We start from the raw sequence: 72089 nt of genomic DNA, 5'->3' as shown, positions 1-72089 counted from the left end.
TAGTGACCTCATTGAGGTACGAGGCGTTCTTGGTCACCAGTTCCAAGTGAATTTACATTATAAAATTGGTAAACCGACATGATGGCAGCCTGAAGGGCTTTTTTTCTCTAACGTCCTAGTGGATGCTGGGGTCTCCGTAAGGACCATGGGGAAGACGGGCTCCGCAGGAGACTGGGCACTCTAAAGAAAGATTTAGTACTACCTGGTGTGCACTGGCTCCTCCCTCTATGCCCCTCCTCCAGACCTCAGTTAGAATCTGTGCCCGGCCGGAGCTGGGTGCTTTTAGTGAGCTCTCCTGAGTTGGCTAAGAAGAAAGTATTTTAGTTAGGTTTTTTTATTTTCAGAGAGCTTCTGCTGGCAACAGACTCTCTGCTACGTGGGACTGAGGGGAGAGAAGCAAACCTACTAACTGCAGATAGGTTGCGCTTCTTAGGCTACTGGACACCATTAGCTCCAGAGGGATCGAACACAGGAACCTAACCTTGGTCGTCCGGAGCCGCGCCGCCGTCCCCCTCGCAGAGCCAGAAGTCAGAAGCCGGCAGAAGCAAGAAGACATCGAAATCGGCGGCAGAAGACTCCTGTCTTCACATGAGGTAGCGCACAGCACTGCAGCTGTGCGCCATTGCGCCCACACTACCCACACACTCCGGTCACTGTAGGATGCAGGGCGCAGAGGGGGGGGCGCCCTGGGCAGCAATTAGGATACCTCTTGGCAAAAAGACACATATATACAGCTGGGCACTGTATATATGTACGAGCCTCCGCCATTTTATTACACAGACCCGGGACAGAAGCCCGCCGCTGAGGGGGCGGGGCCTTCTTCCTCAGCACTAACCAGCACCATTTTCTCTTCACAGCTCCGCTGAGAGGAAGCTCCCCAGGCTCTCCCCTGCAGTATCAAGGTAGAAAAAGGGTAAAAAAAAGAGGGGGGGGCACATAAATTTAGGCGCAAATTATCATAAACAGCAGCTACTGGGTAAACACTAAGTTACTGTGCAATCCCTGGGTTATATAGCGCTGGGGTGTGTGCTGGCATACTCTCTCTCTGTCTCCCCAAAAGGCCTTGTGGGGTCCTGTCCTCAATTAGAGCATTCCCTGTGTGTGTGTGCGGTGTGTCGGTACGTTTGTGTCGACATGTTTGACGAGGACGGTTACGTGGAGGCAGAACAAGTGCAAGTGAATGTGGTGTCGACGCAGACACCTGATTGGATGGATATGTGGAAGGTGTTAAATGATAACGTAAGCTCCTTGCATAAAAGGTTGGATAATCAGTCAGGGTCTCAACCCGTGTCTGATTCTACAGCTCAGAGGCCGTCAGGGTCTCAAAAGCGCCCACTATCCCAGTTGGTTGACACAGATGTCGACACGGATTCTGACTCCAGTGTCGATGACGATGAGGCAAAGTTGCAGCCTAAAATGACTAAAGCTATCCGATACATGATTATAGCAATGAAGGATGTATTGCACATATCGGAGGAAAACCCTGTCCCTGACAAGAGGGTTTATATGTTTGGGGAGAAAAAGCAAGAGGTGACTTTTCCCCCTTCACATGAATTAAATGAGTTATGTGAAAAAAGCGTGGGATTCCCCTGATAGGAAAGTACTGATTTCCAAAAGATTACTTATGGCGTATCCTTTCCCGCCAACGGATAGGTTACGCTGGGAATCCTCCCCTAGGGTAGACAAAGCGTTGACGCGCTTATCTAAGAAGGTGGCCCTGCCGTCACAGGATACGGCCGCCCTAAAGGATCCTGCGGATAGGAAGCAGGAAGGTATCCTGAAGTCTGTTTATACACATTCTGGTACTCTTCTGAGGCCAGCAATTGCTGCGGCCTGGATGTATAGTGCTGTAGCAGCATGGACGGATACTCTGTCTGAGGAGTTAGATACCCTGGACAGGGAGACTATTTTACTGACCCTAGGACATATCAAAGACGCTGTCCTATATATGCGGGATGCCCAGAGGGACATTTGCCTGCTGGGCTCTAGAATAAACGCAATGTCGATTTCTGCCAGAAGGGTCTTATGGACTCGGCAATGGACAGGTGATGCCGACTCTAAAAAACACATGGAGGTGTTGCCTTATAAGGGTGAGGAATTGTTTGGGGACGGTCTCTCGGACCTAGTTTCCACGGCTACGGCTGGGAAGTCAAATTTCTTGCCATATGTTCCCTCACAGCCAAAGAAAGCACCGTATTACCAAATGCAGTCCTTTCGTTCACAGAAAAGCAAGAAAGTCAGAGGTGCATCCTTTCTTGCCAGAGGCAGGGGTAGAGGAAAAAAGCTGCACCATGCAGCTAGTTCCCAGGAACAAAAGTCCTCCCCGGCTTCCACTAAATCCACCGCATGACGCTGGGGCTCCACAGGCGGAGCCAGGAGCGGTGGGGGCGCGTCTCCGAAATTTCAGCCACCAGTGGGTTCGCTCACGGGTGGATCCTTGGGCTATACAAATTGTGTCTCAGGGATACAAGCTGGAATTCGAGGTGACGCCCCCTCACCGTTACCTAAAATCGGCCTTGCCAGCTTCCCCCAGGGAAAGGGAGGTAGTGTTGGCAGCAATTCACAAGCTATATCTCCAGCAGGTGGTAGTGAAGGTTCCCCTCCTTCAACAGGGAGAGGGTTACTATTCCACCATGTTTGTGGTACCGAAACCGGACGGTTCGGTCAGACCCATTTTTAATTTAAAATCCCTGAATATTTATCTGAAGAAATTCAAGTTCAAGATGGAATCGCTCAGGGAAGTCATTGCAAGCCTGGAGGAAGGGGATTTTATGGTGTCTCTGGACATCAAGGATGCGTACTTGCATGTCCCCATTTATCCACCTGATCAGGAGTACCTCAGGTTTGTGGTACAGGACTGTCATTACCAATTCCAAACGTTGCCGTTTGGCCTGTCCACGGCACAGAGAATATTTACCAAGGTGATGGCGGAAATGAAGGTGCTCCTTCGGAAGCAAGGGGTTACAATTATCCCATACTTGGACGATCTCCTCATAAAGGCGAGGTCCAGGGAGCGGTTGCTGATCAGCGTAGCACTCTCTCAGGAAGTGTTGCTACAGCATGGCTGGATTCTGAATATTCCAAAGTCGCAGCTGATTCCTACGACGCGTCTGCCCTTCCTGGACATGATTCTGGACACAAACCAGAAAAAGGTGTTTCTCCCGGAGGAGAAGGCTCAGGAGCTCGTGACTCTGGTCAGAGGCCTCCTAAAACCAAAACAGGTATCGGTGCATCACTGCACGCGAGTCCTGGGAAAGATGGTGGCGTCATACGAAGCCATTCCCTTCAGCAGGTTCCATGCGAGGATCTTTCAGTGGGATCTGTTGGACAAGTGGTCCGGATCGCATCTTTAGATGCATCGGCTGATCACCCTGTCCCCCAGGGCCAGGGTGTCTCTTCTGTGGTGGCTGCAAAGTGCTCACCTCCTCGAGGGCCGCAGGTTCGGCATACAGGACTGGGTCCTGGTGACCACGGATGCAAGCCTCCGAGGATGGGGGGCAGTTACTCAAGGAAGAAACTTCCAGGGGCTGTGGTCAAGTCAGGAGACTTGTCTGCACATCAATATCCTGGAACTAAGGGCCATATACAACGCCCTGAGTCAAGCAGAGCCTCTGCTTCGAAACCAACCAGTGCTGATTCAGTCAGACAACATCACTGCAGTGGCCCATGTAAACCGCCAGGGCGGCACAAGAAGCAGGGTGGCAATGGCAGAAGCCACCAGGATTCTCCGTTGGGCGGAGAATCACATACTAGCACTGTCAGCAGTGTTCATTCCGGGAGTGGACAACTGGGAAGCAGACTTCCTCAGCAGGCACGACCTCCACCCGGGAGAGTGGGGACTTCATCAAGAAGTCTTCACGCAGATTGCAAATCGATGGGAACTGCCACAGGTGGACATGATGGCGTCCCGTCTCAACAAAAAGCTAAAAAGGTATTGCGCCAGGTCAAGGGACCCTCAGGCGATAGCTGTGGACGCACTAGTAACACCGTGGGTGTTCCAGTCGGTCTATGTGTTTCCTCCTCTTCCTCTCATATCAAAGGTGCTGAGAATTGTAAGAAAAAGAGGAGTGAGAACAATACTCATTGTTCCGGATTGGCCAAGAAGGACTTGGTACCCGGAATTGCAAGAAATGCTCACAGAGGACCCATGGCCTCTGCCTCTCAGACAGGACCTGTTACAACAAGGGCCCTGTCTGTTCCAAGACTTACCGCGGCTGCGTTTAACGGCATGGCGGTTGAACGCCGGATCCTAGCGGAAAAAGGCATTCCGGATGAAGTTATTCCTACGCTGATAAAGGCTAGGAAGGACGTGACAGCAAAGCATTATCACCGTATATGGCGAAAATATGTTACTTGGTGTGAGGCCAGGAAGGCCCCTACAGAGGAATTCCAGCTGGGTCGATTCCTGCACTTCCTACAGTCAGGAGTGACTATGGGCCTAAAATTAGGGTCCATAAAGGTCCAGATTTCGGCCCTATCCATTTTCTTCCAAAAAGTACTGGCTTCACTGCCTGAGGTTCAGACGTTTGTTAAGGGAGTGCTGCATATTCAGCCCCCTTTTGTGCCACCAGTGGCACCTTGGGATCTTAACGTGGTGTTGAGTTTCCTGAAATCCCACTGGTGTGAGCCACTTAAGACCGTGGAGCTAAAGTATCTCACGTGGAAAGTGGTCATGCTGTTGGCCTTAGCTTCGGCTAGGCGTGTGTCAGAATTGGCGGCTTTGTCATGTAAAAGCCCCTATCTGGTTTTCCATATGGATAGGGCAGAATTGCGGACTCGTCCGCAATTTCTGCCAAAGGTGGTGTCATCCTTTCATTTGAACCAACCTATTGTGGTGCCTGCGGCTACTCGTGACTTGGAGGATTCCAAGTTGCTTGACGTAGTCCGGGCTTTGAAGATTTATGTGACCAGAACGGCTGGAGTCAGGAAGACTGACTCGCTGTTTGTCCTGTATGCATCCAACAAGCTGGGTGCTCCTGCTTCAAAGCAAACTATTGCTAGCTGGATCTGTGGCACGATTCAGCAGGCTCATTCTGCGGCTGGATTGCCGTATCCAAAATCAGTGAAAGCCCATTCCACAAGAAAGGTGGGCTCTTCTTGGGCGGCTGCCCGAGGGGTCTCGGCATTACGGCTTTGCCGAGCTGCTACTTGGTCGGGTTCAAACATATTTGCAAAGTTCTACAAGTTTGATACCCTGGCTGAGGAGGACCTTGAGTTTGCCCATTCGGTGCTGCAGAGTCATCCGCACTCTCCCGCCCGTTTGGGAGCTTTGGTATAATCCCCATGGTCCTTACGGAGTCCCCAGCATCCACTAGGACGTTAGAGAAAATAAGATTTTACTCACCGGTAAATCTATTTCTCGTAGTCCGTAGTGGATGCTGGGCGCCCGTCCCAAGTGCGGACTTTCTGCAATACGTGTATATAGTTATTGCTTGCTAAAGGGTTATGTTATGTGGCATCAGTTGAGTGATGCTTGTTTGTTGTTCATACTGTTAACTGGGTAAGTTTATCACGAGTTATACGGTGTGATTGGTGTGGCTGGAATGAGTCTTACCCTGGATTCCAAAATCCTTTCCTTGTAATGTCAGCTCTTCCGGGCACAGTTTCCTTAACTGAGGTCTGGAGGAGGGGCATAGAGGGAGGAGCCAGTGCACACCAGGTAGTACTAAATCTTTCTTTAGAGTGCCCAGTCTCCTGCGGAGCCCGTCTATTCCCCATGGTCCTTACGGAGTCCCCAGCATCCACTACGGACTACGAGAAATAGATTTACCGGTGAGTAAAATCTTATTATTCCCATTATGTTTGAGGATGGTGCCAACAGGGAGACTTGTTTCTGCAATTACTGTCAGAATCTAAATGTGTTATGGGAAGGGGGTGGGGGGGGGGGGGTAGTAGGGTCACGGCAAAACTGTCCTAGCTCCTCCTCCCAGCCTATACTATTACAGATGGGGGTTATTCTCTGCCTGACGTCCCTGCTCAAAGCAAAACATTCATAAAACCAAAGTCACCAGTAACCATTAAGAAGACGGACACAGTGCATCGTGATGCCAGTACGGAGGCAGCAGGTAAATCAGTCAGCGACTGCTGGAAGCCATTACAGGGGTAACTCGGACACAACACAAGTTCTCAGCAATAAATAGTCACAGTTTATTTAGTTTGGGTAAAAGCAGCTGAATGTGCATTGAGCATACTATAAGACTGCAGACCACGGGATGTGGAAACTGAGCTTCTCTCTCACACACGAGCACTCTGTCTGTGGAAGGCACTGGAAGCTTTATTAGAAGGGAGTTTGCACCATTTGTGATAAATACCCCCAACAGATGTAGGTCTGGCTTGTATACAACACAGAGGAACGACCTACACACTGCATAGCACATCAAATTCTGTCAATGTACGGAAATGGTATAGGCCGGGATGGAAACGTCTGGCCGTACTGCAATATCTATCACAGCTGTCCAACCAGTTGGGCAGTACTGAAAACAGGGCGCCCAGAACTGAAAGGAGGGAGCAAATTGTTTCTACCTGCCCCTTAATCTCTCGTCGCAGTACATATTGCTATATGGCTGCGGTACACCCTGTAATACACAGATTTGTAAATAGAAAAATTTCTAGTTAATTTTCAATAAATACATCCCCACTACTGTTGCCTCCAAATTATGCATAATACAATTATTATTTAAAAAGAAGGGGGAGGGGGCAATAGCACCATTATGTGAGAGCACAGATGTTAGATCAGTGCCAACGGGCACTTACAGTGGGGGCGGCCATCTTGCTGTGGCCTGGTTACTAACACACAGGCCTCAGTGATGTTCCTAGCTGCACGTTCACAGATTTTTGGTTCAGCTTCTGGAATGGCTGCCTTCGCTGTGTGTGAATGATGGGTACACATCGGAGGATCACATGACTCACTGTACAAATTATATGCGATCACATGACCCACAGCGCAAAGGGCAAATAAAACAGATAAAATAAGAATTTACTTACCGATAATTCTATTTCTCGGAGTCCGTAGTGGATGCTGGGGTTCCTGAAAGGACCATGGGGAATAGCGGCTCCGCAGGAGACAGGGCACAAAAGTAAAGCTTTTACAGGTCAGGTGGTGTGTACTGGCTCCTCCCCCTATGACCCTCCTCCAGACTCCAGTTAGGTACTGTGCCCGGACGAGCGTACACAATAAGGGAGGATTTTGAATCCCGGGTAAGACTCATACCAGCCACACCAATCACACCGTACAACTTGTGATCTAAACCCAGTTAACAGTATGATAACAGAGGAGCCTCTGAAAGATGGCTTCCTAAACAATAACCCGAATTAGTTAACAATAACTATGTACAAGTATTGCAGATAATCCGCACTTGGGATGGGCGCCCAGCATCCACTACGGACTCCGAGAAATAGAATTATCGGTAAGTAAATTCTTATTTTCTCTATCGTCCTAAGTGGATGCTGGGGTTCCTGAAAGGACCATGGGGATTATACCAAAGCTCCCAAACGGGCGGGAGAGTGCGGATGACTCTGCAGCACCGAATGAGAGAACTCCAGGTCCTCCTTTGCCAGGGTATCAATTTTGTAAAAATTTACAAACGTGTTCTCCCCTGACCACGTAGCTGCTCGGCAGAGTTGTAATGCCGAGACCCCTCGGGCAGCCGCCCAAGATGAGCCCACCTTCCTTGCGGAATGGGCCTTAACAGATTTAGGCTGTGGCAGGCCTGCCACAGAATGTGCAAGTTGAATTTTGTTACAAATCCAACGAGCAATCGACTGCTTAGAAGCAGGTGCACCCAACTTGTTGGGTGCATACAGTATAAACAGCGAGTCAGATTTTCTGACTCCAGCCGTCCTTTAAATGTATATTTTTAAGGCTCTGACAACGTCCAACAACTTGGAGTCCTTCAAGTCGTCTGTAGCCGCAGGCACTACAATAGGCTGGTTCAGGTGAAACGCTGATACCACCTTAGGGAGAAAATGCGGACGCGTCCGCAGCTCTGCCCTATGTCGAATGGAAAATTAAATAAGGGCTTTTATAAAACAAAGCCGCCAGTTCAGATACTCTCCCGGCCGAAGCCAGGGCCAGTAACATAGTCACTTTCCATGTGAGATATTTCAAATCCACATTCTTTAGTGGTTCAAACCAATTGGATTTGAGGAAATCTAAAACTACATTTAGATCCCACGGTGCCACCTTAGGCACCACAGGAGGCTGTATATGCAGTACTCCTTTGATAAAATCTGGACCTCAGGGACTGAGGCCAATTCTTTTTGGAAGAATATTGATAGGGCCGAAATTTGAACCTTAATAGATCCCAATTTGAGACCCATAGACAATCCTGATTGCAGGAAATGTAGGAAAACGACCCAGTTGAAATTCCTCCATCGGAGCACTCCGCTGCTCGCACCACGCAACATATTTTCGCCAAATACGGCGATAATGCTTCGCGGTGACTTCCTTCCTTGCCTTTATCAAGGTAGGAATGACTTCTTCTGGAATGCCTTTTCCTTTTAGGATCTGGCATTCAAACGCCATGCCGTCAAACGCAGCCGCGGTAAGTCTTAAAAAAGACAAGGACCCTGCTGAAGCAGGTCCCTTCTCAGAAGTAGAGGCCACGGATCGTCCGTGACCATCTCTTGAAGTTCCGGGTACCAAGTCCTTCTTGGCCAATCCGGAGCCACTAGTCTTACTCCTCTTTGCCGTATAATCCTCAATACCTTTGGTATGAGAGGCAGAGGAGGAAACACATATACCGACTGGTACACCCAAGGTGTTACCAGCGCGTCCACAGCTATTGCCTGCGGATCTCTTGACCTGGCGCAATACCTGTCCAGTGTTTTGTTGAGGCGAGACGCCATCATGTCCACCATTGGTTTTACCCAACGGTTTAATAGCATGTGGAAAACTTCTGGATGAAGTCCCCACTCTCCCGGGTGAAAGTCGTGTCTGCTGAGGAAGTCTGCTTCCCAGTTGTCCACGCCCGGGATGAATACTGCTGACAGTGCTATCACGTGATTCTCCGCCCAGCGAAGGATCCTGGCAGCTTCTGCCATTGCCCTCCTGCTTCTTGTGCCGCCCTGTCTGTTTACATGGGCGACTGCCGTGATGTTGTCCGACTGGATCAACACCGGTCTTCCTTGAAGCAGAGGTTCCGCCTGGCTTAGAGCATTGTAGATTGCTCTTAGTTCCAGAATGCTTATGTGAAGAGACTTTTTCAGGCTCGACCACACTCCCTGGAAATTTCTTCCCTGTGTGACTGCTCCCCAGCCTCTCAGGCTGGCATCCGTGGTCACCAGGATCCAATCCTGCATGCCGAATCTGCGGCCCTCCAATAGATGAGCCTCCTGCAACCACCACAGAAGGGATACCCTTGTCCTCGGCGACAGGGTTATCCGCAGGTGCATCTGAAGATGCGACCCTGACCATTTGTCCAACAGATCCCTTTGCATGGAATCTGCCGAAAGGGATTGCTTCGTAAGAAGCTACCATTTTTTCCCAGGACTCTTGTGCATTGATGTACAGACACCTTTCCTGGTTTTAGGAGGTTCCTGACCAGGTCAGATAACTCCTTGGCTTTTTCTTCGGAAAGAAAAACCTTTTTCTGAACTGTGTCCAGAATCATCCCCAGGAACAGCAGACGAGTTGTCGGCATTAATTGGGATTTTGGAATATTCAGAATCCATCCGTGCTGCTTTAGCACCTCTTGAGATAGTGCTAAACCCATCTCTAGCTGTTCTCTGGACCTTGCCCTTATTAGGAGATCGTCCAAGTATGGGATAATTAATACGCCTTTTCTTCGAAGAAGAAATATTATCTCGGCCATTACCTTTGTAAAGACCCGAGGTGCCGTGGACAAACCAAACGGCAGCGTCTGAAACTGATAGTGACAGTTTTGTACAACGAACCTGAGGTACCCCTGTGTGAGGGGTAATTGGAACGTGGAGATACGCATCCTTGATGTCCAAGGATACCATAAAGTCCCCTTCTTCCAGGTTCGCTATCACTGCTCTGAGTGACTCCATCTTGAACTTGAACTTCTTTATGTACAGGTTCAAGGACTTCAGATTTAGAATATGCCTTACCGAGCCATCCGGCTTCGGTACCACAAAAAGAGTGGAATAATACCCCTTCCCTTGTTGTAGAAGAGGTACCTTGACTATCACCTGCTGAGAATACAGCTTGTGAATGGCTTCCAAAACCGTCTCCCTTCCTGAGGGGGACGTTGGTAAAGCAGACTTCAGGAAACGGCGAGGTGGCTCTGTCTCTAATTTCAACCTGTACCCCTGAGATATTATCTGCAGGATCCAGGGATTTACCTGCGAGTGAGCCCACTGCGCGCTGTAATTCTTGAGACGACCGCCTACCGCCCCCGAGTCCGCTTGCGAAGCCCCAGCGTCATGCTGAGGCTTTTGTAGAAGCCGGGGAGGGCTTCTGTTCCTGGGAAGGAGCTGCCTGTTGCTGTCTCTTCCCTCGTCCTCTGCCTCGTGGCAGATATGAATAGCCCTTTGCTCTCTTATTTTTAAAGGAACGAAAGGGCTGCGGTTGAAAAGTCGGTGCCTTTTTCTGTTGGGGAGTGACTTGAGGTAGAAAGGTGGATTTCCCGGCCGTAGCCGTGGCCACCAAATCCGATAGACCGACCCCAAATAACTCCTCTACGCATCGCCTGTCCACTGTCGTGTCCATAAAGCTCTTCTGGCCGAAATGGACATAGCACTTACCCGTGATGCCAGTGTGCAGATATCTCTCTGTGCATCACGCATATAAAGAAATGCATCCTTTATTTGTTCTAACGACAGTAAAATATTGTCCCTGTCCAGGGTATCAATATTTTCGATCAGGGACTCTGACCAAACTACCCCAGCACTGCACATCCAGGCAGTCGCAATAGCTGGTCGTAGTATAACACCTGCATGTGTGTATATACCTTTTTGGATATTTTCCATCCTCCTATCTGATGGATCTTTAAGTGCGGCCGTCTCAGGAGAGGGTAACGCCACTTGTTTTGATAAGCGTGTTAGCGCTTTGTCCACCCTAGGAGGTGTTTCCCAGCGCTCCCTAACCTCTGGCGGGAAAGGGTATAAAGCCAATAACTTCTTTGAAATTAGCAGTTTTTTATCGGGGCACCCCACGCTTCATCACACACGTCATTTAATTCTTCTGATTCGGTAAAAACTACTGGTAGTTTTTTCACACCCCACATAATACCCTGTTTAGTGGTACCTGTAGTATCAGCTAAATGTAACATCTCCTTTATTGCCAAAATCATATAACGTGTGGCCCTACTGGAAAATACGGTTGATTCGTCACCTTCACCACCGGAATCAGTGCCTGTGTCTGGGTCTGTGTCGACCGACTGAGGCAAGGGGCGTTTTACAGCCCCTGACGGTGTTTGAGGCGCCTGGACAGGCACTAATTGAGTGTCCGGCCGCCTCATGTCGGCAAACGACTGCTTAAGCGAGTTGACGCTATCCCGTAATTCCACAAATAAAGGCATCCATTCTGGTGTCGACCCCCTAGGAGGTGACATCCTCATATTTGGCAATTGCTCCGCCTCCACACCAATAACGTCCTCATACATGTCGACACACACGTACCGACACACAGCAGACACACAGGGAATGCTCTATACGAAGACAGGACCCACTAGCCCTTTGGGGAGACAGAGGGAGAGTCTGCCAGCACACACCAAAAAGCGCTATATATGACAGGGATAGCCTTATGATTAAGTGCTCCCTTATAGCTGCTTTTATATTAATATATTGCCATTTATTTTGCCCCCCCTCTCTGTTATACCCTGTTTCTGTAGTGCAGTGCAGGGGAGAGACCTGGGAGCCTTCCTGACCAGCGGAGCTGTGACAGAAAATGGCGCCGTGTGCTGAGGAGATAGGCCCCGCCCCTTTTTCGGCGGGCTCGTCTCCCGCTATTTAGTACATTTAGGCAGGGGTAAATATCTCCATATAGCCTCTGGGGCTATATGTGAGGTATTTTTAGCCTTTTTAAAGGTTTTCATTTGCCTCCCAGGGCGCCCCCCCCCCCAGCGCCCTGCACCCTCAGTGACTGCCGTGTGAAGTGTGCTGAGAGGAAAATGGCGCACAGCTGCAGTGCTGTGCGCTACCTTAAGAAGACTGCAGGAGTCTTCAGCCGCCGATTCTGGACCTCTTCTTGCTTCAGCATCTGTGAGGGGGCCGGCGGCGTGGCTCCGGTGACCATCCAGGCTGTACCTGTGATCGTCCCTCTGGAGCTTCATGTCCAGTAGCCAAGAAGCCAATCCATCCTGCACGCAGGTGAGTTCACTTCTTCTCCCCTCTGTCCCTCGTTGCAGTGATCCTGTTGCCAGCAGGAATCACTGTAAAATAAAAAACCTAAGCTAAACTCTCTAAGCAGCTCTTTATGAGAGCCACCTAGAATTGCACCCTTCTCGGCCGGGCACAAAAATCTAACTGGAGTCTGGAGGAGGGTCATAGGGGGAGGAGCCAGTACACACCACCTGACCTGTAAAAGCTTTACTTTTGTGCCCTGTCTCCTGCGGAGCCGCTATTCCCCATGGTCCTTTCAGGAACCCCAGCATCCACTTAGGACGATAGAGAAAAATTATTACTGAAATCCCCCCCGCCTTGTGCTCTGCTACATTTTCCCCTCAGCTGATCATCTTCACTGCCAGCCCTCCCGCCAGAGCACAGAGATGGGGCACGGGGAGCGTGATGCCTCACAGAGCTTGGTTAGTAACATTTGCAGCCATTATTCTATCCCTGTGAGAATCTATGAGGGAAACTGCAGAACCTGGACGCCTCGCTTCCCTGTCCCGGGAGAGATGCAGGACGAGCTGTGCACACTGTCAGCTGGGAGAGGAGGATTGGTTTCTCCAGCAGGGCCTCTTCTACAGCAAAGCACACCAGGGGCAGTGAGGATGGGTTGGGTATGTGTGACAGGCGGTCAGATGCATAAATAAATATTGCTATTCCCATCGGCCATAAGGTAACACAACACGTAATCAGATTTGGCAGCACAGTTCTGAGACTATCTCAGATTAGGGTGAATTTCTCCTTCACTCCATGGTTTGGATTCTATGTCACACGTTAAATACAAGTCACGTGACGCGGCGGGCCATCATGTGACAACACCATGACCTGGATCCACAAAAGTGACATAAAAATAAAAATTAGCATTAAATAAAAAAATAAAAAAAATCATCTGTTTCAGGTTATAAATATATAAAATCTGAACCCGGGAATCCTACAGCGAGTGGGGAGCGCCCCCTAGTGGTGGTAACAAGGAGAGTGGCTGTAGCACCCAGAAAAGGCCAAACAGTAAAAATCGCTAAAACTACAAAATAACGAAAAACTAAAAGTATATACAGGAAAATGTACAACAGGGAGGGAAGACATGCCGCCTTCTGCCAGTGGATTTACTCTACATGGAGCTGTAACCGCTCGGCCCCGGATATATACAATAGGAACACAGAACATGAGAACGTTCCTGTCCTGAGGCGGAGCAGCCGGCATAACAAGTGAGGGATGAGTATAGCAGGTCGCTCCTCCTCCTGTTTCTTTAATGTCACCTTGTTGTAAAGAGTCCGTTACATGAACAGGTCATATCCTTCCCGGCATCTGAACCCTAGTCTTCATCTTTCTCTCTCAATCCGTCGCTCTGGCGGGTCCGTCCTGTCATTTCCAGCAGAGCCCGGGCCTCGGGGTCCACATCCAGGATGCTTTTTTTGGTTTTGGCCTAAACACAAGAAATAATATCTGTGACACAAGATCCGTGAACAGCGGTTACACTACAGCACAAACTGGCGCACTATGGACTGCGCAAACAGTCGCACACCGGACCCAGCATAAGGGATTCATGTAATGTAAAGAAATGCCCCAGACTCCACCCGACATTAGCATGTCACTGCCTTACAATGGAATTCTTACCACAGGAAGGGACCTCTATAACCATTTTCATTCTGGGAAAACACACTGTTCAGTGTTACCCTTGGATTATATTGCAGCTGTTCTACAGAAACCCCTCTCCCCTTCCAATACAGCAGTGGTTCCCAAACTGGATGCCGTAGCACCCTGGGATTCCTCAGGGCACTTGTAGGGGAGCCTTGGGTTGGTGGTCCAGCACCAACTCAATTTATTTATGGTCAATGTAATAGGCAAAAGCAGTGCTTGTGGCTTCCCATAATAAAACATGTGGAAAGAGCAGCGAATCCTGTCCCTCGTCACATAACCGACCCCAAGGATGACATAGAAACACTATTTAATTTAATATTTATTTCTGAAATTCTCAAACTTTTGGCCTAAGTGTGCCGTGAAATTTTTTTTAATACTCTAGGGCGCCATGGGAACCACTGGATTACAGACTGCTGAGGCCACGCCCACATTTTTAGGACAAAGTCCTATTGGGATCTCTTTCATATCAAAGATACTAGAATGCAGTCGGGAGGAGTGACATCACTGGCCCTGCCTCTTTTATATGAATCAACCAATCCACACTATTTCTACAGACGCAAACTGGCCAAGCGCTGTCAGTCAGTGGCTACTCACAGAAACCCGCCCCCTAACCTGGTAATCTACCACAGAGCAATGAGAGGATGGAGGACAAGCACTCCCCTCACCTCATGTATATTATTCCGCTCAGTATTACGCAGCCTCTGTTTAAGTACCAGACAGAAAAATGTCACCTTAAAGGAATGTGTGTATTTTACAAAATATTCGGACGTTGATTTTTGTACTTACTGTATTGTTGTAACAAATAGTTTTAACTACAGCTGGGGTCTGGGACGTTGTTTTTACCATACACAATATAAAGTTGGGGAGAGTGCGTGGGCCATACAAGGCGTACCTGGGGAGAGTGCGTGGGCCATACAAGGCGCACTCGGGGAGAATGAATGGGCCATACAAGGCACACTTAGGGGAGAATAGATGGGCCACACAAGGCACACTTAGGGGAGAATAGATGGGCCACACAAGGCACACTTAGGGGAGAATAGATGGGCCACACAAGGCACACTTAGGGGAGAATAGATGGGCCACACAAGGCACACTTAGGGGAGAATAGATGGGCCACACAAGGCACACTTAGGGGAGAATAGATGGGCCACACAAGGCACACTTAGGGGAGAATAGATGGGCCACACTTGGCACACTTAGGGGAGAATAGATGGGCCACACTTGGCACACTTAGGGGAGAATAGATGGGCCACACAAGGCACACTTAGGGGAGAATAGATGGGCCACACTTAGGGGAGAATAGATGGGCCACACAAGGCACACTTAGGGGAGAATAGATGGGCCACACTTAGGGGAGAATAGATGGGCCACACTTGGCACACTTAGGGGAGAATAGATGGGCCACACAAGGCACACTTAGGGGAGAATAGATGGGCCACACTTAGGGGAGAATAGATGGGCCACACAAGGCACACTTAGGGGAGAATAGATGGGCCACACAAGGCACACTTAGGGGAGAATAGATGGGCCACACAAGGCACACTTAGGGGAGAATAGATGGGCCACACAAGGCGCACCTGAGGAGAATGCATGGGCCACACAAGGCACACTTAGGGGAGAATAGATGGACCACGCAAGGCACACTTAGGGGAGAATAGATGGGCCACACAAGGCACACTTAGGGGAGAATAGATGGGCCACGCAAGGCACACTTAGGGGAGAATAGATGGGCCACGCAAGGCACACTTAGGGGAGAATAGATGGGCCACACAAGGCACACTTAGGGGAGAATAGATGGGCCACACAAGGCACACTTAGGGGAGAATAGATGGGCCACACAAGGCACACTTAGGGGAGAATAGATGGGCCACGCAAGGCACACTTAGGGGAGAATAGATGGGCCACACAAGGCACACTTAGGGGAGAATAGATGGGCCACACAAGGCACACTTAGGGGAGAATAGATGGGCCACACAAGGCACACTTAGGGGAGAATAGATGGGCCACACTTACGGGAGAATAGATGGGCCACACAAGGCGCACCTGAGGAGAATAGATGGGCCACACAAGGCACACTTAGGGGAGAATAGATGGGCCACACAAGGCGCACCTGGGGAGAATAGATGGGCCACACAAGGCGCACCTGGGGAGAATGCATGGGCCATACAATGTGCACTTTGGGTAGAATGAAAAGGCCATACAAGGCGCACCTGGGGAGAATGAATAGGCCATACAAGGCGCACTTTGGGGAAAATGGATGGGCCACACAATGTGCACTTTGGGTAGAATGAATAGGCCATACAATGTGCACTTTGGGTAGAATGAATAGGCCATACAATGTGCACTTTGGGTAGAATGAATAGGCCATACAATGTGCACTTTGGGTAGAATGAAAAGGCCATACAATGTGCACTTTGGGTAGAATGAATAGGCCATACAATGTGCACTTTGGGTAGAATGAATAGGCCATACAATGTGCACTTTGGGGAGAATGGATGGGCCATACAATGTGCACTTTGGGTAGAATGGATGGGCCATACAATGTGCACTTGGGTAGAATGAAAAGGCCATACAATGTGTACTTTGGGGAGAATGGATGGGCCATACAAGGCGCACTTTGGGGAGAATGGATGGGCCATACAAGGCGCACTTTGGGGAGAATGGATGGGCCATACAATGTGCACTTGGGGAGAATGGATAGGCCATACAATGTGCACTTGGGGAGAATGAACACATGACAGGCAATAAATGTGAATCTCTAATACTTACCAGTACATGCTCAGGCAGGTCCCCGAGGGCCCATAACTCCATGCCGTCTATTTGGAACTCCTCTTTTGCAGACAGCTGGGGACTGTTATATGTGGTGCACCTGGGTTTGGCTTTGCTGTGACCTTTTCCAAAGTTACTGTCAATCCAAAGTCCAAAATAGTCATGTTGTCCTCCCATGCCCTGCAAAGCAAAATCAAGTTACTGGTATTATAAGCAGTGAGTGCCAACTGTTCCACCTGGTGCCGATGTGGCAGAGCATTCACCCAGGGTATACCGCAGCCGGGGCACACTGTGACAGGGCACACAGCCAGGGTATACAGCAGCCGGGGTCCATTGTTACTGTACGCACAGCCAGGGTATACTGCAGCCGGGGCACACTGACAGTGCACACAGCCAGGGTATACAGCAGCCGGGGCACACTGTGACAGTGCACACAGCCAGGGTATACAGCAGCCAGGGCACACTGTGACAGTGCACACAGCCAGGGTATACAGCAGCCGGGGCCCCATGTGAGTGCACACAGCCAGGGTATACAGCAGCCGGGGCCCCATGTGACAGTGCACACAGCCAGGGTATACTGCAGCCGGGGCACACTGTGACAGTGCACACAGCCAGGGTATACAGCAGACAGGGGCACACTGTGACAGTGCACACAGCCAGGGTATACAGCAGACGGGGCCCCATGTGACTGCACACAGCCAGGGTATACAGCAGCCGGGGCCCCATGTGACTGCACACAGCCAGGGTATACAGCAGCCGGGGGCCCCGGTGACAGTGCACACAGCCAGGGTATACAGCAGACGGGGCCCCCTGTGACTGGACACAGCCAGGGTATACAGCAGACAGGGGCCCCCTGTGACAGTGCACACAGCCAGGGTATACAGCAGCCGAGGCACACTGTGACAGTGCACACAGCCAGGGTATACCGCAGCAGGGGCACACTGTGACAGTGCACACAGCCAGGGTATACAGCAGCCGGGGCACACTGTGACAGTGCACACAGCCAGGGTATACAGCAGACAGGGGCCCCCTGTGACAGTGCACACAGCCAGGGTATACAGCAGCCGAGGCACACTGTGACAGTGCACACAGCCAGGGTATACCGCAGCAGGGGCACACTGTGACAGTGCACACAGCCAGGGTATACAGCAGCCGGGGCACACTGTGACAGTGCACACAGCCAGGGTATACCGCAGCAGGGGCACACTGTGACAGTGCACACAGCCAGGGTATACCGCAGCAGGGGCACACTGTGACAGTGCACACAGCCAGGGTATACAGCAGCCGGGGCACACTGTGACAGTGCACACAGCCAGGGTATACCGCAGCAGGGGCACACTGTGACAGTGCACACAGCCAGGGTATACAGCAGCCGGGGCACACTGTGACAGTGCACACAGCCAGGGTATATCGCAGCAGGGGCACACTGTGACAGTGCACACAGCCAGGGTATACCGCAGCAGGGGCACACTGTGACAGTGCACACAGCCAGGGTATACAGCAGCCGGGGCACACTGTGACAGTGCACACAGCCAGGGTATACCGCAGCAGGGGCACACTGTGACAGTGCACACAGCCAGGGTATATCGCAGCAGGGGCACACTGTGACAGTGCACACAGCCAGGGTATACCGCAGCAGGGGCACACTGTGACAGTGCACACAGCCAGGGTATACAGCAGCCGGGGCACACTGTGACAGTGCACACAGCCAGGGTATATCGCAGCCGGGGCACACTGTGACAGTGCACACAGCCAGGGTATATCGCAGCAGGGGCACACTGTGACAGTGCACACAGCCAGGGTATACCGCAGCAGGGGCACACTGTGACAGTGCACACAGCCAGGGTATACAGCAGCCGGGGCACACTGTGACAGTGCACACAGCCAGGGTATACCGCAGCAGGGGCACACTGTGACAGTGCACACAGCCAGGGTATACTGCAGCCGGGGCACACTGTGACAGTGCACACAGCCAGGGTATACAGCAGCCGGGGCCCCCTGTGACAGTGCACACAGCCAAGGTATACAGCAGACGGGGCCCCCTGTGACTGGACACAGCCAGGGTATACAGCAGACAGGGGCCCCCTGTGACAGTGCACACAGCCAGGGTATACTGCAGCCGGGGCACACTGTGACAGTGCACACAGCCAGGGTATACCGCAGCAGGGGCACACTGTGACAGTGCACACAGCCAGGGTATACAGCAGACAGGGCCCACTGTGACTGCACGCAGCCAGGGTATACAGCAGACGGGGCCCCCTGTGACAGTGCACACAGCCAGGGTATACAGCTGCCGGGGCCCCATGTGACTGCACACAGCCAGGGTATACAGCAGTCGGGACCCCCTGTGACAGTGCACACAGCCAGGGTATACAGCAGACGGGGCCCCTTGTGACTGCACACAGCCAGGGTATACAGCAGACAGGGGCCCCCTGTGACAGTGCACACAGCCAGGGTATACAGCAGCCGGGGCACACTGTGACAGTGCACACAGCCAGGGTATACCGCAGCAGGGGCACACTGTGACAGTGCACACAGCCAGGGTATACAGCAGCCGGGGCCCCCTGTGACAGTGCACACAGCCAGGGTATACAGCAGACGGGGCCCCCTGTGACTGCACACAGCCAGGGTATACAGCAGACGGGGCCCCCTGTGACTGCACACAGCCAGGGTATACAGCAGACGGGGCCCCCTGTGACAGTGCACACAGCCAGGGTATACAGCAGCCGGGGCCCCATGTGACAGTGCACACAGCCAGGGTATACAGCAGCCGGGGCACACTGTGACAGTGCACACAGCCAGGGTATACATCAGCCGGGGCCCCCTGTGACAGTGCACACAGCCAGGGTATACAGCAGACGGGGCCCCCTGCGACTGCACACAGCCAGGGTATACATCAGCCGGGGCCCCATGTGACAGTGCACACAGCAGGGTATACAGCAGCCGGGGCCCCCTGTGACAGTGCACACAGCCTGGGTATACCGCAGCCGGAGCCCCCTGTGACTGCACACAGCCAGGGTATACAGCAGCCGGGGCCCCCTGTGACTGCCCACAGCCAGGGTATACAGCAGCCGGGGCCCCCTGTGACTGCCCACAGCCAGGGTATACAGCAGCCGGGGCCCCCTGTGACTGCACACAGCCAGGGTATACAGCAGCCGGGGCCCCCTGTGACTGCACACAGCCAGGGTATACAGTAATTCCTGAATGAGCAGATATGACACCATGCAAGCATAGATCTCACACATGAGCGTACTTCTTAATACAAGCAACATCTCCATTACACCCAATTTCAGGGGAAGTCTCTGCAGATCGCAGGGTGGAGGCAGTCAGGAGGCAGCGGTATAAGAAGGATGGCCGCTGAGACTGCATCTTTGTGGGGAGAAGTTATACCAGATCATTTCTAGATGTTACACCATGAGCATAACACATTCTAGTTTGAGCTTCTTAAAAGGAACCAAATAATCCTTTTAGCCCCTCAGTGACATCAACACTGGGAGCACTGATTATTATATGGCATACGAGGTATAACAGAGTCATTACTACAATAATGCTTATATGGCGCTTTTCTCCAGAAGGACTAAAAGCACTTTACATCTGCAGGGTACTCGGGTATCAGCACTTTCTGGGGTGTTTAAAGAAAACCAGAGACGGTATCTGTGAAATAATTTCAGAGATGACCAAAATAAGCGTCTGCGCATTTACAGAGTGCGGAAGCTGCTGCGTTACATCTTATAGCCTTCATCAGCTCCACGGATTATACATCCTGCCCACAAAAGGACCAGGTCAGGCAGCCATCTTGGGTGCTTGAGTGTAACAGGAAGGCATTACAGTCACAGGGGGTATTCAATTAGTGCCAAATTTTACGACAGTTGGAAAAACTGCACTTTTTGCCCATTTTTAGGTCGAATTAACATTCGACCTATTCAATCAAAGTGACGATTTTACGACTGCCGAAAAATCCGGCACCGTCGGTAAACATGTGGATCGGCAATTTACTCGACGACCCACGTGTTTCTGTTGAAAACACGTCCGTTTTCGACTATTTTCCGCGGATGCGGATTCAACTTGTTGACAAGTCGAATCCACTTTGTCGGAAAAAGTGTCCGAAAACGTCCGGGATTTAATAGCTATGTATGTATTTTCCATAATTGAATACCCCGCCACAGTGTGAATGTAACAAAATACAATACACAAAGGTAGGTGTAAAATGGCGGACGATATATCCCACACATATCTGGCGCCATTTTACACCTACCTTTGTATATTGTTGCATGTAAGGAATGAGGTGTTTCCTGTCACTAGTTAACAGCCAGCATACCGGGATCCGGTCTCTAGGTCGACAGTAACTAGGTCGACCACTACTGGTCGACAGTAACTAGGTCGACAGGATGTCAAGGTAGACATGTTCTAGGTCGACAGGTCAACATGCGTTTATCACATTTTTTACTCTTTTTGAACTTCATCATACTTAACGATCCACGCGGACTAAGATAGGGAATAGTAACGGAGCGAGGCACCTTGCCCGAAGCTCGCGAGCCATGCGAGGGGACACGGTGCACTACTTAGGGTTCCCGGTCACTGTACGGAGAAAACGACACCAAAAAAAACCTCATGTTGACCTTTTGACCTGTCAACCTAAACCATATCGACCTGGAGACCCTGTCGACCAATAGTGGTCGACTTAGACACTGTTGACCCTATGAACCACACCCAGCATATATATTGTATTGTGAATGTCACCTGCTCCTTCATTAGTTTCCTGTTATTGTCTAATGCTGCCATCTTGTGGAGTTCTAGGTTACTGCAGGAACCAAAATTACCACTTTAAATCTATAACGGACCTGTGGACTTATTTCATAATGCCAACTTATTCCTGCACTTTTGTGTTTTGTTCCCAACACAGACTGCAGACAACTGCCAGTGTTTTTCTTGGGCAAAAGGACATGCCAAAACAATGGCAGAGCTTGCTGGCATGTGTTGCCCGACAGCAGCTGAAGAGCCGCATGTTGAATACCTACTGTAGGCATAACACCAAAGAGGAAAGTAATTAAACACAGTAAATTTACACAGATGTGCGCAATTACTATACCAGGAATTGAGGCAGCAGCCTTCAAACATCACATTTCATACCAGATACAGGCATCACAGGTAACGTAGACAGTTGTGCTCACCAGCCCATTTGGCATCGTCTGCTGCCCGTGATTGAGGTACATATAGTGGTCATTATACCCAGAATACGTGTACACGTCCAGTTGCGGGGAAACGGTGAAAAGGAAGCATCTGCTGTCTCCTGGCGAGTACAAAATAGAGATAATGAGGGGTCACACCCAGAACACTCTGCGGAGAAATGATCTTCTACATACATTAATGCCGCTCACTGGTGAACTTATCAGGGGGGCGAGACTCTGAGACATGACATCATTAGAGGCGTGACTCAGACATGACATCATCAGGGGGCGTGTATGTGTAAGATAAAATAAGAATTTACTTACCGATAATTCTATTTCTCATAGTCCGTAGTGGATGCTGGGGACTCCCTAAGGACCATGGGGAATAGCGGCTCCGCAGGAGACTGGGCACATCTAAAGAAAGCTTTAGGACTATCTGGTGTGCACTGGTTCCTCTCCCTATGACCCTCCTCCAAGCCTCAGTTAGGATTCTGTGCCCGGACGAGCGTACACAATAAGGAAGGATTTTGAATCCCGGGTAAGACTCATACCAGCCACACCAATCACACCGTATAACCTGTGATCTGAACCCAGTTAACAGCATGATAACAGAGGAGCCTCTGAAAGATGGCTCACAACAATAATAACCCGATTTTTGTAACAATAACTATGTACAAGTATTGCAGACAATCCGCACTTGGGATGGGCGCCCAGCATCCACTACGGACTATGAGAAATAGAATTATCGGTAAGTAAATTCTTATTTTCTCTAACGTCCTAAGTGGATGCTGGGGACTCCGTAAAAACCATGGGGATTATACCAAAGCTCCCAAACGGGCGGGAGAGTGCGGATGACTCTGCAGCACCAAATGAGAGAACTCCAGGTCCTCCTCAGCCAGGATATCAATTTTGTAGAATTTTACAAACGTATTTGCTCCTGACCAAGTAGCTGCTCTGCAAAGTTGTAAAGCCGAGACCCCTCGGGCAGCCGCCCAAGATGAGCCCACCTTCCTTGTGGAGTGGGCATTTACAGATTTTTGGCTGTGGCAGGCCTGCCACAGAATGTGCAAGCTGAATTGTACTACAAATCCAACGAGCAATAGTCTGCTTAGAAGCAGGAGCACCCAGCTTGTTGGGTGCACACAGGATAAACAGCGAGTCAGATTTCCTGACTCCAGCCGTCCTGGAAACATATATTTTCAGGGCACTGACAACGTCTAGCAACTTGGAGGCCTCCAAGTCCCTAGTAGCCGCAGGCACCACCAATAGGTTGGTTCAGGTGAGACGCTGAAACCACCTTGGGGAGAAACTGAGGACGAGTCCTCAATTCTGCCCTGTCCGAATGGAAAATCAGATAAGGGCTTTTTCAGGATAAAGCCGCCAATTCTGATACGCGCCTGGCCCAGGCCAGGGCCAACAGCATGACCACTTTCCATGTGAGATATTTTAACTCCACAGATTTAAGTGGTTCAAACCAATGTGACTTTTGGAACCCAAAACTACATTGAGATCCCAAAGTGCCACTGGAGGCACAAAAGGAGGCTGTATATGCAGTACCCCTTTTACAAACGTCTGAACTTCAGGGACTGAAGCTAGTTCTTTTTGGAAGAAAATTGACAGGGCCGAAATTTGAACCTTAATGGACCCCAATTTCAGGCCCATAGACACTCCTGTTTGCAGGAAATGTAGGAATCGACCCAGTTGAATTTCCTCCGTCGGGCCTTACTGGCCTCGCACCACGCAACATATTTTCGCCAATTGCGGTGATAATGTTTTTGCGGTTACATCCTTCCTGGCTTTGATCAGGATAGGGATGACTTCATCCGGAATGCCTTTTTTCCTTCAGGATCCGGCGTTCAACCGCCATGCCGTCAAACGCAGCCGCGGTAAGTCTTGGAACAGACAGGGTCCTTGCTGGAGCAGGTCCCTTCTTAGAGGTAGAGGCCACGGATCCTCCGTGAGCATCTCTTGAAGTTCCGGTTACCAAGTCCTTCTTGGCCAATCCGGAACCACGAATATAGTGCTTACTCCTCTCCATCTTATCAATCTCAGTACCTTGGGTATGAGAGGCAGAGGAGGGAACACATACCCTGACTGGTACACCCACGGTGTTACCAGAGCGTCTACAGCTTATTGCCTGAGGGTCCCTGGACCTGGCGCAATACCTGTCGAGTTTTTAATCATGTGGAAGACTTCTGGGTGAAGTCCCCACTCTCCCGGGTGGAGGTCGTGCTGAGGAAGTCTGCTTCCCAGTTGTCCACTCCCGGAATGAATACTGCTGACAGTGCTATCACATGATTTTCCGCCCAGCGAAGAATCCTTGCAGCTTCTGCCATTGCCCTCCTGCTTCTTGTGCCACCCTGTCTGTTTACGTGGGTGACTGCCGTGATGTTGTCCGACTGGATCAACACCGGCTGACCTTGAAGCAGAGGTCTTGCTAAGCTTAGAGCATTGTAAATGTCCCTTAGCTTCAGGATATTTATGTGAAGTGATGTCTCCAGGCTTGACCATAAGCCCTGGATATTCCTTCCCTGTGTGACTGCTCCCCAGCCTCGCAGGCTGGCATCAGTGGTCACCAGGACCCAGTCCTGAATGCCTAATCTGCGGCCCTCTAGAAGATGAGCACTCTGCAACCACCACAGGAGGGACACCCTTGTCCTTGGTGACAGGGTTATCCGCTGATGCATCTGAAGATGCGATCCGGACCATTTGTCCCGCAGGTCCCACTGGAAAGTTCTTGCGTGGAATCTGCCGAATGGGATTGCTTCGTAGGAAGCCACCATTTTACCCAGAACCCTTGTGCATTGATGCACTGAGACTTGGCTCGGTTTTAGGAGGTTCCTGACTAGCTCGGATAACTCCCTGGCTTTCTCCTCCGGGAGAAACACCTTTTTCTGGACTGTGTCCAGGATCATCCCTAGGAACAGAAGACACGTCGTCGGAACCAGGTGCGATTTTGGAATATTGAGAATCCAATCGTGCTGCCGCAACACTACCTGAGATAGTGCTACACCGACCTCCAACTGTTTCCTGGATCTTACCCTTATCAGGGAATTGTCCAAGGAAGGGATAACTAAAATTCACTTCCTTCGAAGGAATATCATCATTTCGGCCATTACCTTGGTAAAGACCCGGGGTGCCGTGTACCATCCATACGGCAGCGTCTGAACTGATAGTGACAGTTCTGTACCATAAACCTGAGGTACCCTTGGTGAGAAGGGTAAATTTTGACATGAAGGTAAGCATCCTTGATGTCCCGAGACATCATGTAGTCCCCTTCTTCCAGGTTCGCAATCACTGCTCTGAGTGACTCAATCTTGAATTTGAACCTCTGTACGTAAGTGTTCAAAGATTTTAGATTTAGAATCGGTCTCACCGAGCCGTCCGCATTCGGTACCACAACAGTGTGGAATAATACCCCGTTCCCTGTTGCAGGAGGGGTATCTTGATTATCACCTGCTGGGAATACAGCTTGTGAATGGCTTCCAAAACTGTCTCCCTGTCAGAAGGAGACATCGGTAAAGCCGACTTTAGGAAACGGCGAGGGGGAGACGTCTCGAATTCTAATTTGTACCCCTGAGATATCACCTGAAGGATCCAGGGGTCTACTTGCGAGTGAGCCCACTGCGCGCTGAAATTCATTGAGACGGGCCACCCACCGTGCCTGATTCTGCTTGTAAAGCCCCAGCGTATACTGAGGGCTTGGCAGAGGCGGGAGAGGGTTTCTGTTCCTGGGAACTGGCTGATTTCTGCAGCCTTTTTCCTCTCCCTCTGTCACGGGGCAGAAATGAGGAACCTTTTGCCCGCTTGTCCACGAAAAGACTGCGCCTGATAATACGGCGTCTTCTCATGTTGAGAGGCGACCTGGGGTACAAACGTGGAATTCCCAGCTGTTGCCGTGGCCACCAGGTCTGAAAGACCGACCCCAAATAACTCCTCCCTTAATAAAGCAATACTTCCAAATGCCGTTTGGAATACGCATCACCTGACCACTGACGTGTCCATAACCCTCTACTGGTAGAAATGGACAACGCGCTTAGACTTGATGCCAGTCGGCAAATATTCCGCTGTGCATCACGCATATATAAAAATGCATCTTTTAAATGCTCTATAGGCAAAAATATACTGTCCCTATCTAGGGTATCAATATTTTCAGTCAGGGAATCCGACCACGCCAACCCAGCACTGCACATCCAGGCTGAGGCGATTGCTGGTCGCAGTATAACACCAGTATGTGTGTAAATACCTTTTAGGATACCCTCCTGCTTTCTATCAGCAGGATCCTTAAGGGCGGCCATCTCAGGCGAGGGTAGAGCCCTTACAAGCGTGTGAGCGCTTTATCCCCCCTAGGGGGTGTTTCCCAACGCACCCTAACCTCTGGCGGGAAAGGATATAATGCCAATAACATTTTAGAAATTATCCGTTGTTATCGGGGGAAACCCACGCATCATCACACACCTCATTTAATTTCTCAGATTCAGGAAAACTACAGGTAGTTTTTCCTCACCGAACATAATACCCCTTTTTTGGTGGTGCTCGTATTATCAGAAATGTGTAAAACATTTTTCATTGCCTCAATCATGTAACGTGTGGCCCTACTGGAAGTCACATTCGTCTCTTCACCGTCGACACTGGAGTCAGTATCCGTGTCGGCGTCTATATCTGCCATCTGAGGTAACGGGCGCTTTAGAGCCCCTGACGGCCTATGAGACGTCTGGACAGGCACAAGCTGAGTAGCCGGCTGTCTCATGTCAACCACTGTCTTTTATACAGAGCTGACACTGTCACGTAATTCCTTCCAACAGTTCATCCACTCAGGTGTCGACCCCCTAGGGGGTGACATCACTATTACAGGCAATCTGCTCCGTCTCCACATCATTTTTCTCCTCATACATGTCGACACAAAAGTACCGACATACAGCACACACACAGGGAATGCTCTGATAGAGGACAGGACCCCACTAGCCCTTTGGGGAGACAGAGGGAGAGTTTGCCAGCACACACCAGAGCGCTATATATATACAGGGATAACCTTATATAAGTGTTTTTCCCCTTATAGCTGCTGTATAGTTAATACTGCGCCTAATTAGTGCCCCCCTCTCTTTTTTTAACCCTTTCTGTAGTGTAGTGACTGCAGGGGAGAGACAGGGAGCTTCCCTCCAACGGAGCTGTGAGGGAAAATGGCGCCAGTGTGCTGAGGAGATAGGCTCCGCCCCTTTTTCGCTGACTTTTCTCCTGCTTTTTTATGGATTCTGGCAGGGGTTAAATGCATCCATATAGCCCAGGAGCTATATGTGATGCATTTTTTTTTGCCATCCAAGGTGTTTTTATTGCGTCTCAGGGCGCCCCCCCCCCAGCGCCCTGCACCCTCAGTGACCGAAGTGTGAAGTGTGCTGAGAGCAATGGCGCACAGCTGCAGTGCTGTGCGCTACCTTGTTGAAGACAGGACGTCTTCTGCCGCCGATTTTCCGGACCTCTTCTGCCTTCTGGCTCTGTAAGGGGGCCGGCGGCGCGGCTCTGGGACCCATCCAAGCTGGGCCTGTGATCGTCCCTCTGGAGCTAATGTCCAGTAGCCTAAGAAGCCCAATCCACTCTGCACGCAGGTGAGTTCGCTTCTTCTCCCCTTAGTCCCTCGATGCAGTGAGCCTGTTGCCAGCAGGTCTCACTGAAAATAAAAAACCTAATCTAAAACTTTCACTAAGAAGCTCAGGAGAGCCCCTAGTGTGCACCCTTCTCGTTCGGGCACAGAGATCTAACTGAGGCTTGGAGGAGGGTCATAGGGGGAGGAGCCAGTGCACACCAGATAGTCCTAAAGCTTTCTTTAGATGTGCCCAGTCTCCTGCGGAGCCGCTATTCCCCATGGTCCTTACGGAGTCCCCAGCATCCACTTAGGACGTTAGAGAAATAGGTTTTAAAACGTATCTTTTATTCTTAGGGACGCCAGTCAGAGATGTGGGGTGCAGTGTGCCAAGTTTTGTCCGTCGCCTGCATGTCCTTGACTGCAGGACACACACACACACACACACACACACACACACACACACACACACACACACATTCTGTATATGCATACACAAGCAGCGCCTGTCAGGCTCTTATGTACAGTAATAGCTGTGTTAATGTTACCAATAATAATACATAGGAGAAAGCAGACACATCAGTACGGTGATATCACTGAATGGAATCAGTTGTGTGTCACATAATAAGACGTGACAAGACACATGTAACAGAGTTCGTCCATTATATGGTGAAGCCCTAGAAGGGACATTGGGGCAGATGTATTAACCTGGAGAAGGCATAAGGAAGTGATAAACCAGTGATTTGTGCAAGGTGATAAAGGCACCAGCCAATCAGATCCTAACTGTTCATTTACATATTGGAGCTGATTGGCTGGTGCCTTTATCACCTTGCACATATCACTGGTTTATCACTTCCTTATGCCTTCTCCAGGTTAATACATCTGCCCCAATATTAGAAGACAACGCAGCAGTAACGTGATTATTCCGCTGGCTCAGTGTGATAGTGAGCAGATCATGCAATAAATAGTAATGAAGAGGTCTGCGTTGTAGAGGGGGTGTAGTAATGCCGCTGTAATTACATATATAGGCTTCTTATTCTGTATCTGGTTGTGATACATGCTCCTACACAGAGATAGACACAGGGGGTAATTCAGACCTGATCGCTAGCAGGCGATTTTTGCTGTCCTGCGATCAGATAGTCGCCGCCTACAGAGGGAGTGTATTTTGCTGTGCAAGTGTGTGAACGCATGTGTAGCAGAGCTGTAGAAACAGATTTTGTGCAGTCTCTGCGCAGCCCATGACTTACTAAGCCGCTACGATCACTTCAGGCTGTTCAGGACCGGCTCTAAAGTCAGACACCCGCCCTGCAAACGCTTGGACACGCCTGCATTTTTGCAGACACCTCCTGAAAACGGTCAGTTGCCACCCACAAACGCCCTCTTCCTGTCAATCTCCTTACAATCGCCCATGCGAATGTATCATTTGCACAAACCCATCGCTGAGCGGCCATCCGCTTTGTGCCTGCGCATTGTGGTGCATACGCATGCGTAGTTTGTGTCTGATCCCCCGCTGTGCGAAAACCCACAGCAGCGATCAGGTCTGAATCGGCCCCATAGTTCCTACAGCAGCTGTGTCTCTGTACAGGTTTAGTATGAATTCAGTATACCAACGCCAGCATCCCGACAATTTAAATCCCGTCAGGGGTGAGCTACCTATGTTCTCCCCTGTCCCCTACCCCTCCCTTCCCGCTGCCTAACCCTAAGAATCCACGTTGCTGCCTAAACTTAACCACCCGCTCCCCGCAGCATAAACTTAACCTCCAGGGGTGGCTCCTGAACCTAACCCTACCGCTATTCTCACGGTCAAGGTGCCAGTTGTCAATATTCCGGATACAGTGTCATGACTGTTATGGGATTCCGGCGCAGGTATTCTGCATGGTGTCGAGAGTCCGGCGTCGGTATTCCAGCTGCCAGGATCCCAATAGCCTGCACCTTGACCGGATCCCGGTATGCAGCTGCTGTGCAATAATATGCTGATGCCGCAGGAGGTGTCTTTGTGTAAATAGCCGCCTCCTGACGGCTTCTCTGATTCGCTGCTTTGTCCTAATTCTGTCAGCAGACCAGCCTAAAGTCATACATGCATTTGTATCATCACCTAGACTACTGCAATGCCCTCTACCTTGGTCTCCCAGCAGAAGACCTGCACCACTTGCAGATGGTACAAAATGCAGCTGCCAGGATATTAACCAAGCAGCCCCGTTCCAGCCACATAACACCCATCCTCTACTCCCATCACTGGCTGCCTGTAAGATGGCGAATCGTTTCCAATATTGGCTTACTGACTTACAAAGCCCTACATGGCCAGGGCCCAAGGTACCTGAAGCAGCTTCTGATCTCTAACTGTACCACTGCGACCTGTAGATGAAGGACTGTTAGCAGTACCTAGAACCTCCCTGAACTCATCTGAGGATCAAGCTTTCAGCTTTGCGGCTCCAACTCTCTGGAACTCGCTTCCCCCACAGTTCCACAGGCTCCCACTCTATAACCCTTCAGAAACAGGCCCAAGACTCTTCTGTTTTATCACGTGTCTCACTAATGTCCCTTGTTGAGCAAATTTAGTATTTTGCATTGTAAAGGAAAATGTGAAGCACTTTGAGTCCTATTGAGAGATAAGTGCTGTATTAATAACATTATGATTATTATTACTCTGCGGGAACATCACTCATCTGAGTAAGCCTGAGGGTACTCATGATGGTCGGTGTTTTCCTGCTGCCGATGCCGGTGAAGCTGCGTCTTGGCCTCGGCAAGCACAGAAAACATGGCCAACACACCCCTGTTTTATGAAACGCTGGCCTTGCCCATCCCTTCCCCATCCCAAACGGTCGCAGCATATCAATCAAGCTGCAGTTAGCGGTCACTGTGGCCCGATGTACATAACAAATAACTGCTCACGTATGACGTGACCAGGGTACCATACATGTAAACCATAGGTTCGGTGCAGTTTGTCAGTCCCCCATCAGCTGTATCTGGGACATATGCAGAGAATTAGGTTCCCTCTAAAGGTAAGTGCGACGTAATATGGTGACGCTTTATACCTACAGGAGAATAATAAACACATTTACATAATGTCATTGGAGAGTGGCCATGGGATGTGACGTAGGCCCACATTTATGCTTTGTGTTCAGTGATTTCAGTCTAGAAAAGTCTATTCTAGAATGAGGGCAACATTATAGTGGATACCACCACTCATTCTCACCTTGATATTGTGGTTTGACCTCCCAATTCTGTGATGCGAAGCCACCAAAGATGAACCCATCGCGGTCCCTCAGGACTAGCAAACTGGGGCCCTGGTCCACCAGGTGGCCACACAGCTGGGAAAAGCTCTCTCCATGGATGCTGGTGGAAAACAGGAGTCGCCACTTGTGCTGCATCTCTGATGGAAGGAGAGTGTTCAGGAACATGATGGAAGGAAAGTCCAGGAGGCTGGCAAAGGACGTGTGTTTCCCTCTCCGGCACATGGGTATTAAACTGCTCATGTCTTTGTGGTGCTCTGGATTCTTCTTCATGACGGATACCCCCAATGTAACCACAACTCTAAGGAACATGGAAATCATCGGGACTTTATACAGCCAGTCTTCTACAGATACCCTTGTATAGGAGGACGTTATCAGCTCTGGTCCTTCAAGGGTTTGCCCACCTGCAAGATACATAAACAAAAACACAAATGTTATTATTTGTAACCAACCTGAGGAACACCAGAACACGGCATTCTAGAATCTGATGGGTTTATATATAACAAGTCAGCAGAGTAGACTGATCAGTGAAGGATGAACCCAAGGAGAACGGGGTCCATGTTTTAAAAGGTAAATCGTATTTCCACTCCCTTCATAACCAAACAACTAAAATCACATCCTACTTACTTCAATAACAGGCGAAAGACTGTTCATGCATAACAAAAAGCTGAGATAGCAAAGCATTGCATGTCAGTTTTGCTTGCCATGATTCTATAGTAATTATCGCCAGGAGTGGTGATGTTACCTCAAAGAGGGCAAGTCAATTGCTTCTTCAATGCAGCAGTGTAATGTACGATAGATTAGCCCTTTGCACTTAATGAGGCATTTATGGGACAGATAGAATGTTGGAATGATTCAGCCCAGTATAGACTCTTAATTTCTTTCAGGATTATTTAGCTCGCAGATACAGACGGTCATATACTGTACATTAATATCTAGCAGCAATATCTCTTGTTCCAACGAATGTAGAAGGAAAACAATTTGGGGCCTGCTCAGAAATGGAGAGGGGGGGGACAACCAGAATATATAATTTCCTAATACGGGATCCCTGAAACCAATATTAGTATCTGTGGAACCCTTGAATAAATTGTACGAATGATCAATATATAACGTATGATAAAGCAGAATCTCAGAAGACTGTAAAACAAACAGTACCAGGAGGTTTTATCTGCGACAATAGCTGCAAGGCCAAAGCGCGGGCTCCAGAGCCGCAGTCACGGGTGTTCTCCAGACTCCACCCACTCAGTGCATTTTGATGGCGCAGAACGTAAACCACCGCAAGGACCAAATCTTCCAAGAACTAGGAATAGGAGACAAAGTTGGGTCACACGGCCAGGATGTACAGACGCAGAGATTATGGCTTATTCTATAGTAGTATTGTTACTATACTGCAAAGCCCTGGCACATACAGGGTAATACATATTCTAGAGGGACTCTATCGTGATTTGGAAAAAATATATTTGCCTTTGGCATGTGTGTACTTTCCGAACAACACCCCGCTGCAGGATGATCACATGATACATGCAATCAGCATTCCCATATGGAAGATATGTTATTTTAGGGGATGGGGTCCGATACTTGGTCACAATACAACTGGTTACCGGAGGAAGTGCCGAGAGACCCCAATCACCCATTTCTCCTGCAATCAGTAACGGTGGTGTGCGACAGTAGGAGGGGTCCAGTATGGTGGTAGTAGGAGTGAGCTGACATGATGGGAAGGACTCACCTGCACTCTGTATCACTACATGATTTTGGACTTGTAGTCTGACAAAGAGAGAGCCACTGGGCAGTTTAAATGGCAGATACTGTGGTATTAACCAGGCAATTGCTAATTGCTAACAGGGGTGGTCTTCAGTATGCCGGCGGTCGGGCTCCCGGCGACCAGCATACCGGCGCCGGGAGCCCGACAGCCGGCATACCGACACTTATTCTCCTTCGTGGGGGTCCACGACCCCCCTGGAGGGAGAATAAAAATAGTGAGGCGCGCGTAGCGCGCCACCGTGCCCATAGCGTGGCGAGCGCTGCGAGCCCGCAAGGGGCTCATTTGCGCTCGCCACACTGTCGGTAAGCCAGCGGTCGGGCTCCCGGCGCCGGTATGCTGGTCGCAGGGAGCCCGACCGCCGGCATATCGTAGTGAACCCGCTAACAGAACGTACCCTCACCAGTACAGACACACAGACACTGGACCAGCCTCGTACGGAGAGATGCAGATGACGAACATCACTGTATTTATCAGTACCCAATACTGCGATGGTTGGGATCTGGCTGCACACAGATTACACGAACAAGATGGACAGAGAGCAGAACAATGGCTCCACCAGCACACTTACTGACAACTTTTATAGACTACAGGTAAAGTACTGTAATAGAAATATTTCTCTTTCATCTATTATTGCATTCCATATCGCCGGCTATAAATGACAGATTTAGGGCCCAATTCAGACCTGATCGCAAAATCTCTCTTTCTCGAATGGGAAAACCATTAGAGAAAGATTTTGCCCCACCTGCACTGTGCAGTGCAGGTGGGGCAGATGTAACATGTGCAGAGAGAGTTAGATTTGGGTGGGTTATATTGTTTCTGTGCAGGGTAAATACTGGCTGCTTTACTTTTACACTGCAATTTAGATTTCAGTTTGAACACACCCCACCCAAATCTAACTCTCTCTGCACATGTTACATCTGCCCAAAAACACACCAGTCTGTACACTAGCAGTCCTTAGAGTAATCTAGAATATGCCAAAGACAAAATATAGTGTACATTTATAGCAAAACCCTAAAAGCAGTGGTTCCCAAACTCAGTCCACAAGTCAACCTAACAGTTTAGGCTTTAGGGATATCCCTGCTTGAGTACAGGTGACTTAATTAGTACCGCATTCATTTAGCTATAACTAACTGTGCTCAGCCATGGATATCCCTAAAACCTGCGGGCATATCCAACTAGCCACCTTCATTTTTTTTTTCGCACTGCGCATGAATTTGCGGTCGGACACAGGGATTTAGGTATACACTTGCACGAGAGAATTCTAGCCGCGGTAATTTCAATAGGGTTTATCGCAGCTTTCTTCTCGCAGCTTCAGAGCAGGTGAAAAGTCAGGGAAAAACCTAATTTGGGTAATAATTACATTTCATAACTGGGATGCTGTTATGGATGAGTACCTGGAACTCAGGGGAGTATGCGACAACTGGGAAGTTCCAGCACTCACAGGTAAAGCTGCAGCTAGAATGGATGTCTGCAGCAACTCGTGCTCTACCCCTGACTCCGTTACCCCTCTTAGTGGTCGGATGGTGCCGGCGGTGCTAGTGTTCTTCTGCCCACGGCAGCCGCGTTTGAATGGGCGAATTAGGTCCGCCCAAACTCCGATGCCCCTGGTCTTATTAAGTGACAAGGCACCACCCGAGACTGCGAGTGACTAAGGGGGAACCTAACTAACCCTGCAACACCAATGCACGAGTGATAATGAGAACAACAATGGTCTTAGATGTTATAAGCAAATAAACAGTGAGAGCAACAATGCTCAGGGATGTTAAAGATATAAATATAAACAAAGAACTGTTAGCGTGGATACTCCACGAAAACCTGAACACCGGCTGGCAAGATCTGGTCAAGAATCGATCAAAGTCCCCAGGTCACAGCACGACACAGGCAGGATCTCTAACGAGCGGACAGGTTCACACAGAAGTAAGAACTATCACCAGCGTCTTTGGAGTGACCAGGTAGAGAATATAAATGGTGCTGCACCAATCAAAGAAGAAACCCCTAAATTGCAAATATCGTGCAGCTGTTACCCAGCAACGGGGAACGCCATCTGCCTCCGGCGTTCCCGTTGCTAGGGATCCGGCGGCTCACAGCGCCCAGTGTCTGCCTGTAGCTAGGACGCCGGGCGGGGACCAGGAGACTTTGCGCCCGGCGTCTGCCTGTTGCTAGGTACCGGGCGGGGACCAGAAAACCTTGTGCCCGGTATCCACCTGTTGCTAGGCGCCGGGCGGGGGTAAGCGGGAGTTGCGGCGTCCTGGCTCCACGGTTACCGGCGCCAACAGGTGCAATTCTGAAAAGTGCAGAATAATGAGTTAAAAGATCTGGGGACAGGTATATGGGGGTGTTGTATGGATGATACAGGAGTTTTTAACGCTGCAGGGAAAAGTTACAGGTCTTTCAACAAATCTTCAAAAAGTCTTAAAATGATTTTTAAATCATTTAATAGCCATTTTTATTTTATGCCCTCCTATAAATAACTAGAACAAAAATAGTTTTATATCATTTCTAACCTGTTAAAGAAAAAAAAAAAAGAAGGAAAGATCAGTCATATAAAAGCTATTAATAGCTCTGAATATTCGGCTATTGGACAGTAATAGATATCTAGAATGTTATCCAATTTTTCTGTGCAAGTTTTTTATGGTACAGATGGAGAATCCGTTATTCAGGCTCCATCGGTGACTAGGCGCGCCCGCCTGGGCGCACCTAGTCACTGTGAGCGTCTCCAACTGGACGGGCACACGCGCCCGGAAGGAGATGCTCCCCAATCACTTTAATGGAGAGCGTCTCCGTCCGGGCGGGTGGGCGGACGCGCCCAGACAGAGACGTTTACAATGGGAAGCGGCTCGTGCACTCCCGGCGTGACTAGTTGGACACCTGCGCCTCGGGAAGCAAGATAAGGAAGGCTCCATCTGTACTGACTGATTTCCCCATTTATTTATTTTTCAATATCCAAATGGTTTTAAAAAAGTTATCATCAAGCACATTTCTTATGCAGTTGGATGCCGCTGGAATCGGAAGCACGCATAGCTGCGTTAATCAGCAATAGGGCGCAAAAGGGACGTTCATTTTTACTGCAAGAATCTGGTGCTTATTGGATATGTCCCCTGCTAGCGTGCCGTGAGGAGAGAAGGGCAGAAGTATTAAACCTGTAGACGGCATAAGAAAGTGATAAACCAGTGATAAGTGCAAGGTGATAAACGCACCTGCCAATCAGCGCCAATATGTAAATTAACAGGAGCTGATTGGCTGGTGAGTTTATCACCTTGCACTTATCACTGGTTTATCACTTCCTTATGCTGTCTCCAGGCTTAATACATTTGCCCCGCTGCTTGCGAAGTACCACCTTGAACGTTGGTCGCGCACCACACTGAATCACACAGACCAACATCCATATATTGCTGCAGAATACCATACACGGCAGACAGAACTCCTTTTCCAATGTGGAAATATTACACGCAATACAAAGCGGATAATGCTGACATTAACCTGCTGGGCCTGACTTCCTGTTACTTGCTCGCTGTTGTCAGCACAGACCATCCGAATGATGATACCGCTCTTTTCCTCTGCCGTTCCCCTCAGAATGTCGATTAGAAACAACGTGAACTGCTCTTTGCTGATCTCTGGACAAGAAACAGAGGTCTTGCCGGTAACATTCACACTTTGCATGCCACGGAAAATCCGCTGGCACATGGCTGCTGGTAATGCATTCCCAATCGCATCCTGGGGAAAACAAGCAAAGGGTTCTGGGTAAAGTTACTGGGCAACATAAAATCACAGCTTTATTAGTACATTTACCAAAAAACATGGACAGCTGCATTTTGACATTAACATCATAATCTTGAATAAAAAACTTAATATCTAGAATTGTTACAGTCAAAACCAATTATGTTACAGGGGCTTAGGGATTTTCTCATAGGCCATAAAATAGGATTTTAATTACCTACCGGTAAATCCTTTTCTCGTAGTCCGTAGAGGATGCTGGGATCCACATTAGTACCATGGGTATAGACGGGTCCACTAGGAGCCATTGGCACTTTAAGAGCTTGAGAGTGTGGGCTGGCTCCTCCCTCTATGCCCATCATACCAGTCTCAGTCTAGAAACTGTGCCCGAGGAGACGGACATCTTCGAGAGAAGGATTACACAGATGATGGCGAGATTCACACCAGCTCACACACCAGGCAAACCAAGCTAACTAGCTTGAAACATCAGCAATGGCTGAACAGGATTACTTACCAAGTAACAAAACAGTACTTACCAAGAACTGAGCAGTACTGAACTAAATAACCACTGCAGGATCACAAAGCGCTGGGCGGGCGCCCAGCATCCACTACGGACTACGAGAAAAGGATTTACCGGTAGATAATTAAAATCCTATTTTCTCTTACGTCCTAGAGGATGCTGGGGTCCACATTAGTACCATGGGGATGTACTAAACCTTCCAGAACGGGAGGGAGAGCGCGGAGGCTCCTGCAGAACTGATTGACCAAACTTAAGGTCCTCAGAGGCCAAAGTTTCGAACCTGTAGAACTTTGCGAACGTGTTCGACCCCGACCAAGTAGCCGCTTGGCAGAGTTGTAAAGCTGAGATATCCCGGGCAGCTGCCCAGGAAGAACCCACCTTACTAGCAGAGTGGGCCTTAACAGACTTAGGAGACGGCAATCCTGACGTAGAATACGCATGGTGGATAGTGAACCTGATCCAGCGAGAAATCGTCTGCTTAGAAGCAGGACACCCAATTTTCTTGGGATCATACAGGACAAAGAGAGTCCGATTTTCTGTGACGAGAAGTTCTCTTCACGTAGATTTTTAGAGCCCTTACAACATCTAAGGACTTTGATGAAATTGAGGAGTCAGTCGCAACTGGCACCACAATAGGTTGTTTGATATGAAATGCCGACACAACCTTCGGAAGAAACTGCTGACGTGTCCGAAGTTCAGCTCTATCTTCATAGAAGGTCAAGTATGGGCTTTTACATGACAAAGCCCCCAACTCCGACACACGTCTAGCAGAGGCTAAGGCCAACAAAGTGACAGCCTTCCACGTGAGAAACTTAATCTCAGCCTCATGTAGAGGTTCAAACCAGTCCGACTGGAGAAACTGCAACACCACGTTGAGATCCCAGGGCGCCGTAGGCGGCACAAAGGGAGATTGGATGTGCAGAACTCCCTTCAAAAAAGTCTGAATCTCAGGAAGGGCGGCCAACTGTTTTTGGAAGAAAATGGATAGAGCCGAAATCTGGACCTTTATGGATCCTAACCTCAGGCCCATATCCGCACCTGCTTGCAGGAAGAGGAGAACACGTCCCAGTTGAAACTCCACCGCAGGAAACCTCTTGGATTCACACCAAGAATTCATATTTTCTACAAATACGATGGTAATGTTTTGACGTTACTCCTTTCCTAGCCTGTATCAGGGTAGGAATAACCTTGTTCGGAATGCCTTTCCGAGCTAGTATCTGGCATTCAACCTCCATGCCGTCAAACGTAGCCGAGGTAAGTCTTGATAGGCAAACGGCCCCTGCTGCAGCAGGTCCTTCCGAAGAGGAAGAGGCCTCGGCTCTTCCAGTAGTCGATCCAGAAGATCCGCATACCAAGCCCTTCTTGGCCAGTCCGGAGCAATGAGGATTACCTGAACTCCTGTTCTTCTTATGAGTTTGAGAACTCTTGGAAAGAGTGGAAGTGGAGGAAACACGTACACCGACTGGAACACCCACGGAGTCACTAGGGCGTCCATCGCCACTGCTTGCGGGTCCCTCGACCTGGAACAATACCGCCGAAGCTTCTTGTTGAGACGAGAGGCCATCATGTCAATCTGGGTTACGCCCCAAAGATCTGTTACCTCCTTGAACACCTCCAGATGGAGACCCCACTCCCCTGGGTGGAAGTTTTGTCTGCTGAGGAAGTCCGCTTCCCAGTTGTCTACTCCCGGAATGAAGATTGCTGACAGCGCCAACGCGTGTTTTTCTGCCCAGAAGATGATTCTTGTTACCTACATAAACCATGCACAGTCTATAATGCCACCCAGCATATACTTAAACCATGCACACTCTATATTGCCACCCAGCAACTACATAAACCATGCGCACTCTATAATGCCACCCAGCAAATACATAAACCATGCACACTCTATAATGCCACCCAGCAACTACATAAACCATGCACACTCTATAATGCCACCCAGCAACTACATAAACCATGCACACTCTATAATGCCACCCAGCAACTACATAAACCATGCACATTCTATAATGCCACCCAGCAACTACATAAACCATGCACATTCTATAATGCCACCCAGCAACTACATAAACCATGTGCACTCTATAATGCCACTCAGCAACTACATAAACCATGCGCATTCTATAATGCCACCCAGCAACTACATAAACCATGCACACTCTATAATGCCACCCAGCAACTACATAAACCATGCACATTCTATATTGCCACCCAGCAACTACATAAACCATGCGCACTCTATAATGCCACCCAGCAACTACATAAACCATGCACATTCTATAACGCCACCCAGCAACTACATAAACCATGCACATTCTATAATGCCACCCAGCAACTACATAAACCATGCGCACTCTATAATGCCACCCAGCAACTACATATACCATGCACACTCTATAATGCCACCCAGCAACTACATAAACCATGCACACTCTATAATAGCACCGTAAGCATCCTGCCATATTAGCAAATACTCGGAATTGTGAGCGGCAGGGGTGTCACAACGTTTTTAGGGGAGGGGGTGAAGATATAATCTCATTTTGGCGCCTCTAAATTTCTGAAGACCAAATCTACATGAAATACATTGAGAAGGCCAGATCAACAATAAGGGGGTCATTCAGATCTGATCGCCGCTGTACGTTTTCGCAAAGCAAGCGATCAGATACTATTTGCGCTTGCACCGCAATGCGCATGCGCGTCGGCAGCAACAAAGGGCAACGCCGGTCAGCAACTGCATGGTGCGAAAAATCCAATCACACGGGCGTTCGCAATGTGATTGACAGGAGGAAGCCTTTGTGGGTGGTAACTGACCGTTTACTGGGAGTGTCCGTAAAAACGCAGGCGTGCCCTAGGATTTTCAGGGAGGGTGTGTGACGTCAGCTCTGGCCCCGATCAGCCTCTTCTCACCGCACTGTAGGAGTAAGTCCTGGGCTGCGCACACACTGCACACAGTGGATTTTAGCAGCTTGGCATACACATAGCATTGCACACTTGCACGGCGAATATACACTCCCCCTGGGGGCGGTGACTTTCTGAACGCAGGACAACAAAATTAGCAGTGAGTGCATGGATGCTGACAGGGAGTTAGAAAGAGTGTGAGGAGCACTGTGGGGGGAGTTACAGGGAGGGTGAGGGCAGGGACCCTGATGGGGAGTTACAGGGAGGGTGAGAGTAGGGATGCTAAGGGGGGAGTTAGAAGGAGGGCGAGTGCACACTGATGGGGGAGCTACATGGAGGGTGAGGGCAGGGACGCCGACGGGGAGTTACATGGAGGGTGAGGGCAGAGTTGCTAAGGGGGGAGTTAGAAGGAGGGTGAGTGCACACTGAGGGGTGAGCTACATGGAGGATGAGGGCAGGGACGCTGACGGGGAGCTACGTGGAGGGTGAAGGCAGGGGCACTGAGGGTGGACTTACAGGGAGGGTGAGGGAAGGGGCCTATAAAAATAGCTTTATTAAAATAAATAAAATACTGTAAATTCAAGTGTGGATTAAACATTTATACAAAGACTATAAACTACGGAGAGCCATCGATTATCATATATTTGGAGTATAAGTAATGCCTCCTTTCTTCTTTAGGAAAAGGCAGCTGCCCGTCACACGTGGGATTAGTCTGTGTGCTGCAGCTGTCCCTTTGATTTAGAGGTGAGCAGCCTACAGGGGAGGCGGAGCTTGGGACTCGGAGCTGTGAAAGTGTGGTCTTTCTGGGCGGGTGGGCGACGCATGTCCATTTCTGCATCCCATCTCGATGCCGCCGGCGCCGCTGCTGCCTGTGGTAAGTGTGACAGGCGCTGGCAGCAGCGGCAGCAACAGACAGGACAGTTCGGCTCCGTCAGTAATTAGGTAGAGAGGGGGGAGACACTTTTCATGTTGCTGGCACCGCTGCTGCCTGTCAGAGTGACAAGCGCTGGCAGCCGGCAGCAACGTACACTGCATGGAGCGGAGGATGTAATGTGCGGTCATTCACCTGACCGCACACCGCTCCTCCTGTGCATGATCGGCGCCAATCTATGTTTGGGTGGGGGAAGGGGGGCGCGAGCTGCCCCCTTGCCCCCCCCCCCCCCATCCCCAGTTCCAACGCCTCTGGTGAACAGCAAAAGACTGCAGCAGCAATTGCTTTAACAGCCACATCTGAATCAGACCCTGGTATGGTCCGCACCACCCTAGTGACTCCAGTGGTTTTCTCCGTGTCTAAAAAACCATTTTTGCACCCGCTCTATGAAACTCTCCCTCGCACAACAAGACTTTCCTCTAGTCTCCAAACCTACGCATTTCTGGAAAACTCACCTCTCCAGGCAGCTTATCATATTCCCAAACTGCTCCCATAACATCCATAGGCTATTTTACCAAATCCCCTTCACTCATACTGCCTGATTATCACCCGGTTACACACAACTCACTTATAACCTACATACGTTCCCTTTCCATACTCTAGCAGGCCAACACTGCTGTGTGAGTAGGTAATACAGGCCACCAAGAACTTCCTATTTTCCTATAGTGTGTAAACCTGCAAGCAGGGCCCTCTTACCTCTGTCTGCTATTACCCAGTCTTGTCTCATTACTTTGTTCCAATTGTAAAGAGCAATGGCATATGCTGGTGCTATAGAAGTGATAATAAGGAGAATAGGCAGTCACTGCCAAATGAGGAAATATTCGCACTGAGGGCCTAATTCAGAGGCGATCGCTGCTACAACAGTGATCGCGCGCTGAAGCCATTTCTGGAGTGCGAAAGCATCTCACTGCTGTGATCGCCTCCGCCTGATTGACAGGCAGAGGCTGCTGCGGGGCGGGAGGGGGCGTGCCAGAACGCCATAGGGGGAAAGAGGGGAGCACGGTCAGGACAATGCAGGCGTGTCTGGACCGTTGCTTGGGCGGGCCACGGCGGCTGTGTGGCGTCACACGCAGCCGCTGCGGACCAGAACATGGCGGGTGCAGCCAGCACAGGAGCTACTTGGCTGGGGTGGAGGGGGGATGGGGGGGGTTTTAGACATACGGGGCGGACTAGCCCTGTGCTGAACCTCCCCCCGCATGTCAGAGGAACGGATTGTAGATGGGAACGGATTGTAGATGGGCTAATTTTAGCACATCTAGGATCAGATCTGAATCGTCCCCTGTGTATGTTCCCTCTGCCTGTATAGTTACTTAGTTATGGGATTATACAGAGTGTTACCCAATACCACAATAGGGTCATTCCATGGTAACAAACGTTATATTTCACATGAAATCTATTTCAAAATGTATTTTTTTTATCGTGTTTTGAATATTTTGTGCAAAGTAAATGTTGTTTGTGTGGTACATGACATGCTTTAATTTTGATGCAAAGCTTGTCATGAAAACTGGTAAGAAACGTTACATAAAAAGACCATTTTCATGGGATGACCCAATTACTAGACCTAAGGTCTCCATTCTCAGACATCATACTGAGTGCTGTGCAGTTATATACTGTAGGATGCTTTCTTCTCTTCTACCCTAAAATGTACACAATAGCAGTGGTTCCCAAACTTTTTTTTGAGTCACAGCGCCCTAGACTAGAGTATCAGAATTTTTTCACAGCAAAAAGTTTATTACAGAGAAATGTAGAAAATATGATTTTAAACCTACCGGTAAATCTATTTCTCCTAGTCCGTAGAGGATGCTGGGGACTCCGTAAGGACCATGGGGTATAAACGGGCTCCGCAGGAGACATGGGCACCTATAAAGAACTTTTAGTATGGGTGTGCACTGGCTCCTCCCTCTATGTCCCTCCTCCAGACCTCAGTTAGAGAACTGTGCCCAGAGGAGATGGACAATACGAGGAAAGGATTTTGTAAATCTAATGGCAAGATTCATACCAGCCCACACCAATCATACCATATAACCTGGAATACACATAACCAGTTAACAGTGTGAACAAACAATAGCAACGGTCCAAGACCGATTGAAACTGTAACATAACCCTTATGTAAGCAATAACCATATACAAGTCTTGCAGATTTTCCGCACTGGGACGGGCGCCCAGCATCCTCTACGGACTAGGAGAAATAGATTTACCGGTAGGTTTAAAATCTTATTTTCTCGGGGGGCGTGGCCAGGACGGGCATGGAGTAGCACTCAGTTTGTGCAGCTCTCCAGCCACAGTATCCTGTAACTTCATCCTGTACCCCCACCTGGGTCCCACACTGCAGCCACCGCTTTATGAGTGCCCCCTGCCCCCCCTGGAGCACTCTTGTACTTGCCGCTGCTGTTCCTGGAGATCCGGGAGCTCTGGACGCCGGCGGGCCCTGATCTGTGCCTGGAGCAGCCGCCTCGTGCGGGGACCGGAAGTTCGGCTCCTGTGTGCTCGCCGCTCGCTGCAGCCGCCTGAAGTGCAGGGAGATCGCGGGCGCTGTGATCCCCTCCACCGCCCCGCTGGTCTTCTGTGGAGCCCGGGGGAGGCCGCGGCTGAAGATCCGTCTGCAGTCTTGGTTGCTGCCGGGACGCGCTGCCCGCGACGCCGGAAGTGCGGCTCCGCTATCCACCACCGCCTGCACCAGCCAGCCGAAATATACTTGTGGGGGACTGCAGAATATAAGTGAATCGCCTCTGAGCCTGTCAGAGGAATTTAGAGGGGTGTTGGGTCGCTCTGAGTGCTTGTGGAAATACTGCCTTGGCGACCATTACCTGGACCTTCTTCACCACACTGTGATCAGGGTGCTGGGGAAGCACTTTGTACATATATCCTGAGGCTGTGAACCTGCTGGAGTTATGTACGTACCTGCAGCTGTTTGACGCCCGGCTTATATTTATTTTGATATCTCCTGCACTGACACCGTGTTGTCCAAAATGGTGAAAGGCCGCCAGACCGGCGCGTCGGCGGGAGCGATGGATAAGTTTGTTCGTGACCAGGGCCCTCAGCTGCGGAGAGCGGAGGCTACAAGATCTGAGGTATCACCTCCTTCTCCTGCCTACAGTTCCGTCTCCTCTGATCCTCCTGATGCTGCACTGCAGAGAGTTCTGGACGCGGTAAATGCTAGTGAAGTACGTCTGGCTGATAAAATCGGGCAAGTGCAGTCCGACCTCTCCATTATTCATCAAGATCTACAGCGGGTGAGAGAGAGAGTGGGAGAAGCGGAGACCCGTATATCCAATGTTGAAGACTCCGTCGGCCCGCTGGGTCGCCGCACTGATGCTCTGGAATCTCAGATGAATGATGTTCGCAAAAAGCTTACGGACGTGGAAGAGCGTCTGCGGCGCAATAATGTCCGCTTCATTGGCCTGCCTGAGAAAGAAGAAGGCTCCGCTCCTGAGGAATTTCTCATAAAGTGGCTCCGTGATTTTTTTTGGATCTGAGGAATTCTCACCGTATTTCACTATAGAGCGGGCTCATAGAGTTCCAATGCGCCCGCTGCCACCGGGGGCCCCACCCCGTACCTTTATTGCTAAGTTCCTCCATTTCCGGGACCGAGACACAATCCTGAGGCTGGCTCGTACTAAGGGCCCTTTGAAATGGAATGGATCGTCAATATCGGTATTTCCGGATTTTGCGGTGGATGTGCAAAAAGATAGGGCTCAGTTTCTACCTGTCAAGAGGCGACTCCGTGAACTTGAACTGCCGTATGCCATGCTCTTCCCATCTAGACTGCGGGTGGTGGCTGATGGGGAAACAAAGTTTTTCACGACTCCTCGTGAGGCCATGGTGTGGCTGGATAGACGATTCCCGGCGAGACGTGCCCTTGCAGATTAGTGAATATCCGGCTGATTCCGAAGGCTGATTTTCTCCTGTTCTTCCTTTTTTCTTAGTTACTTATTTTGTCTGCTTGAGATATATGTGCTGGTTAGGGCGAGGCGACAGGATACGGGAATGTTTGATTGCTGTCACTGTTCCCTTTAGCCCCCGCTACCTTGTTCTCGCAGTTCAGTGCGGGCCTGTTTGAGTGCTACCAATGCCCCCTTTACACTGTTATCGCAGCTTAGACAGGACATATGTATACCCTTTAAGTCAATCACGATATACTTGATATGTTCTTGTGTTTGGTTATACCTTGGGGTTCGTATGATCTCTTTTCTTCCTGTTGTATTAACGGTCTCTGTGCGGGAGGAAGGGGGGAGAGGGGGGATTGCTGAATGCTTGTCCTGACATAGGTGGTTTTTTGATATCCGAGTGTGTTTTTATTCTGGATATTAGTGGGACCTAGGGGGTGGATCTTTATGATCCCCCCTCATTTGTTTTTTGTTTTCGAGGGGGGAAAGGTTAATGGCTGGGAGCAACCCTCTAATTTTGTGGTTTTATAAGTTGTTCTCTATTCCCGAGAGTCATTATATTCTTGGCCCCGATCAAGAAGTGTTTGCACTGGCCGATGGTGCAATACAGTTAGGTTCATATTAAGTTTCTGGTATGAACACTCAGTTTTGGGATCCAGGTATGCTGCATGTTGGGGGTGGTATACAGGGTGGGGGGAAGGGGAGGGGGTTGGGTTATGTTTATTTTTTGAGCGGAAATGTATGTAGAGAAAGTACGTGGTTTACAACCATGCAATATAAGCAGTGGTGTCTGGTTGCAAAATTTGTATGTGGCGGGGCTGACCGGCCGCGGGGCGATGCACTGATTATACCTTTGCTGTATTATGGCGGGGATTAAGGTGGTTTCGTGGAATGTGAGAGGGCTCAATGATAAAGTTAAGAGGTCTCTTGTGCTCCGACAGCTCAAACACTATGCGGCTGATATTGTCTGTCTTATGGAAACACATTTGGTAGGTAGTAAGATTCTCTCTCTGAAGAAGCCCTGGGTGGGTTGGGCATACCACTCTATGCACACGTCCGCCTCGCGCGGGGTTTCAGTCCTTATTAAGCGGACAGTCCCTTTTGTAATGGAATCTATACAAACGGATCCTTGGGGGAGATATGTGTTTTTGAAATGTAGGTTATTTTATGTTCCTGTCCTCCTGCTGGCAGTCTACGTGCCCCCTCCATATTCCCCCGATGTACTTAAGAGGGTTGCTGGGTTCATGGCCTTGTCTCCCGGGGTGTCTGTCATTTGTTTGGGGGATTTCAATAATGTGCTGGACGTGGTCATGGATAGGCTCTCCATGTCTCCATCTGCTGCAGGTCCTGGGGGGTCTGGGTTTGCAAATGTGGTGTCGGGGTTGGGCCTGGTCGATCCATGGAGACTGAGACACCCTTCTCTTAAACAATACTCGTGTTTCTCACACTCCCATTCTTCGTTCTCTAGGATTGACCTGGCCCTCCTCTCGAGCGACATGGTTCCCCGCGTCGGTAACATTAGATATGAGACTAGAGGTATATCGGACCACTCCCCCTTGACCTTTAATTTAGATTTTAATTGTGATAGAGGTCAAGCTGTGTGGAAATTTAACCCATTCTGGCTTGTTCACATGGGAGATGGATCTGAAATGGTGGCCGCATGGCGGGAGTTCTTCGCGCTGAATAGCACCGACCAGTCTATCTCTAACCTATGGGACACATTTAAGGCCTTTTTACGGGGGAGTTTGATTAAACGGGTGTCAGAATTAAAATCCTTCTATAGGAAAAGGGAGGCTGAGTTGGAGACCCGGTGTGTCGCTGCAGAACTACAATATTTGCAGGATTCCTTGATCGGTTCCAAGTCAGCCTGGTTGTCGGCTCAGAGGGAATGGAGAGATTACCTAATGGAAAAGACTCAGCATAGACTCCTCTTCTCATCTCATGCCTTTTATGCCACGGGGGACAGGCCGGGGACATATCTGGCTTCTCTGGCTCGGGGAGACAGACCTACTAGTGTGGTGGTAGAGATTGTGAGCGCTGAAGGTGTCCACCTGACCCAGACTCCACAGATGACGGCTGAATTTGTATCCTTCTATAGTCGCTTATATAAATCTAAATTAGATTGCACCTCATCACAGTTAAATGATTATTTAGACCGTGTCGGCTTCCCCACCTTGTCCGGGGAGGCTTGCGACCTTTTGGAGGCGCCCATTTCCCCCGATGAAGTTAGAGCAGCGATTGAGGCCTCTCCTAGTGGTAAAGCCCCGGGATTGGATGGAATACCATCCGAGGTTTATAAACATAACTTGGATTTTTTTGTTCCCCACCTACTTGAGTTATATAGCCAGATGTTTACACAGGATTCTCTTCCCCCGTCTATGGCGGAGGCAGTGATTGTGGTTCTCCCTAAGCCTGACAAGGATCCCAAGAGAGTGGAATCCTACCGTCCTATATCCCTCCTACCCACTGACATTAAAATTTTGGCCAAGATATTGGCTGGCAGATTAAATATAGTTATTTCCCACATTATACACCCGGATCAGACGGGATTCATGCCTAATAAATCGACCTCCATTAACCTCAGACGTTTGTTTACCCACCTACAAATCCCCCGGGCGGACCCTTCCTCCTCCATTGTTGTCTCGCTGGATGCCGCTAAGGCTTTTGACTCTGTGGAGTGGGAATATTTATGGGAAGTTATGCGTAGATTTGGCATCGGCCCGAAATTTATTAAATATGTCCGACTGATGTACTCCTCTCCCTCGGCAAGGGTGGCGGTCAATGGTTTCGTATCTCACTCCTTTCCCCTGTCTAGAGGCACGCGACAGGGCTGTCCCTTGTCCCCTACTCTGTTTGCTATGGCCATTGAACCCCTGGCATGTCTTCTGAGAACAGATGCGGGTATTTATGGACTTAAAGTGGGTGCTCGGGAGGACAGAGTGGCCCTATACGCTGATGACATCCTGATGTTTGTGGATCGCTATGCTGAGTCTATGCCTAGGATCTTGGAAATTATTGATGGGTTTGGGCGATACTCTGGCTTACTGATAAGTGGGATAATAAAGGATTTCTCCCAATTTAAGGGTGAGGCCCCTGCCCCCCCATTGATGGTTCTTCCATTGAAGTGGGTGGAATCATTCAAATATTTGGGTGTTTGGGTGTCTAATGACCCTCAAAAAGTCTCTTCTCTCAATATTACTCCTCAAATAGTATACCTCCGTGGCCGGGTGCAGACGTGGGGTAAGTTGCCCTTAACAGTCATGGGGAGGGTTAATATGGTTAAAATGGTCTTCCTGCCCAAGCTACTCTATGTCCTGCAGCAATCACCCGTTTATATTCCACAGAAGATCTTTAAACAAATAGATGGGTTGATTTCCTCCCTGGTGTGGGCTAGTAAACGTGCACGCTTAAAACTAGATACCATGACCAGAACACGTGAAATGGGCGGTCTGGCCCTCCCCAATTTCCGTTTTTACTACTACGCGGCGCAATTGACACATATCTGGGAGTGGGTTAATGATCTCGGCCCCCTGGCTTTGCATTCACTGATGTTGCATCACGACTACCCGGGGGGCTCCCCATTACAGCTACTTCTCTGTGGCAGTGTTAAAATGTCCACAATACCGCTTATTAAGCAAGCCATCCTGGTGTGGAAAATGGTGCACTCGGTGATGCGGGGCCATGGCGTCGACCCTGACACCCCTCTGGATAATATTTATGGGTTGCCTGAACTGTGTCAGCTTCAGGTCCGAGAGGTTTGGGGAAGATGGGGAGTATCATCTATGGGCCATATATATAGTGATGGGGTTCTCAATTCTTTCCAACAACTTCAACACGCACACAACATTCCCTCAAGGTTCTTTTTTCAATTCCTACGGCTGAGACATGCACTGGCAGCCCAGTTCCCAAATGACCCTCCAGTCTTAACTGACTCCCCGGTTAAAACAATGTTGCAGACGCTAGACGCGGGACACTTAGTTTCTAGGATATATGGTCGTATCCTGCTAATGCACCATAGTGACCCTCTCACGGCTCTTAGGGGTAGGTGGGAATCGGATGTGGGCATGCTATCGGATGATGCATGGAATACTGCCATAGGGGCCCATCGGATCTCCACCTCCTCTGTTAGATATCAGCAAATACAACTATACATTCTACACAGGGTGTATATGACCCCGGTGAGATTAGCACATATCGGGGGAGCCCACACCTCGCAATGCCCTAGATGTGGAGCCGTGGATGCAGACTTCTGGCACTTACTGTGGGTGTGTCCTGGCGTGTCTGTGTTTTGGACGGCGGTTATACGGATCCTGTGTGACACAGGTATTCCCTCCTTCGTGTGTACTCCTGCACTTTGTACACTGTTGATTGTGGACGAGGAAGCCCTGGACCCACCTAGTAGACGATACGTTATTAATCTATGCGCTTTAGCTAGGGTCTGTATTGCCCGGCTATGGCTGGCTAGTGAAGCCCCGACAACTGGGGCGTGGATATCCCTGGTCAATGAAACGATTGCGCATGAAAAATTTGTGTTTCTGGCTAGGAAGGTGGAGAAGAAATGGTCAACAATATGGGGTAGATGGATGGATTCTAAATATTACAAAGAGATATATAGTTAAAACCGGGTTATTTTCAGTGTGTCAGTATGGGATGTTGTGTGAGAGGGGGGTCCTCGCGGCCGGTCTTGCCTTGCTATGATATCTGTAACATACTGTGACATTTCTGCTGTGTCTAAGACTTTCAGGGAACTGTTATGCTCTAGATGTGTTGAGCTAAGATACCGTTGCTTTGTGACTATATGCTCTATAGGTAATAATGATTAATTGATATACTATAGACTGCATACATGTAATGTTATCTCCACACATGTTGGGTGTGGTCTATGTTTGTGTGTTGTATGTGTGAAGTGTTAACGCAAAATTGAAAATCTCAATAAAAAATATTGAATTTAAAAAATCTTATTTTCTCTTACGTCCTAGAGGATGCTGGGGACTCCGTAAGGACCATGGGGTTCATACCAAAGCTCCCAATCGGGCGGGAGAGTGCGGATGACTCTGCAACACCGACTGAGCAAATGCTAGGTCCTCATCAGCCAGGGTATCAAACTTGTAGAATTTAGCAAAAGTGTTTGACCCCGACCAAGTCGCCGCTCGGCAAAGTTATAATGCCGAGACGCCTCGGGCAGCCGCCCAAGAAGAGCCCACCTTCCTAGTGGAATGGGCCTTTACTGAATGTGGTAACGGCAATCCAGCCGTAACATACGCCTGCTGAATCGTGTTACAGATCCAGTGAGCAATAGTCTGCTTTGAAGCAGGCGCGCCAATCTTGTTGGTTGCATACAGAACAAACAGAGCCTCTGTTTTCCTAATTCTAGCCGTCCTGGCTACATAAATCTTTAAAGCCCTGACCACATCCACGGACCTGGAATCCTCCAAGTCACTCGTAGCCACAGGCACCACAATAGGTTGGTTTATATGGAATGAAGAAACCACCTTAGGTAAAAATTGAGGACGAGTCCTCAATTCCGCTCTAACAACATGAAAAATCAAGTAGGGGCTCTTGTGAGACAAGGCCGCTAATTCTGACACCCGCCTTGCAGATGCCAAGGCCAATAACATGACCACCTTCCAGGTGAGAAATTTCAACTCAACTGTGTTAAGGGGTACAAACCAGTCTGATTTTAGGAACTGCAACACCACGTTCAGGTCCCATGGTGCCACTGGAGGCTGGATGTGTAGCACTCCCTTTTCAAAAGTCTGGACTTCTGGAAGAGAAGCCAATTCCTTCTGAAAGAATATCGACAGAGCCGACATCTGAACCTTAACAGAGCCTAATTTTAGGCCCATATCCACTCCTGTCTGTAGGAAGTGGAGAAAACGACCCAAATGGAAATCTTCCGTAGTAGCATTCTTGGTTTCACACCAAGAGACATATTTCCGCCAGATACGGTGATAATGTTTTGCCGTCACCTCCTTCCTAGCCTTTATTAGAGTAGGCATGACCTCTTCTGGAATACCCTTCTCAGCTAGGATCCGGCGTTCAACCGCCATGCCGTCAAACGTAACCGCGGTAAGTCTTGGAACATGCAGGGCCCCTGCTGCAACAGGCCCTCCCTTAGAGGAAGAGGCCAAGGATCTTCTGTGAGCATCTCCTGAAGATCTGAGTACCAGGCCCTTCGATGCCAGTCTGGAACAATGAGTATTGTCTGTACTCTTTTTCGCCTTATGATCCTCAACACCTTTGTGATGAGAGGAAGAGGAGGAAACACGTAGACCGATTGGAACACCCATGGCGTTACCAGAGCGTCTACTGCTATTGCCTGAGGGTCCCGGGACCTGGTACAATACCTCCGAAGCTTCTTGTTGAGGCGTGACGCCATCATGTCTATTTGAGGAACTCCCCAAAGACCCGTTATCTCTGCAAAGACTTCTTGATGAAGTCCCCACTCTCCTGGATGGAGATCGTGTCTGCTGAGGAAGTCTGCCTCCCAGTTGTCCACACCCGGAATGAAGACAGCTGACAGAGCGCTTACGTGATTTTCCGCCCAGCGAAGAATCCTGGTGGCTTCTGCCATCGCGACTCTGCTCCTTGTCCCGCCTTGGCGGTTCACATGAGCCACTGCTGTGACATTGTCCGATTGAATCAGCACCGATAGGTTTCGAAGAAGACTCTCCGCTTGTTGAAGGCCGTGGTATATGGCCCTTAATTCCAACACGTTGATGTGCAGGCAGGACTCCTTGCTTGTCCATAGTCCATGAAAATTTCTTCCTTGGGTGACTGCTCTCCATCCTCGGAGACTCGCGTCCGTGGTTACCAGAACCCAGTCCTGAATGCAGAATCTGCGACCCTCTAGGAGGTGAGCACTTTGCAGCCACCATAGAAGAGACACCCTGGCCCTGGGGGACAGTGTTATCTTTTGATGTAATTGTAGATGGGACCCGGACCATTTGTCCAGAAGGTCCCATTGAAACGTCCTCGCATGGAACCTGCCGAAGGGGATGGCCTCGTAGGCTGCCACCATTTTCCCCAGAACACGAGTGCATTGATGAACTGACACTCTTTTTGGTTTTAGCAGGTCTCTGACCATGTTCTGGAGGTCCTGGGCTTTTTCCAACGGGAGAAAACCTTCTTTTGTTCCGTGTCCAGTATCATACCTAGGAACGCTAGTCGAGTTGTTGGAACCAGCTGTGACTTCGGTAGATTGAGAATCCAACCGTGTTGCTGGAGTACTCTCAGAGAGAGTGACACGTTTCTCAGCAATTGCTCTTTTGATCTCGCCTTTATCAGGAGATCGTCCAAGTATGGGATAATTGTGACTCCTTGCTTGCGCAGGACCACCATCATTTCCGCCATTATCTTGGTGAAAATCCTCGGGGCCGTGGAAAGCCCAAACGGCAACGTCTGAAACTGGTAATGACAATCCTGTACAGCGAATCTCAGGTACTCCTGATGAGAGGGATATATGGGGACATGAAGGTAAGCATCCTTTATGTCCAGTGACACCATAAAATCCCCCCCTCCAGGCTGGCTATTACCGCTCGGAGCGATTCCATCTTGAATTTGAATCTTTTCAAGTACAGGTTTAGGGATTGTAGATTTAAAATGGGTCTGACCGAACCATACGGCTTCAGGACCACAAAGAGGGTCGAATAGTACCCTTTTCCCTGTTGGTTCAGGGGAACCCTGATAATTACTTGCTGTTGACACAGCGCTTGAATTGCAGCTAACACTACATCCCACTGGGGTAGAAGTTGGTAAGGCCGACTTGAAAAATCGGTGTGGAGGCACCTCTTCGAATTCCAGTTTGTAGCCTTGGGAAACTATTTCCAATGCCCAAGGATTCACGTCTGAACTGACCCAGACCTGGCTGAAGAGTCGAAGGCGTGCCCCCACTGGTGCGGACTCCCGCAGGGGAGCCTCAGCGTCATGCAGTGGGTTTTGTAGAAGCCGGGGAGGACTTCTGTTCCTGGGCACCAGCCGAAGCAGGTGTTCTCTTTCCTCTACCCTTACCTCTGGCAAGGAAGGAGGATCCCCGACCTCTTCTGGACTTTTGCGACCAAAAGGACTGCATGTGATATTGTGGAGTTTTCTTTTGCTGTTGGGGAATAAAAGGTAAAAAGGTAGATTTACCCGCGGTAGCTGTGGAAACCAGGTCCACGAGCCCATCCCCAAACAACACGTCACCCTTATAGGGTAAAACCTCCATATGCTTTTTCGAATCCGTATCACCCGTCCATTGGCGGGTCCATAAGGATCGTCTCGCTGAAATAGCCATGGCATTGGCTCTAGAACCCAGCAACCCAATGTCCCTTTGAGCGTCTCTCATATACAAGACTGCGTCTAGAGTTAACAAAATAGCATCCCTATCTAGGGTATCAAGGTCAGCCGACAGGGTATCTGTCCAAGCTGCAACTGCGCTACATACCCATGCCGACGCAATTGCCGGTCTGAGCAAAGCACCAGTATGTGAATAAATAGACTTTAATGTAGTCTCCTGCCTGCGGTCCGCAGGGTCCTTGAGGGCCGCTGTGTCTGGAGACGGCAGCGCCACTTTCTTGGACAGGCGTGTTAAAGCCTTGTCCACAGTGGGAGAGGATTCCCAACGTACCCTGTCCTGTGTAGGGAAAGGGTATGCCATATTAATTCTTTTGGGAATCTGCAGCCTCTTATCTGGAGTCTCCCAAGCTTTTTCAAATAACTCGTTAAGTTCATGAGATGGGGGAAAGTTTATTATCTGTTTCTTTCCCTTATACATGTGTACCCTCGTGTCTGGAACAGAGGGTTCATCAGCAATATGCAACACATCTTTTATTGCAATAATCATACACTGAATACTCTTTGTCACCTTAGGGTGCAATCTAGCTTCATCATAATCGACACTGGAATCAGAGTCCGTGTCAGTATCTGTGTCCACAATTAGTGACAAGGGACGCTTTTGAGACCTCGACGGGCCCTGTGAGTCGCTCCAATCCAAGGATTGACCCCCTGATGCCTCCCTGGATTCAGCTTTATCTAGCGTCTTATGTAAAGATGCCACACTTGCATTCAACATATGCCACATGTCCATCCATTCCTGAGTCGGCACTACCGACGGGGACACACCACTCATCTGCTCCACCTCCTCCTTGGAGAAGCCTTCCGCTTCAGACATGCCGACACGCACGTACCGACACCCCACACACACAGGGATATACCTATAAGGGGACAAATCCCCAACCAGGCCCTTAGGAGAGACAGAGAGAGAGTATGCCAGCACACACCCAGCGCCAAACTGACACTGGAAAATCCAGACAGCGCTTTTATATTATTATATAATGCCAATCTTCCCATTCACTGCGCTCCAATGTGCCCCCCTCCTCTTTTTCAGCCCTCTGAAGTGTTCAGCAGGGGAGAGTCCGGGGAGCCAGCGTTCTCTGCAGCCTCTGTGGAGAAAATGGCGCTGGTTACTGCTGAGGGATCAAGCTCCGCCCCCTCCAGCGGCGGGCTTCGGTCCCTCTTCAATTTTAATAAAATGGCGGGGGATCATCTATTTGCTGCCCCCGCAGCCTAATGTGACCTTTTTTGCCCAAAAACGAGGTTTATTGCTGCCCAGGGCGCCCCCCCTGCGCCCTGCACCCATCAGTGCTTTCTGTGTGTCTGTGTGTGGGAGCAATGGCGCGCAGCTTACCGCTGCGCGCTTTACCTCATGAAGATCTGAAGTCTTCTGCCGCCTTTGACGTCTTCTTGCTTCTTATACTCACCCGGCTTCTATCTTCCGGCTCTGTGAGGAGGACGGCGGCGCGGCTCCGGGACGAACCCCAGGGTGAGACCTGTGTTCCGACTCCCTCTGGAGCTAATGGTGTCCAGTAGCCTAAGAAGCAGAGCCTATCATTTAAGTAGGTCTGCTAGTCTCCCCTCAGTCCCACGATGCAGGGAGCCTGTTGCCAGCAGAGCTCCCTGAAAATAAAAAACCTAACAAAATTATTTTTTCCACAGAAAACTCAGGAGAGCTCTCTGCAGTGCACCCTTCTCCTCTGGGCACAGGATCTAACTGAGGTCTGGAGGAGGGGCATAGAGGGAGGAGCCAGTGCACACCCATACTAAAAGTTCTTTATAGGTGCCCGTGTCTCCTGCGGAGCCCGTCTATACCCCATGGTCCTTACGGAGTCCCCAGCATCCTCTAGGACGTAAGAGAAAGAAATATTACATGAAGTAAATTGTGTTTATACTGTGTCAGCCTTAGATTCAGTTATGTGGTGAGGGACAAGATTAGCTTCCCTTTATCCACATTTGAGTCACAGACTAGAATAGGGCGCGTCTCCGTCACGGACGTGCCCCGGACGGAGACGCTCTCATCGATAGGCGCGCCTGGGCGAGCGCGCCCGTGCACAGACGGAGTCACGACTAGTGTGCCTCCATCTGTATTGCTATGTTGGCAGCCACCAGCACTGGTTTTGCCTATAACATAGACTATAAATAATTTTAATTGGTCCTGGACCACCAATCCAAGGCACCCGTGCAAGTTTCCTGAGGCACCCCAGGGTGCCACGACACACAGTTTGAGAACCGCTGGCTTATAGCGTGCAAGTCAGCGATTTCATCTAAACATTATTAACGCTTTCTGCAAGTCTTAATCACAAGCTGCATAATTAGTTATATTGTAACATTTCTGGAGAATAAAAATATGACTCATAAGACATCAATAAGAATATATTTTAACAATAGAACAAAAAGCCAAATATTGGGGCAGATGTATTAACCTGGAGATGGCATAAGAAAGTGATAAACCAGTGATATGTGCAAGGTGATAAACACCCCAGCCAATCAGATCCTAACTGTTAATTTACATATTGGAGCTGATTGGCTGGTGCCTTTATCACTTGCACATATCACTGGTTTATCACTTCCTTATGCCTTCTCCAGGTTAAAACATCTGCCCCATTATTCTAAAGCTGGCCATATATTAGGACAGTGGTTCTCATCCGCGGTCCCGTACCCCCAACAGTTCATGTTTTCCAGGTCTCCTCACAAGATTGCAAGTGAAATAATTTGCTCCACCTGCGGGTCTTTTAGAATGTGTCAGTGAGTAATGATTACACCTGTTCAACTGCTAGGTGACCTGGAAAACATGAACTGTTGGGGATACTTGAGGACCGCGGTTGAGAACCACTGCTTTAGGACGACCAGCATCCGATCCAATTCCTCATAAGATTTACCTTCAATCCTCCCCGTGAGCCCCTAGTATACGATTTGGAGTTTTATGTGCATACGATGAAGATACAATCTATCAATCGATCCTGTGCCTCACAAAATGCACGTGATCACCTGGAAGGAAATGCCACTCAATAATAACACTGATCGTATACGATGCATTGTATGTGCAGAAAACCAGGTACGATGTGCGTATGATTACGACGGATAATATGGGCTGCACATATGATCTGAAGATGCGACATTCGACCCGACGGGGAAGCGCATCGCAATCATACCCAAAACACGTACGGCGTGCACATAATGCATCATACGACATGTCTAAATCGTATGCGATATCGTACTAGTGTATGGCCAGCATTAGGATGGTGATAGCTAGACAGGTGGTTATAGATATACATAATAACTAAGCTCTGGGGCTATGGGAAAGCCAGAACATAGCCATTTAATCGTTAACTACAACTCGCCATAGTAAGTAGACAGGACGCGCATCTACACAGCGAGCCCAGCTTGGCAAGGATTTTTGATGTAAACCAATTGATGGGAGTTACGCGTTTAATGCAGACTAGATTATTTATTAAGGCGTCACAAGGGGTCAGTAGCACCGTACAAAGGAATAACGCTGACAACAGGATACACAAGTACAGAGCGCATATAATTTAGCATATACATGATTGCAATGAGCAGTTGGCATAATTATGTAGGAGACACAAGGAGAGGGACTAGATACACCATAGCCCTTGGCATAAAGACAGTAGCAGATGGTTCCTGTGTCCATAAATCTTCACCAAATACCCCATTACTTCTGTAGACACACAATATATAGTGTTCATTCTAGCACCCTGCACCTTTCAGTATACGTGGAGTTCCTCTTTCCTGCCTGGGGTGTCGCTCTCTGCTCTGGTGCTTCTCAGAACACTCTGCTCTGTATCTCAGCACTAAAATACAGACCAGAATGTGCTGAGAAGCACCAGAGCAGAGAGCGACACCCCCAGGCAGGAAAGAGGAACTACACGTGTACCAAAAGGAGCAGGGTGCTAGAATGAACACTAAATATAAATGTAAAAGTGTCACAATCAGGTGTTTTCCGGAACTCAAGATATTGGAAACAAAGTCTGTGACTGAGGATTGGGGATGGGGGATGGGGGATGGGGGGGGGGGGGGGGGGTTGGGGGTATTTTTCTGCACGCAACAGACTTCCTGTGATGGACCCTGCAATAACTGAGAACAGAGAGCAATAGCAGATGTTCAGGTATAAGTCAAGTGAAGTACAGTAAGAAGTTCAAGTTATTTTAAATAAGATTTTACTTACCGATAAATCTATTTCTCGTAGTCCGTAGTGGATGCTGGGACTCCGTAAGGACCATGGGGATATAGCGGCTCCGCAGGAGACAGGGCACAAAATAAAAGCTTAAGGATCAGGTGGTGTGCACTGGCTCCTCCCCTATGACCCTCCTCCAAGCCTCAGTTAGGATACTGTGCCCGGACGAGCGTACATAATAAGGAAGGATATTGAATCCCGGGTAAGACTCATACCAGCCACACCAATCACACCGTACAACTTGTGATCTGAACCCAGTTAACAGTATGATAAACGCAAAGGAGCCTCTGAAAAGATGGCTCACAACAATAATAACCCGAATTTTTGTAACAATAACTATATACAAGTATTGCAGACAATCCGCACTAGGGATGGGCGCCCAGCATCCACTACGGACTACGAGAAATAGATTTATCGGTAAGTAAAATCTTATTTTCTCTGACGTCCTAGTGGATGCTGGGACTCCGTAAGGACCATGGGGATTATACCAAAGCTCCCAAACGGGCGGGAGAGTGCGGATGACTCTGCAGCACCGAATGAGAGAACTCCAGGTCCTCCTCAGCCAGGGTATCAAATTTGTAGAATTTAGCAAACGTGTTTGCCCCTGACCAAGTAGCTGCTCGGCAAAGTTGTAAAGCCGAGACCCCTCGGGCAGCCGCCCAAGATGAGCCCACCTTCCTTGTGGAATGGGCTTTTACGGATTTTGGCTGTGGCAATCCTGCCACAGAATGTGCAAGCTGAATTGTACTACAAATCCAACGAGCAATCGTCTGCTTAGAAGCAGGAGCACCCAGCTTGTTGGGTGCATACAGGATAAACAGCGAGTCAGATTTTCTGACTCCAGCCGTCCTGGAAACATATATTTTCAAGGCCCTGACAACGTCAAGCAACTTAGAGTCCTCTAAGTCCCTGGTAGCCGCAGGTACCACAATAGGTTGGTTCATGTGAAATGCAGAAACCACCTTAGGTAGAAATTGAGGACGAGTCCTCAATTCCGCCCTGTCAGAATGAAATATCAAGTAAGGGCTTTTATATGATAAAGCCGCCAATTCTGACACACGCCTGGCTGAAGCCAAGGCTAACAGCATCGACACCTTCCATGTGAGATATTTTAAGTCCACAGTGGAAAGTGGTTCAAACCAATGTGACTTTAGAAAACTCAACACCACATTGAGATCCCAAGGTGCCACTGGAGGCACAAAAGGAGGCTGTATGTGCAGCACCCCTTTTACAAATGTCTGAACTTCAGGTACTGAAGCCAGTTCTTTCTGGAAGAAAATCGACAGGGCCGAAATTTGAACCTTAATGGACCCTAATTTTAGGCCCATAGACAGTCCTGTTTGCAGGAAATGAAGGAAACGACCCAGTTGAAATTCCTCTGTAGGGGCCTTCTTGGCCTCACACCACGCAACATATTTACGCCAAATGCGGTGATAATGTTTTGCGGTTACGTCCTTCCTGGCTTTGACCAGAGTAGGGATGACTTCTTCTGGAATGCCTTTTTCCCTCAGGATCCGGCGTTCAACCGCCATGCCGTCAAACGCAGCCGCGGTAAGTCTTGGAACAGACAAGGCCCCTGCAGTAGCAGGTCCTTTCTTAGAGGTAGAGGCCACGGTTCGTCCGTGAGCATCTCTTGAAGTTCCGGGTACCAAGTCCGTCTTGGCCAATCCGGAACCACGAGTATAGTTCTTACTCCTCTCCTTCTTATGATTCTCAGTACTTTTGGTATGAGAGGCAGAGGAGGGAACACATACACTGACTGGTACACCCACGGCGTTACCAGAGCGTCCACTGCTATTGCCTGAGGGTCCCTTGACCTGGCGCAATATCTGTCCAGTTTTTTGTTTAGACGTGACGCCATCATGTCCACCTTTGGTTTTTCCCAACGGTTTACAATCAGGTGGAAGACTTCTGGGTGAAGTCCCCACTCTCCCGGGTGAAGGTCGTGTCTGCTGAGGAAGTCTGCTTCCCAGTTGTCCACTCCCGGAATGAATACTGCTGACAGTGCTATCACATGATTTTCCGCCCAGCGAAGAATCCTTGCAGCTTCTGCCATTGCCCTCCTGCTTCTCGTGCCGCCCTGTCTGTTTACGTGGGCGACTGACGTGATGTTGTCCGATTGGATCAACACCGCCTGACCCTGAAGCAGAGGTTTTGCTTGACTTAGGGCATTGTAAATGGCCCTTAGTTCCAGAATGTTTATATGAAGAGACGTTTCCAAGCTTGACCACAGGCCCTGGAAATTCCTTCCCTGTGTGACTGCTCCCCAGCCTCTCAGGCTGGCATCCGTGGTTACCAGGATCCAATCCTGAATGCCAAATCTGCGGCCCTCTAGTAGATGAGCACTCTGCAGCCACCACAGGAGAGACACCCTTGTCCTTGGCGACAGGGTTATCCGCTGATGCATCTGCAGATGCGATCCGGACCATTTGTCCAGTAGATCCCACTGAAATGTTCTTGCATGGAATCTTCCGAATGGAATCGCTTCGTAAGAAGCCACCATTTTCCCCAGGACCCTCGTGCACTGATGCACTGAGACCTGTCCTGGTTTTAGGAGGTTCCTGACTAGCTCGGATAACTCCCTGGCCTTCTCCTCCGGGAGAAACACCTTCTTCTGGACTGTGTCCAGAATCATTCCTAGGAACAGTAGACGTGTCGTTGGAATCAGCTGCGATTTTGGAATATTTAGAATCCACCCGTGCTGACGTAACACTACCTGAGATAGTGCTACTCCGACTTCTAACTGTTCCCTGGATCTTGCCCTTATCAGGAGATCGTCCAAGTAAGGGATAATTGAAATGCCTTTTCTTCGTAGAAGAATCATCATTTCGGCCATTACCTTGGTAAAGACCCGAGGTGCCGTGGACAATCCAAACGGCAGCGTCTGAAACTGATAATGACAGTTTAGTACTACAAACCTGAGGTACCCTTGGTGAGAAGGGTATATCGGGACGTGGAGATAAGCATCTTTGATGTCCAGAGACACCATATAGTCCCCTTCTTCCAGGTTCGCTATCACTGCTCTGAGTGACTCCATCTTGAATTTGAACCTTTTTATGTAAGTGTTCAAGGATTTCAGATTTAAAATTGGTCTCACCGAGCCGTCCGGCTTCGGTACCACCAACAGCGTGGAATAATACCCCTTTCCTTGTTGCAGGAGGGGTACCTTGATTATCACCTGCTGGGAATACAGCTTGTGAATGGCTTCTAGAACTGCCTCCCTGTCGGAGGGAGACTTTGGTAAAGCAGACTTCAGGAAACGATGAGGGGGAAACGCCTCGAATTCCAGTTTGTACCCCTGCGATACTACCTGTAGAATCCAGGGATCCACTTGCGAGTGAGCCCACTGCGCGTTGAAATTTTTGAGACGGGCCCCCACCATATCTGAGTCTGCTTGTAAAGCCCCAGCGTCATGCTGAAGACTTGGCAGAAGCAGGGGAGGGCTTCTGCTCTTGGGAAGCGGCTGCATGGTGCAGTCTTTTTCCTCTTCCTCTGCCCCGGGGCAGAAAGGAGTGGCCTTTTGCTCGCTTGTACTTATGGGAACGAAAGGACTGAGATTGAAAAGACGGTGTCTTTTTCTGCTGATGTGGAGTGACCTGGGGTAAAAAGGTGGATTTTCCAGCCGTTGCCGTGGCCACCAGGTCCGATAGACCAGCCCCAAATAACTCCTCCCCTTTATACGGCAATACTTCCATGTGCCGTTTGGAATCCGCATCCCCTGACCACTGTCGCGTCCACAACGCTCTTCTGGCAGAGATGGACATAGCACTTACTCTTGATGCCAGGGTGCAAATATCCCTCTGTGCATCACGCATATATAATAATGCATCCTTTAAATGTTCTATAGTTAACAAAATATTGTCCCTATCCAGGGTATCAATATTCTCAGTCAGGGAATCCGACCATGCGACTCCAGCACTGCACATCCAGGCTGAGGCGATTGCTGGTCGCAGTATAACACCAGTATGTGTGTATATACTTTTTAGGATATTTTCCAGCCTTCTATCAGCTGGTTCTTTGAGGGTAGCCGTATCAGGAGACGGTAACGCTACTTGTTTAGATAAACGTGTGAGCGCCTTATCTACCCTAGGGGGTGTTTCCCAACGCGCCCTAACCTCTGGCGGGAAAGGATATAATGCTAATAATTTTTTAGAAATTAGCTGTTTTTTATCGGGAGAAACCCACGCTTTTTCACACACCTCATTTATTTCCTCTGACTCAGGAAAAAATATTGGTAGTTTTTTCTCACCCCACATAATACCCTTCTTTGTGGTACTTGTAGTGTCAGAAAGGTTCAATGCCTCTTTCATTGCCGTGATCATGTAACGTGTGGCCCTACTGGACATTACGTTTGTCTCGTCACCGTCGACACTAGACTCAGTATCTGTGTCAGGGTCTGTGTCGACCCACTGAGGTAACGGGCGTTTTAGCGCCCCTGACGGTGTCTGAGACGCCTGGACAGGCACTAACTGATTTGCCGGCTGTCTCATGTCGTCAACAGTTTTTTGCAAATTGCTGACATTATCACTTAATTGTTTAAATACAATCATCCAGTCAGGTGTCGACTCCCTAGGGGGTGACATCACCAACGCAGGCAACTGCTCCGCCTCCACATAATTTTCCTCCTCATACATGTCGACACACGCGTACCGACACACAGCACACACACACCGGGAATGCTCTGATAGAGGACAGGACCCCACTTAGCCCTTTGGAGAGACAGAGGGAGAGTCTGCCAGCACACACCCAGCGCTATATATATATATACAGGGATAACCTTATATAAGTGTTATTCCCTTATAGCTGCTGTTAATTATTGTTATTTGCTGCCAACAATGCCCCCCCTTCTCTTTTTTACCCTGATTCTGAAGCAGGACTGCAGGGGAGAGTCAGGGAGCCGTCCTTCCAGCGGAGCTGTGAGGGAAAATGGCGCTTGTGTGCTGAGGAGATAGGCTCCGCCCCTTCACGACGTCCTTATCTCCCGCTTTTTTGTGTAAAATGGCAGGGGATTAAAATACATCCATATAGCCCAGGAGCTATATGTGATGTATTCTGTTTTGCCACCTAAGGTATTCTGTTATATTGCGTCTCAGGGCGCTCCCCCCCCCAGCGCCCTGCACCCTCAGTGACCGGAGTGTGAAGTGTGCTGAGAGCAATGGCGCACAGCTGCGGTGCTGTGCGCTACCTTAGTCTGAAGACAGGATGTCTTCTGCCGCCGATTTCACCGGACCTCTTCGTCTCTTCTGGCTCTGTAAGGGGGACGGCGGCGCGGCTCCGGTGACCCATCCAGGCTGAACCTGTGATCGTCCCTCTGGAGCTAGTGTCCAGTAGCCTAAGAAACCCGATCCACTCTGCACTCAGGTGAGTCCGTTTCTTCTCCCCTTAGTCCCACGATGCAGTGAGCCTGTTGCCAGCAGGACTCACTGAAAATAAAAAAACCTAACTAAACTTTTATTCTAAGCAGCTCAGGAGAGCCACCTAGATTGCACCCTTCTCGGCCGGGCACAAAAATCTAACTGAGGCTTGGAGGAGGGTCATAGGGGGAGGAGCCAGTGCACACCACCTGATCCTTAAGCTTTTATTTTGTGCCCTGTCTCCTGCGGAGCCGCTATATCCCCATGGTCCTTACGGAGTCCCAGCATCCACTAGGACGTCAGAGAAAAGTATTTATTAACAGTTACATATATAGCACACACATATTACACAGCGCATTACGTAAAATATTTCAGTCGTTCACAACAGTCTCACCGCCAGCAGAGCTTACAATCTATACTACCTATCACATGTAAACACACATGCATGGATTGTTTTAGCCAAGTAACCTACCAGCATGTTTTTGGAACGTGAAAGGAAACCGGAGCACAAATGCGTGGAGAACATACAAACTCCACACAGATATGGAACATCGTTTGGACACTTTCCTACATATTTGTGAATAATATAAGCGGCTTCTATAAAGACCACGTTATAGAGAAACCCCTTGATCGCATCCTACCTGGAACGCAGCCAGTACCACAGTTTTCTTACTGGCGTCCTTCGTCTGACATAGGTCCTCAAACCTCCTCCCTACCTCAGTCTGTTCCGCTGGAGACAGCCGCTTCTGGTAATCTCCACTCTCCGTGTTCCCCATCACTAGTCACTGCCGGGAGATATCCGCTGCACAATAAAAAAAAAAAAATAACTTCATAAAGAAGAGGTAAAGAGTAGAACAGGGCAGGTTAGGCGGACCCATCCACTCCCTTCTGCCAGCAAATCGCGTTTCTATGTTACCACAGTGAGACCGTCAGGACACAGCCCTATTCTCTGTCCATGTTGTTCCCTAAACAATGCTAATAAAACATTTATCTCCATACAGTATGACATGTCCATTATGTCCTCAGGGAACAACATAAAACATGAAGCAATAAGTCACAACAGTGTAAAATAAACCCGTGTAGCATAAACCCGTGTAGCGGCAGCTATAAACATACAGCAGGAAGGAGAGAGAACAGGTTATTAGCTGTTGCTGGAGCACATGCACTACATATCCCAGAGAGGTCACACACAGAGCCGGGACTATGGGCAATGTAATACAGCCACACAATGCCCAGTCATTTAGAGTGTGAGCTCCTATGAGCTGGGCCCTTCACATCTGTACGGTGGTTTGTTGCTGAATACACTGTGTGAGCAATATACTAATAGTACAGAGCAGAGTATGCCGTGGCCATGCTATAAACACTGTGTAGTAATAATAATAAATATATGCTGAGGAGAGAACAGGTGCATCTGCGGTGGTGGCGTCCAGGATAACACCATGTGTACAGGTAGCACAGGCCAGCTAAGTGTTTCTACCCTAAATATTGACAGTAATTACAGTGTGAATAGACAGTAAATATACCGCTGCCTCTCAGGTCTGTCTGATTCACCCTCCACAGGACATACACACTATATGGACTGTATCCTCTACAGTATGTGTGTGTTGGGGGAATATATAATCCTAGAGGTGAGAGGTGGCACAGCCCTACAGGTGAGGGGGGCCACAGTCCTACAGGTGAGAGGGGGGGGGGGCACAGCCCTACAGGTGTGTGTGTGTGTGGGGGGGGGGGGGGGGGGGGGGTACAGCCCTACAGATGGAGGAGCAGCATAGTCCTAGAAGTGAGGGGTGGCACAGTCCTAGAGGTGGAGGAGCGGCATAGTCCTAGAGAATGGGGATGACAGTTGTAGAGGTGTGGGAATATATAATCCTAGAGGTGAGGAGTGACAGTGTTAGAGGAGGAGAGGGGGGTGACAGTTGTAGAGGTGTGGGAATATATAGTCCTAGAGGTGAGGAGTGACAGTGTTAGAGGAGGGGAGGGGGTGACAGTTGTAGAGGTGTGGGAATATTTAGTCCTAGAGGTGAGGAGTGACAGTGTTAGAGGGGGGGGGGGGGGGGGGTGACAGTTGTAGAGGTGTGGGGATATATAGTCCCAGAGGTGGGGGGGGGGGGACAGCCGTAGAGACAGGGGGTGGCATAGTCCTAGAGGTGGGTTACGTTAAACCTACCTGAACAACGAACTCCGCCCGCATCACTCCACCCGCGCCGGGCGGGTAACCGGGGATATCAGAGACCCCGCCCACCCAGCAGCTGTGCTGCACGGCCGAAAGGAGGAGCCAAGATCATAGCGGCGCCATATTGGAGATTGGCAGATTCACCTAGTGCCCTCCCTGTCACTGTGTGCTGTAATGAGGGCTAATTCCCTCGACAGTGATCGGGAGTGCCCGGGGTGAGGTGCGGGGAGCTGGGAGGAGGGGGGTTTGCCCGGGGTGAGGTGCGGTAAGCTGGTGTGGGTGACAGGGAGTGCCCGGGGTGAGGTGCAGAGAGCTGGGGGGTGACAGGAGGTGTCCATACCCTCCAACTGTACCTTTTTGATAGGTACAGTACCTTTTTTTCATGGTCTGTACCGATTTTTGCCTCTCCAAACTTCCATTGAAAGTATAGGAAAAGGTGCGTGACCACGCCCCCTTTACACGCGACCACGCCCCTTTTTCGGATTTGTAGCGATTTTTCTGTGTAAAATGTTGGAGGGTATGGAGGTGTCGGGATGAGGGTCTGAGAACTGAGGGACAGGCGGTAGTTGGTAAATCCTAATGGGCTAAACGCCCATGGGGAGGAGCAAGGCCGGGGGCTTGCAGTTCCACTATCCACGCCACCACTGGTTGCCTTGATACCCCTTTCACACCAGCAGCTTTGAACATGGGTAATTGGCACATGAGCGCGCATAACTCGTGTTCCTGTGTGGTGTGAAAGGTACCAGGGGCAATATACCGGGTTGAGTGACCCGGTATATCAACCCTGCTAGCGAGGAGGGTTGAACGCGTGTTCAACTCGGCTCGCTGTGCGGTGTGAACGGGAGCCGGGTCAGTGTGCCCTGTTTCCCGTTCACAGTGTGTGGACGGGCGGCGCTTGGAGATCATGTGACTGCGGGTGACAGTCCGATAGAGAGTCACAGTGAAAGCTGCACTCAGGGTTTGGGCGAGTCTGATCGAGTGTGACAGTGATGGCGGGGTGAGATCTTCACTCAGGACTGGGGGTGAGTCTGATCGTCACAGTGAAAGCTGCAGCTGCACTCTGGAGTGGGGGTGAGTCTGATCGAGTGTGACAGTGAGGGCAGGGTGAGAACTGGACTCAGGACTTGAGGTGAAAGCTGCACTCAGGACTCTGGGTGAGCAGGGCCGTCTTTTCATATGGACTCAGTGGGCGCTTACCCAAGGACCCCAGAAGTATAAGGGCCCTAAGCTGATAGCCGAGGGTCCCCTCTTTCCAGAGGTTCCAGATTTTTGAAAATCGGCCCTGGGGAACCGGAGATATTCGATGTCAAAGCAGCGGTCCCCATCTAAGCCTGTTAATTGCTCTTCCCAGCCAGATATCTCGGGTTCTGTCTGACTTAAGAGTTTTTCTGAGGGAATACTCCAAAAGCTGGGACTCTGCCCTTTTGGTGGACACTGGCAGCTTGTCTCTACTAAGCCCAGAACCAGAGATATCAGCCTTCCAGCAGCTGCTCCCTGCTCCAGCTCCACACACCTAGTATGCGGTCTTATATATTTGTAAGTGGATTGCTCTGGCTCCTGATCCCCAAGTCCCCAGTACCTCCTGAAAGGTGAGACTCTCTAGTTTTATATCCCATTGAAAGCTAAGAAATCTGAGGGTGATGTATGAAAAACGTCCTAACGGATGTGATGTGCTTGGGGGCGTATCACCACATTATCGTGGTGATACGCCCCCTCCCGCCGCCACAATGTATTATATGACTGGCTGCCGATGTGGGAGGGCGTTATCTCACCTGTCACACGATAGCGCTCCTTCCACATCGGCTCGGCTGGGATCGGCGCCGCAGATGTTAGCATGCGCCCTTCTCCCCTGCTTCCTGCCTGCCCCGCCGGAGGCCCCCGGCACATGCGCAATAAGGCTGTGTGGACCAGCAGAAGAATGTCCACGTGCAATAAAGTTTAATAAAAAAATAAAAAAAAACACATGAAAGCAGCAACAGTGCTGCATCGCCAGCCCTGACCTGGCGAAGTGGGAGAGGGGACATAACGAGCGGTGAGTGACAGTCCCTCTGTTAATACATCAGGGGGCCAGCAAATAGGTATATGCACAGCGCCCCAGACGAAGCGGACCCATGTGCATTGCATTGCGACTGCCCTCCCACCAGAAAATGATGAAAATTAATCCCACTCCACTATCTACCCCTCCACTGCGTATTAAACACCCCCTACCGCCCTGGAAGTCATGTACCGGGGCCCCTTCATTCATCCCAATGCCCCCTTCTACAATTTAGTGTTTTCAATTACTGCTCCAGGTCCTACGTGCTGAGTGGAAGATAGAACACCCCCTACCGCCCGCGGGACATCAAAGCTGCCGCTGATAGCACCCCCCACCCCTACCGCTGGAGGATGGGTAGGGGCCCCAGTGCATTGTTGTGCCCAGGGGCCTATACTTCTCTTAAGATGGCCCTGTGGGTGAGTCAGTGAGGGCCTGGGGTGATAACTGCACTCAGGCCTGAGGGTGAGTCAGACAGTGAGGAATCGGGGTGAGAGCTGCACTCAGCACTGGGGGTGAGTCAGACAGTGAGGAATCGGGGTGAGAGCTGAGTGAGAGAGAGTTTTAGATGTCCTCAGTAAATAACCCTCTGGTGAATATTTACTAATAGGCCCTACACACTGGCAGGCAATCCTCAAAGATATGAACGATCTCGTTCATTATTGAACGAGATAACGTTCATATCTTTGAGTGTGGAGTCATCAGCGATGAACGATGCGCGGCCCCGCGCTCGTTCATCGCTGGTCTCCCGTCGGCTGTGCATGCAGGCCAATATGGACGATCTCATCCATATTTGCCTGCACTTGTATGGAGCCGGTTGACGGGGGGAGTGAAGAAACTTCACTCCCCCCGTCACTGCCACCCCCCGCCGCTGGTTTGCCCGTCTGCCGTATCGGCGGTCGGACAGCTCGGCGGCGGATCGCCGTGTCTGTAGGGCCCATTAGTTGTGCATTTTTTTAGAAGTGTAGATGTTGCCTATAGCAACCAATCAGATTCCACTTAACCTTTATCTACCTGCTTATAGAAGATAATTACTAGAATCTGATTGGTTGCTATGGACAACATCACTAGTTCTAAAAAAAAAAAACCTCACACCCTAGTAAATATACCCCTCTGTGTAGAAGTTATACTCTTTCTCCTAACAATGATATTGACCTGCATTCAATCTGAGAAGGTTTTTCTATTCATTGTATTCATTTGGCTCCAAAACCACGACCAGTATCGTCACAAAGGCTGGGTACACACTTGCATGATATTGTGCTGATTTGCCTAATCTGGGCGAATCGGAATGACAAATCAAACGTTTTGTGCAGTGTGTACAGCAGCACTCCTGGGAGTCGCATGCGAGGTCTTGTGGTTGGCCATGCCCGGCCAATCACACAACCTTGCATGCGATGCAGTGAATATTAATGAGAGACGGAACAGTGATCATTAATATCTGTCTAGTGTGTACCAGCAATATCCCGATGCGCAGGGCAAAGGGTAATCGCCCTGCACATCGGCACGATTGCTGGTCGCACTAATGTATACCCAGCCTAATTCTTTTCTCACACCTTACAGGAGGTACATGGTAAAATTAGCTGAGGTCGTGTTCCGTAGTCGGCGGTAGTGTGCGCAGAGCAACATTGCGCCAATGCACGGCGGTAGTGTGCGTAGAGCAACATTGCGGTGATGCACGGCAACACATCACACAGAACTGAATACTGCCGCCTAACGTACAGCGAGTCTGATGTATTGCAGTTCACAATGTAATATTACATGTTGCCACTAGGTGTCACTGTTGCTGTGTTTTGTGAGCACAGGCTCAGCCACATTAACTGTGAACTGTAAAAAACTAGAATTATAGGGTTCTGTTTTTTGCTTTTTTTTGCAAAACAAAAAATATCACTCACGAAGGACTTACTAGCAGTACCTACAATTTTCCTCTCTTAATTTGGGGATCAAGCTGCAAGCTTTGCATCTCCAACTGTATATTCTCCCTGTACTTGCGTGGGTTTCCTCCAGGTATTTTTGCTTTCCTCCCACAATCCAAAAATATACTGGTAGGTTAATTGGCTCCCAACAAAAAAAAAAAAAAAAATCCTAGTGTGTAAGTGTGTACACGGGCAGACTAGATGGCCAAGGGGGGGGGGATGCGGTTACGTGTCTGGCGTACGGGATCGAGGCGGTCAGCATACCGACGCCGGGATCCCGAAGACTGACAATGCCGCCAGCCACAATACCGGCTAGCAGGGGCTATTCCCACTCGTAGGTGTCCATGACACTCGTAGGGGGATATTCAATTGTTTGAAAAGTCAGTTGGGTGTCTGTTTTATCCTATCTAATAGACAGGGGAAAAACAGACACCCAACCGATTTTTCAAACATTTGAATTCCCCCCATAGAGTGGGAACAGAACCTGTGGCAAGCCCGCTGCGTGGGCTTTTTTTAAATGCAAAAGTAAAGCACCGAGTCCTTTTGGGGGAAAAAGTCCTATACAAAATAACATTATTATTACTATTACTACTCGTCCAGGGGGATGATACAATTAATATAAGGGTGTCAGAGAATATATGGAGGTTACCATAAGTTATGGGGGCTGCATCTAGCCAATGGGCTATCTAGACAATGGTGTGCTGCAGAGCACTATGCATATCATGATGTTCTGCACCCAGTAACATTTCCACACGTGGTGATGTGCTGCTGCAGCACACCCAGCCACGGTACTGGAAGGGAGTGCTGAGGTAACCATATTAGGAGTCAGTGTGGCAGCTATGATACATGTGCCACATCCTGTGTTCAGCTCATACAGGTTCAGTCATACTCAGCCTCCTTGCTTCACTTAACACTTTTTCTTTATACCACTGGGACGTCGCCTATTATGCAGCGTGTTTAAGGAATTACTATATATGGTAAAAAGATCTATACGATGACTCAGCAGCTGATTCTGCAGCCTCTCTGTGTGAGGAAACACGTGGTTCCCAGTTCCACTCCTCTGAGTGCTTCTGTCACAGTGCGACCTGCAGGTAACTGAGGGGGCATTGTGCTGCAGCTCTGCTCTCACCTGTGCCCACCTGTGGCACTTACAGCCCCTTCCCCCTTGCATTTGGTGCTGCCCCTGTCAGAGGGGTGAGGGACAGGGATGCTCTCCACGTGGATCTGATGTAACCAATCCATGCACTACCACCTGGTGGCAGGTCTGAGGCATGAGGCACCTGCATAGTGCCTCTTGCCTCAGTTATGTTACTAGGGGCAGATGTACTAAGCCTTTAAAAGTGATAAAGTACCAGCCAATCAGCAATTCGGCCATTGTGTCACGTGTACGCCCCCACCCACGGTGTCCCTACAGAAAGTGACCACAATCCCTTCCTTCCTGCTTATCTTCTTGTCCTGTCCGACTTCCTCCAAGCGGTTACAGAATACGTCTCTTCCTGCTGCTTCATGCACAGGTCACATAGAAGAGAAGACAACATGACCTCTGATCCCGGAAACATGGCGGCCCATCCTGCATCTAGCTGCCCCAGTTCCTACGATAATGGATGATAAACTGAGACTGTGGCTAACAGTCTCCTGTAGATTTCATGCTCAGTTCAACCATGTTGCTGTAAATGCAAAAAAAAAAAAAAATGTGTTCTTGCAATGAAGGAAATACTGGCTGGGTCTCTATATCCCCACCCTGGAACCAGCTAATCAGGACATTAGCGAAGGTGGGGGGTGGCCGCATGACATGGGTACATGCAGTAGCGGCTTTTTGCCCAGGGCGCCGCCGCCGTGACGAGAGCCGCTACTCCTGACCCCCTCTCCCCAGCTGCAGCCGGCGTCACTGACTGATGCTAGAGGTCATACTTGACCCCTAGTGTCAGTGCAGAGCTGCTATGGGAGAGACGTCATAATGTCTCTCCCATAGAGAGGACCCGGCAGCAGCGGCAGCATTCCGGAAGCAGGAGCGGGGCTGGTTAGTATTGTTTTTTGTTTTTTCTTGTTTGCAAGCTGCGCTACTACAGGGGGCACATACTGGGGGCACTACTACAGAGGGCACTGCTATAGGGGGGAACAGCTACTGGGGGCACTGCTACAGGGGGCACTGCTACTGGGGACATATCTACTGGGGGCATAACTACTAGGGGCACAACCAAAGGGGGCACTGTTACAGGGCGAACAGCTACTGGGGGCACTACTACAGAAGGTACAACTACAGGGGGAACAGCTATTGGGGGCAAATCAACTGGGGGCACTACTACAGTGGGCACAGCTGCTGGGGGCACAGCTACAGGGGGATAACTGTGGCCATGCACAGGGCCGGTGCTAGGGTGTTCGGCGCCCTCCTGCAAACTATAAATTTGCGCCCCCCCATACTTTACAAAGGGACAGCGCCGCTGAATAAAAGGATGTGGTCCAGGGCTGTTTCTAGCCAATTTGGCTCCCAGTGCGAGATTTCAAAATGCGCCCCCCCCCCCCCCCCATTTACATTTTAAAAAAGCGCCGCCCCCCCCCCCCCCCCCCCCATAGCTATAAAAAGAAAAAGCATGGGCACGCTCCCGGCAAGGGGGCGTGGCCTCATTGATATGGGCGTGGTCTCATCTGATATCATCACGGCCACCACAGGGGGGAAAAAACAAACATCAAAAGTCCCCATTTTACACATTACGGCAGGCAAGAGTCCCCATTTTACACAGTGCGGCAGGCAAGTGTCCCCATTTTACACAGTGCGGCAGGCAAGTGTCCCCATTTTACACAGTGCGGCAGGCAAGTGTCCCCATTTTACACAGTACGGCAGGCAAGTGTCCCCATTTTACACAGTACAGCAGGCAAGAGTCCCCATTTTACACATTACGCAGGCGAGAGTCCCCATTTTACACAGTACGGCAGGCAAGAGTCCCCATTTTACACAGTACGGCAGGCAAGAGTCCCCATTTTACACATTACGCAGGCAAGACTCCCCATTTTACACAGTACGGCAGGCAAGTGTCCCCATTTTTCACATTACGCAGGCGAGAGTCCCCATTTTACACAGTACGGCAGGCAAGAGTCCCCATTTTACACATTACGCAGGCGAGAGTCCCCATTTTACACAGTACGGCAGGCGAGAGTCCCCATTTTACACATTACGCAGGCGAGAGTCCCCATTTTACACATTACGCAGGCAAGAGTCCTCATTTTACACAGTACGGCAGGCAAGTGTCCCCATTTTACACATTACGCAGGCGAGAGTCCCCATTTTACACATTACGCAGGCAAGAGTCCCCATTTTACACATTACAGCAGGCAAGAGTCCCCATTTTGCACAGTACGTCAGGCAAGTGCCCCCATTGTACACATTACGCAGGCGAGAGTCCCCAGTTTACACATTACACAGGCAAGTGTCCCTATTTTACACATTACGCAGGCGAGAGTCCCCATTTTACACATTACGCAGGCACGTGTCCCCATTTTATACAGTACGGCAGGCAGGTGTCCCCATTTTATACAGTACGGCAGGCAAGTGTCAAGTTGGAAGGGAGAGGGAGGGGGGGGGAGAGAGACTACTTACATTTGAAGAGGATCTTCCCGCTCCTCTGTGGTACTGCAATCTTCTGGTTCCGTGTAGCCCCGCCCCCTTTTCGTCCGTGAAGCGCCGCCCCCTTTTCGTCCGTGAAGCGCCGCCCCCTTTTC

The 72089-nt window shown here is 49.7% G+C and overlaps 1 protein-coding gene across 6 annotated transcripts; it reads right to left on the bottom strand.

Annotated features, from left to right (window-relative positions):
* Positions 1-13341: 13341 nt before the first annotated feature.
* Positions 13342-66282, bottom strand: MEAK7 (MTOR associated protein, eak-7 homolog). 6 transcript variants are annotated; one of them, XM_063945712.1, is made up of 8 exons: positions 66200-66282; positions 62896-63056; positions 35920-36153; positions 31833-31977; positions 30641-31081; positions 21870-21988; positions 16699-16878; positions 13342-13714 (listed from the first exon to the last, which is right to left on the bottom strand). In XM_063945712.1, the coding sequence occupies exons 2-8, from the start codon at positions 63028-63030 to the stop codon at positions 13604-13606; spliced, it is 1365 nt and encodes a 454-aa protein (XP_063801782.1). In that variant the 5' UTR covers positions 63031-63056; positions 66200-66282; the 3' UTR covers positions 13342-13603. The 6 variants fall into 6 exon arrangements, with proteins under 6 accessions (XP_063801782.1, XP_063801783.1, XP_063801779.1 ...); XM_063945713.1 differs by lacking the exon at positions 66200-66282 and adding an exon at positions 64422-64703 and having other exon boundaries at positions 62971-63056; XM_063945709.1 differs by lacking the exon at positions 66200-66282 and adding an exon at positions 64422-64702.
* Positions 66283-72089: the final 5807 nt, after the last annotated feature.

This window comes from Pseudophryne corroboree, chromosome 11 (genome assembly GCF_028390025.1).
Source record: "Pseudophryne corroboree isolate aPseCor3 chromosome 11, aPseCor3.hap2, whole genome shotgun sequence".
In the NCBI taxonomy this organism is placed as follows: domain Eukaryota; kingdom Metazoa; phylum Chordata; class Amphibia; order Anura; family Myobatrachidae; genus Pseudophryne; species Pseudophryne corroboree.
This window is presented reverse-complemented; position numbering and strand designations above follow the sequence as displayed.

Excerpts from the sequence above, each read along its gene's own strand:
- MEAK7 (XM_063945712.1), bottom strand. The coding sequence starts at position 63,030 with ATGGGGAACACGGAGAGTGGAGATTACCAGAAGCGGCTGTCTCCAGCG. Across the intron at positions 31,978-35,919 it reads CAGGAAGTCAGGCCCAGCAG|TTCTTGGAAGATTTGGTCCT; the intron begins GTTAATGTCAGC and ends TCCTATTCCTAG. Across the intron at positions 21,989-30,640 it reads GGTCAAACCACAATATCAAG|GAGACAGCAGATGCTTCCTT; the intron begins GTGAGAATGAGT and ends TGTACTCGCCAG.